Below are 72,089 nucleotides of genomic sequence, written 5' to 3'. Positions count from 1 at the left end.
TTGCGTGTGCCATCACCACCGTTCCATGGAGCCGTCGTCGTCAACCCATGCGTCACCGCCGCTGGTGTGGTCGGAACCGCTGTCGCTGGAGAGAGAGAAAGCCCGTTCTTGCCGTTGAAGGAGACTCCATCGTCGCATCCAGCCGCTGTCTAGCTCGCCATCACCGGCGTCTCGCCGCCGCCGCGGTAGAGACCAAACGTCGTCGATCTTCCTGCCGCAACCTTGGAGTTTGCCCCATCATCGAGGAAGACAGAGATGAGGGAGAAGGAGCCGTGAATGCCGCCGAGATGGTTGCCGTCGCCGCTGCCTAGGTTTCTGTGGTCCAAGTCGCCATTGATGGAGAAGACGCCATTGAGGAGTAGAGCCTCTATTTCGCGCCAATCATGACAGAGCTACCACAAATGTTACTGTCTCGTTGCCACTGAAGGTCCATCGCCGCCAATCCACGCCGCTGCTGAAGATGGTAAGCCAAACTGTCGTCCTTGTTGCTGGAGAAGACCACCAGAGTTGCTTTTCTGGCTCTGGTCTATTATTTTATTTGATTCTGTTCCATTTACATACTTCCTTTGTCACTGCCATCCTTGTTAACGATTTGATTTTTAGTACATTCCTTGTCCTGAATTTTCCAGAGTTGTGTTTGCTCTTGCTTCTTATTCGATAGAAATCCTTTCTCCTGTTGCAACCATTGTCGCTGCCTTAGGAAAGTGAGACTGATGTTATTCCGGCTAATGCTCCTGCTGCTGCTGGAAAGTGATCAGAAAAGCCACTACTGTTAGTTCGGTTCAAGGTTGTTGCCACTGCGAATTAAAAATAAAAGAAGGCTTTGTTGCGTTTGGATATTGAATTTTGGCTAATTGAGGTAGGGGATTTTATTTTTAAAGTTAAACGTTTTTAATTTAGAATGCCTACAAAGTTATTTGGATAAGTGCAAATGGTTAATAATAGTTAAAAATTTCTTAATTGACAAGAATGACTTGAAATGTGTTTGAGAATGGTTAGTTATTGTGATTTTTCTGAGTTATGATTCGAATTAAATGTGGTTGTGAACGGTGATTAAACTGGTGTTATTTACTAAATTAAGATATGTTGAGTTAAGTATTAAAAAAAACTGACATGTTGATGATTGATGAATTGAGTTTGAATTGTGATTGGTTTTGTTGCGGTGAATGATTAACTGGTGATATTAATTTTGATTTGAGGCTATAACTGTTACCGATTTTCTGATTGTTTGGAATTACTGAGAATCCTGTTATTTGATTATGTTGAGCTGGTTGCCATAGGCTGGTTTGCTTGATGGTTTCAAATTGACTGAAATTCTGATTTTTGATGGACTTATATTGAATTGAATGATGTGCTGGTTATTTGATATATTGTAACGGTAGTGGATTTGGTTGGTGACTGATTGAAGATTGGTTTTGGGAAATTAGTTATGAGGTTTAAAGTTAGACTGGTTTACTTTTTAAAAAAATGATGACTGGGTGAAATTCTGATTTTAATTTATGAAAGGATGTTAGTTCTTAAACTGAATTATGATGAGATAATTATTGAGAATATGTTATGATAGTTACTGATAAACGGATGGAGAATTGATTGAGTTTAATTTGAAAGGATTCTATGACTTATGAGTTTAGTTATGAATTGATGAGATGAAAATTGGATTGTTGGATTATGTGATAGTTGCGAATTGTGGATTTTCTGATTGGTTGAGAATCTTTTATTTGATAATTGTTGAGAAAGGATTGTTGATTTGTTAAGAAAGAGGGAACCCGTAAGGGTGGTTAAGTCCGAGTTTTAGGGGAGGTGCTGCCGAAATTTTATAAAAATCTGAGGTTTCATTTGAAAAGTTATTTTAGAAGCTTTGAATTTGGAAAACTATATTACTTGAGTTTTATTTAGTTAAAAAAATTATAATATTTTGAGTTCGATTTACCAAGGAAAGGTCTATGTTTCGAATTTGAGTTATTTAAGAAAGAAATTATGTTTTGAGTTTGATTCAATATAGGAAAAAGTTATGATTTGGGCTTAAAGTAAAGGATTACCTTTTAGAGATTTGTGAATTTATATTATAATATTTGAGTTGGAATAGTAAAGAGAAAGATGAATTTCTTGAGTCTTTTGATAGAGAATTAAACTGGAAAACAGTTTTAAAGTTGGTTCGAGTTAAGATTGCTAAAGTAGAAATTATGAAATGATTTGATGATTAAGATTTTTATAGACAAATGCCTAAGAAATTAAGAAAGGTTTAAGAAAAATTGTTAAGAATTTAAAGGGGAAAAGAGAATGGGAACTGATATATGGATTGTTGAGATTTAGAAAGAAAAAATGAAGAGTGATAAAAGGCGGGAAAACCCCACGAACTGTTAGTTGTTTAACTACGGGGAAAACCCATGAATTAATAATTGGTTAAATTCGGGAAGTACCCACGAACTGAATGATCATTGATCTCGGGGAAAACCTATAAATTGTTATTTGTTTTAAATGTGGGAAAATCCACGAATTGATAATCATTGATTACGGGAATAACCCACTAACTGTTATATGTTGATCTCGGGTATAACTCACGAACTGATGATCATTGTATTGTTATGTATTGATGTCGGGTATAACCCACGAACTGAGGATCATGTTTGTTGTTGTATGTTGATCTCGGGGAAACCCACGAACTGAGGATCATTGTTTTGTTTGTGAATTGATCTCGGGGACGCCCACGAACTGAGGATCATTGTTTCCCCTTGTGCGTATATTATGGGGTCAGACTTTGCGCCGGCTGCCGGTAGTCATGAAGGAGTCGTATTCTTACCACCGACACATATGCACTAAGGACACAAAGGGAAGCCATATCTGGGACTTGTTCCTAGGTAATGTCGGGCTGCAGGGTGTAAACCGACACGTGAGCTCATGGCCTGCTTAGGACAGATATGCATCATATTGGTTGTGCATTTACATTTGGTTGTGTTTGCTTGTATTACTTCTCTATGATTGTGTTGTTTGTTTTATTGTGATTTGTTTGTGTGTTGAATTGAGTTTCTTACTTACGCTAGTAGTCTGTGAATGTATAGAGATGATTAATACCTGCTTGTTATGACTGGGAATCAATTATGTGGCTGAAAGATATTTAATGTGGCAAGTTTTATGATAGAGATCTGTTCTGGCTTTAGAAATTTAAAGAAAGTAATTATTTATCTAAAGTAAGATTGAAAAGTATTTCAAAGGATTTGACAAAGATAGTTTATTAAGCAAAGTTAATTATTTGCATGTTAATCATTACTTTTACGGCATTCCCATTCCCTACTGAGAACGTGTGGTTTGTTCTCACCCCAAAATCTTCCACCCTTTCAGTGACACAGGTTCGAAGACACAGTTTGAAGCTGCGGGCGATTATAGAATTTACTTATGAGTTAAGTTACATTCATAGAGTTCCCTCGCCCTTATTGCTTTACATTTTTATTTTATACAGAGGGATAGGATTTGTATCTAAGTTTTATTTGAAATCTTTTGTATGACAGATATTATTATTAATAATTATGCGATTATTATTACTTTGAAATGTTTGATATATGATTTTGATAATCAAAAACAAAATTTTCTGGAATTTTCTATAAAATAGAAACGCGATATCGAACTAAACGCTCAATATTAAATAGTTAATAAAGGAAATAGGTTAGTAACTCCTTATTTTTTGTACGATCATGACGTACTGGAAGTTGGATTGTTACAACAACCAATGGTTCGATGAGGTCACGGAAAACCCTCCTATGGTCATTACGGCCAGAGTAGGAACCGGCCTCATCAAGAGGATCCTCGTGGACACCAAGGCTGACTCAAATATCATGTTCCGCAACGTGTTCGACGCCTTGGGCATATGGGACGCCGATCTAAAGACTCACCAACACGGTGTCGTAGGATTGGGCGACCACTTCATTAAGCCAGACGGGATAATCTCCCTACCAATATCCGTAGGACTAGGACAGGGACGGAGGTCGCTAATGGCCGAGTTCGTGGTTCTACGAGACTCCACGGCCTACAACATCATCCTAGAGAGAAAGACTATCAACGACCTCAGGGTAGTGATCAGCACAAAGATGTTGGTAATGAAGTTCATCGCTGATGATGGATCTGTGGGATCCATAAAGGAAGACTTGAAAATGGCAGTCGCTTGCGACAACGCCAGCCTCTCCTTGAGGAAGAAATCTAAAGAGGCTTCCGGGGTGTTCCTCGCCGACTTGGACGCTAGAGTCAGCGATAAGCCAAGACCAGAGCCGGAAGGGAACTTAGAGAGGTTTAGAGTCGGTGACATAGAGGAGAAGTTCACCTTTGTGAACAGAAACCTCCCACACAACCTGAAGGAACCTCTAATGGAAATGATCAGGGCTAACAGTGACCTGTTTGCATGGACGCCAGCCGACATGCCAGGGATAGACCCCATCTCATGTCACATCGCTTGGCTGTTAAGGTGGAGGCCAGACTGGTGGCTCAAAGAAGAAGGAAAATGTCACAAGAGCGAGCAGAGGAGGTGGCCAGGTAGACGGCTAGCCTCCTCGAAGTAGGATTTATTCGAGAACTTGACTACTCGACCTGGCTGTCAAATGTAGTTCTAGTGAAAAAGCACAATGGAAAATGGAGGATGTGTGTGGATTATTCTGACCTCAACAAAGCATGCCCCAAGGACTGCTACCCCTACCCAATATTGATGCGCTCGTCGACGCGGCAGTGGGATACCGGTATCTGAGCTTTATGGATGCTTATTCTGGCTATAATCAAATTCCGATGCACTGGCCAGACGAAGAGAAAACAGCGTTCATAATACCGGGAGGAATATACTGCTACAAGGTAATGCCGTTTGGCCTGAAGAACGCCGGGGCCACGTACTAAAGGTTAATGAACAAGATATTCAGCGACCTCATAGACAAAACAGTCGAAGTGTATGTGGATGATATCCTTGCAAAGACCACCCGACCTGAAGACCTATTAAGCGACCTAGAAAATGTGTTTGCCTCCCTCCGACAACACGGCATGAGGCTCAACCCACTCAAATGCGTCTTTGCCATGGAAGCAGGAAAGTTCCTAAGGTACATGATAACCCAAAGGGGGGTCGAGGCCAACCCAGAAAAGTGCCAAGCAATACTCTAAATGAAGAGTCCTGGCTGTGTCAAGGATGTCCAGAGGCTGTCAGGAAGGCTTACCGCACTATCCCGTTTCCTCGGGGCGTCGGCTACGAAGGCCCTGCCATTCTTTAACCTGATGAGAAAGGGGATAGCATTTGAATGGATCCCAGCGTGCGAAGAAGTATTCAATCATTTCAAAGAGATTCTTGCAGCACCACCTGTACTCGGAAAGCCCAAGGTCAGAGAGCCGCTCTACCTATATTTGGCCATAACAGAGGAAGCGATGGCGGCGGTCTTAGTGCGGGAGGAAGGGAAGATTCAACAGCCGGTATACTTCGTGAGTAGAGCACTACAAGGAGCAGAACTGAGATACAGCAAATTAGAGAAGCTGGCACTGGCACTCCTAACCTCTTCCCGCAGACTACGACAATACTTCCAAGGTCACCAAGTGGTCGTGAGAACGGACCAAGGGATCCGCCAGGTGCTCCAAAAACCCGACTTAGCAGGAAGAATGATGACTTGGGCCATCGAGCTATCTCAGTATGATTTGCGATATGAGCTCCGACATGTGATTAAGGCGCAAGCAATGGCAGACTTCTTGGTAGAAGTAACGGGGGACCCAACCGAGGAAACGGGCATACGGTGGAGGCCCCATGTGGACGGATCCTCCAACCAAACATCCGGAGGTGCTGGGATCATCTTGGAAAGCCCTGCTGGGGTCATATACGAACAATCAATCAAGTTTGAGTTTCCCATATCGAACGACCAAGCAGAGTATGAGGCCCTCTTAGGCGGCTTAATCCTAGCTTACGAAGTCGGGGCTACGAGGCTGAGAGTGTGCAGTGACTCACAGGTCGTCACCTCGCAAGTGAATGGAAGCTACCAAGCCAGAGACTCGCTGTTGCAGAATTACTTGGAGAAGGTCAAAGAGTTGAGCAAACAATTCGAGGAGGTCACGATCCAGCACATTCCGAGGGAAAGGAACACACGGGCAGACCTCCTATCCAAGCTAGCAAGCACGAAACCGGGAGTCGGCAACCGGTCTCTCATTCAAAGCATGATAAAAGAACCAGGAGTTGCCCTTCAACTGATTTCCTGGATGGACCCCATCACTGATTTCCTAGAAAACGGCAAACTCCCTGACGACGAGAAGGCAGCTAAAGCGTTGAGAAGGGAGGCGGCCAAATATGCGATCATACAAGGTCAACTATTTAAAAAGGGACTCAGCTAGCCCTTATTGAAGTGCCTGCATCCCGACCAAACGGACTATGTACTCAGAGAGGTCCACGAGGGGTGCTGTGGTCACCACATCGGGGCAAAGTGGTGCACGAATTGTAAATCACACTTTTTACAACTCGTACCACTAACCAGCAAGTGCACTGGGTCGTCCAAGTAATACCTTACGTGAGTGAGGGTCGATCCCACGGAGATTGTTGGCTTAAAGCAATCTATGGTTATCTTGTAACTCTTAGTCAGGAAAACAATAAAATAATTCACTTATCAAATTTGATTGCAAGGAATAAAAGGGCAGAACACAAATTATACTTGTATGCACTGATGGAGAGTATGTTGGAGTTTTGGAGATGCTTTGTCTTCTGAAATTCTACTTTCCTCTATTTTCTGATTCACGCATGCACGTCCTCCTATGGCAAGCTGTGTGTTGGGGGATCACCGTTGTCAATGGCTACCATCCATCCTTCCAGTGAAAATGGTCTAGGTGCGCTGTCACCGCACGGCTAATCATCTGCAGGTTCTCAGTCGTACCGGAATAGGATTTACTATCCTTTTGCGTCTGTCACTACGCCCAGCACTCGCGAGTTTGAAGCTCGTCACAGTCATTCAATCCCTGAATCCTACTCGGAATACCACAGACAAGGTTTAGACTTTCCGGATTCTCTTGAATGCTGCCGTCAATCTAGCTTATACCACGAAGATTCCGATTAAGAGATCTAAGAGATATTCATTCATTCTATGGTGGAACGTAAGTGGTTGTCAGGCACGCGTTCATGGAGGAATGATGATGATTGTCACGTTCATCACATTCATATTGAAGTTCGAATGGATATCTTAGATAGGAACACGCATGTTTGAATGGAAAACAAAAATACTTGCATTAATTCATCGAGACACAGCAGAGCTCCTCACCCCCAACAATGGAGTTTAGAGATTCATGCCGTCAAAAGGTACAAAGTTCAGATCCAAAATGTCATGAGATCCAAAACAAGTCTCTAAAAGTTCTTTAAATACTAGACTAGTAAACTAGGTTTACAGAAAATGAGTAAACTGAGATGGATGGTGCAGAAATCCACTTCTGGGGCCCACTTGGTGTGTGCTGGAGCTGAGACTTAAGCTAATTACGTGCATAGGGCTGTTTTGGGCATTCAACGCCAGCTTTGGATCCTTTTCTGGCGTTGAACTCTAACTTGTAACTTGTTTCTGGCGCTGGACGCCAGACAGCAGCATGGAACTGGTATTGAACGCCAGTTTACGTCATCTATCCTTGAGCAAAGTATGGACTATTATATATTGCTAAAAAGCCCTGGATGTCTACTTTTCAATGCAATTAAAAGCGCACCATTTGGAGTTCTGTAGCTCCAGAAAATCCACTTTGAGTGCAGGGAGGTCAGAATCCAACAACATCAGCAGTTCTTTTTCAGCCTGAATCAGATTTTTGCTCAGCTCCCTCAATTTCAGCCAAAAAATACCTGAAATCACAGAAAAACACACAAACTCATAGTAAAGTCCAGAAATATGAATTTTGCCTAAAAACTACTGAAAATAAACTAAAAACTAACTAAAACACACTAAAAACTATATGAAATTAACCCCAAAAAGCGTATAAAATATCCGCTTATCACAACACCAAACTTAAACTGTTGCTTGTCCTCAAGCAACTAGATAAATAAAATAGAATACAAATAATTTTAAGAAGCAACAATATCTTAGAGTTTTTGGAGTGAAGCTCAGATTCTAATTAGATGAGCGGGACTAGTAGCTTTTTGCTTCTGAACAGTTTTGGCACCTCACTTTATCCATTGAAGCTCAGAGTGATTGGCATCTATAGGAACTCAGAATTCAGATAGTGATGTTTATTCTCCTAGTTCAGTATGTTGATTCTTGAACACAGCTACTTTATGAGTCTTGGCCGTGGCCCTAAGCACTTTGTTTTCCAGTATTACCACCGGATACATAAATGCCACAGACACATAATTGGGTGAACCTTTTCAGATTGTGACTCAGCTTTGCTAAAGTCCCCAATTAGAGGTGTCCAGGGTTCTTAAGCACACTCTTCTTTTTGCTTTGGACTTTGACTTTAACCGCTCAGTCTCAAGTTTTCACTTGACACCTTCATGCCACAAGCACATGGTTAGGGACAACTTGGTTTAGCCGCTTAGGCCAGGATTTTATTCCTTTAGGCCCTCCTATCCACTGATGCTCAATGCCTTGGGATCCTTTTTATTTACCCTTGCCTTTTGGTTTTAAGGGTTATTGGCTTTTTCTGCTTGCTCTCTTTTTTTTCTTTTTTTTTCTGCAAGCTTTGTTCTTTGCTGCTTTTTCTTGCTTCAAGAATCATTTTTATGATTTTTCAGATTATCAATAACATGTCTCATGTTCATCATTCTTTCAAGAGCCAACATATTTAACAGTCTTAAACATCAAATTCAAAAGACATATGCACTGTTCAAGCATTCATTCAGAAGACAGAAAGCATTGCCACCACATATAAATAATTAGAATTTACCTTATTAAAAACTCGAAAAAATATTGCCTCTTATTCTAAAGAAATTTTTCTATTTTATTCATGTTTAATGATGACGATAAAATTAAATTATAGCTTAATTGGGGGATAAAATCAAAAATATAGATACTAATTACTACTATATGACTCCTAAGGTAAAACTAATAAAAACAGTTATCACAGAGTTAAGGCTAAGATTGGAATTTAACAACCTTTGTTCTGGGAAGTGGATGTTCCTCTAATCTGCGGGGTGCTTGGTCCTTCAAGAGATAATTTCTGGCGCTTTAATTCCCTTAAATCACGCCCTTGCTCCTCCTGTTCTTTAAACAAATAGCAAAGAATGCTACTTTTTTCCTTCTGTTCTTTCTGTATTTGTTCCATAGCTTCTTGCATCTTGGTAATAGATGTTTCAAGATACTCCCAGTATTCAGATTAAGGGATTTCTGGGAGAATTTTCTGTGTTCTCTTCTTGATGGGGTCATCCTGTGCTTGTTGTTTTTCCATTGATGCTTTGGTGATTGGCCGCTCAACTGAGATATACTCAGTTATTCCCATCCTTACTCCAGCGTCCTTGCAGAGCATAGAAATCAAGCTTGGATAAGCCAACCTGGCATCTTTAGAATTTTTGTTTGCAATTTTGTAGAATTCAGTTGAAATCAGTTGATGAACTTCCACTTCTTTTCCCATCATGATGCAATGGATCATCACTGCTCTTCTAATAGTGACTTCAGAGCGGTTGCTAGTGTGCAGCAGAGAATGCCCAATGAAGTCCAGCCATCCTCTGGCGATTGGTTTGAGATCTTCTCTTTTGAGTTGAATTGGGACACCCTTCGTGCTGGTGGTCCACCTGGCTCCAGGGATACATATATCCTCTAGAATCTTATCCAGGCCCTTGTCTTTTCTCATCATTCTCCTATTGAAGGAGTCTGGATCATCTTTCAGCTGAGGCAGCTTTAAGATCTCCCTGATCTTGTCAGGGTGGGTATGAACAATCTTTCCTCTGACCAAGGTCCGATAGTCATAGATAGCAGATCCAGATAGTCTTTGCCTGTCTGTATGCCACATATTAGCATAGAACTCCTGGACCATATTCCTTCCCACTTTCGTTTAAGGATTAGCTAGGATCTCCCAGTTCCTGATTCAAATTTGCTCCTGGATCTCCGGATATTCGTCTTCTTTCAGATCGAATCTAACTTCCGGGATCACTGATCTTAGACCCATTATTTTGTAATAATGGTCTGAATGTTCTTTAGTTAAGAACTTCCCTTGATTCCAAAGTGGTTTTGGAACGCTTTCTTTCTTGTCTCTTGGAGTGGGTTATTTTCCTTTAGGAGCCATGATCTTAGTGATCACGGATAAGCACACCAAACTTAGAGGTTTGCTTGTCCTCAAGCAAAAAGAAAAGAAAGGAGAGGGAGAGAAGGAGAGCTAGGTGCAATGGTAGATGGGAGGGGAGGGAGGCCGAACCCATATTTAAAGGGAGAGGGGGTGGGTTTTCGAAAATAGGGAGGAAGATAAGATAGAAGATATGATTTTTAAGAAAATTTTAAGTATGATAAGAAAAGATATAATTTAAAATTGAAGAGATATGAAAGATATTTGAAAAAGATAGATTTGGATTTTTGAAAAAGATAGTATGGAGATTTGAGAAAGATATTGATTAGTTGAAAAGATTTTTGAATAAAAAGAGATAGATTTGTTTTGAAAATTTTGAAAAAGAGTTGAATTGGATTGAAAAAAGGATTTGTGCTTATGGATTAAGATACATTTGATATTTTTAAAATAGGGTTTTTAGAAATTAGGGATTTTAGAAATCAGGGTTCTTAACATGTTTATGCAAGAAATCATGAATTGAAACATGAAAATTAAATTTAGAATGAAAAATATGAAGTAAAAACGAATTCACCTCCTCCCCACCATCCTGGCGTTTGAATGCCCAAACGCTGCATGTTTTGGGCATTCAACGCCCAAATGCTGCCTCTCCTGGGCGTTCAACGCCCAGCAGTTGCTTCTTTCTGGCGTTGAACGCCAGGAACTCCTTTGTCACTGGGCGTTTTTCTGAACACCCAGGATGCTGTAAATCTGGCGTTAAAGGCCCAGAAGGAGCTTCCTTCTGGCGTTCAACGCCCAGAAGATGCTTCTTTCTGGCGTTTAACGCCCATATGGCTATCCTTACTGGCGTTTTCTTGCCAGTGAGCTCTTTTTCTCTGTTTTGTGTGCAGAATCCTTCTGTAACCCTGTGAACTTATACAATTGACTCTTTACCTTAGTATCAGTGAACTTTATATAAACAAATAAAATCAAGAATAGGGCAAAATGCTTAGAGGAAGTGATGCCCCATGGCTGGGTTGCCTCCCAGCAAGCGCTTCTTTATTGTCTTTAGCTGGACCTTGCTGAGCTTTTAATCTAGCTTCAGCCTTGAGCACTCTTGCTCAACATTGCCTTCAAGATAGTGCTTGATTCTCTGTCCATTAACAATGAACTTTTTATCAGAATCAATATCTTGAAGCTCCACATAACCATATGGTGATACACTTGTAATCACATATGGTCCCCTCCACTGGGACTTCAGTTTTCCGGGGAATAGCCTGAGCCTAGAGTTAAACAACAGGACCTTTTGTCCTGGTTTAAAGATTCTAGATGACAGCTTTCTGTCATGCCACTTTTTTTATTTTTCTTTATAAAGCTTGGCATTTTCGAAAGCAGTGAATCTGAATTCCTCTAGCTCATTTAGCTGGAGCAATCTTTTTTCTCCAGCTAATTTGGCATCAAAGTTTAGGAATCTGGTTGCCCAGTAGGCTTTATGTTCCAGTTCCACGGGCAGGTGACATGCCTTACCATACACAAGTTGGTATGGAGAGGTCCCTATAGGAGTCTTGAATGCTGTTCTGTATGCCCACAGAGCATCATCCAAGCTTCTTGCCCAATCCTTTCTACGGGTACTTACAATCCGTTCTAGGATTCTTTTAGCTCTCTGTTAGAGACTTCAGCTTGCCCATTAGTCTGTGGATGATATGGAGTCGCCACCTTGTGGCGAATCCCATACCGGACCATGGCAGAGTAAAGCTGTTTGTTGTAGAAGTGAGTGCCCCCATCACTGATTAGTACTCTAGGGACCCCAAACCTGCTGAAGATATATTTCTGAAGGAACTTCAACACTGTTTTAGTATCATTGGTGGGTGTCGCAACGGCCTCTAACCATTTTGATACGTAGTCAACTACCACCAGAATGTAAGTGTTTGAGTATGATGGTGGGAAAGGTCCCATGAAGTCAATTCCCCATACGTCGAACAACTCAATCTCCAAGATTCCTTGTTGAGGCATGGCGTAACCATGGGGCAGATTACCAGCTCTTTGGCAACTGTCACAGTTACGTACAAACTCTCGGGAATCTCTATAGAGTGTGGGCCAATAGAAACCACATTGGAGGACCTTGGTGGCTGTTCGCTCACCTCCGAAATGGCCTCCATATTGTGATCCATGGTAATGCCATAGGATCCTCTTGCTTCTTCTCTAGGCACACATCTCCGGATTATTCCGTCTGCACATCTCTTAAAGAGATAGGGTTCATCCCACAAGTAGTACTTTGCATCAGTAATTAGTTTTTTCTTTTGTTGCCTGTTGTACTTTTTAGGTATGAACCTTGCAGCTTTATAGTTTGCAATGTCTGCAAACCATGGTGCTTCCTGAATGGCAAATAAATGCTCATCCAGAAAGGTCTCAGAGATCTCAAGAGAGGGGAGGGACGTCCCTTCTACTGGCTCTATCCGGGACAGATGATCAGCCACTTGGTTTTTTGTCCCTTTTCTGTCTCTTATTTCTATATCAAACTCTTGCAGAAGCAACACCCATCTTATGAGCCTGGGTTTTGAATCCTGATTTGTGAGTAGATATTTAAGAGCAGCATGGTCAATATACACAATCACCTTTGATCCTACTAAGTATGATCTAAACTTGTCAATGGCATAAACCACTGCAAGCAATTCTTTTTCTGTGGTTGTGTAATTTTTCTGGGCATCATTTAAAACGCGGCTAGCATAATAAATGACATGCAGAAGCTTGTCATGCCTCTGTCCCAGTACTGCACCAATGGCGTGATCACTGGCATCACACATTAGCTCAAATGGTAACGTCCAGTCTGGTGCAGAAATAACTGGTGCTGTAACCAGCTTGGCTTTCAGCGTTTCAAACGCCTGCACACACTCTGTGTCAAACACAAATGGCGTGTCAGCAGCTAGCAGATTGCTTAGAGGTTTTGCGATTTTTGAAAAATCCTTTATAAACCTCCTATAGAATCCTGCATGCCCTAGAAAGCTTCTGATTGCCTTAACATTGGCAGGTGGTGGTAATTTTTTCAATCACCTCTATTTTTGCTTGATCCACCTCTATTCCCTTGTTTGAAATTTTATGCCCAAGGACAATCCCTTCAGTCACCATAAAGTGACATTTTTCCCAGTTTAAAACCAGGTTGGTCTCTTGGCATCTTTTCAGAACTAGTTTCAGGTGATCAAGACAGGAGCTGAATGAGTCTCCATATACTAAGAAGTCATCCATGAAGACTTCCAGAAATTTTTCCACCATATCAGAGAAAATAGAGAGCATGCATCTCTGGAAGGTTGCAGGTGCATTACACAGCCCAAATGGCATCCTTCTATAAGCAAACACTCCAGATGGATATGTGAATGCTGTTTTCTCTTGATCCTGGGGATTTACTGCAATCTGGTTATAGCCTGAGTAGCCATCCAAAAAGCAGTAATAATCATGACCTGCCAGTCTTTCTAGCATCTGGTCTATGAACGGTAAAGAAAAATGATCCTTTCTGGTGGCTGTATTGAGCCTTCTGTAGTCAATACACATGCGCCACCCTGTAACTGTTCTTGTAGGAACCAGTTCATTCTTTTTATTATGAACCACTGTCATGCCCCCCTTTTTGGGGACAACTTGAACAGGGCTCACCCAAGGGCGATCAGAAATAGGATAAATGATCCCAGCCTCTAGTAATTTGGTGACCTCTTTCTGCACCACTTCCTTCATGGCTGGATTTAGCCGCCTCTGTGGTTGAACCACTGGTTTAGCATTATCCTCTAATAAGATTTTGTGCATGCATCTAGCTGGGCTTATGCCCTTAAGGTCACCAATGGACCACCCAAGAGCTGTCTTGTGTGTCCTTAGCACTTGAATAGGTGCTTCCTCTTCCTGTAGATTTAAAGCAGAGCTTATGATCACTGGAAAAGTGTCACCTTCTCCCAGAAATGCATATTTCAGGGATGGTGGTAATGGTTTGAGCTCGGGTTTAGGAGGTTTTTCCTCTTCCAGAGGAAATTTCAGAGGCTCTTTCATTTCCTCTGAATCCTCCAAATCAGGCTGAACATCTTTAAAGATGTCTTCCAACTCTGATTCGAGACTCACAGCCATGTTGATCTCTTCTACCAAAGAGTCAATAAGATCAACTTTCATGCAGTCTTTTGATGTGTCTGGATGCTGCATGGTTTTGACAGCATTCAACTTAAACTCATCATCATTGACTCTCAGGGTTATTTCCCTCTGTTGGACATCAATGAGAGTTCGTCCAGTTGCTAGGAAGGGTCTTCCTAGAATGAGAGTGGCACTCTTGTGCTCCTCCATTTCCAGCACTACAAAGTCAGTGGGAAAGGCCAATGGCCCAACTCTGACAATCATGTCTTCAATCACGCCTGATGGGTATTTAATGGAGCCATCAGCAAGTTGGAGACATATCCGGGTCGGTTTAACTTCTTCAGTTAAACCAAGCTTTCTGATAGTGGATGCAGGTATTAGGTTGATGCTTGCCCCAAGATCACATAAAGCTGTCTTGGTGCAATTACCTTCTAATATGCATGGTATCAGAAAACTCTCAGGGTCTTTAAGCTTTTCAGGAAAGCTTTTCAGAATAATTGCACTGCATTCTTCAGTGAGGATAACTCTTTCAGTTTCTCTCCAATCCTTCTTATGACTCAAGATCTCTTTCATGAACTTGGCATAAGAAGGTATTTGCTCAAGTGCCTCTACAAATGAAATCTTTATTTCAAGAGTCCTGAGATAATCTGCAAAGCGAGCAAATTGCTTATCCTGCTCCTCTTGGCGGAGTTTTTGAGGATAAGGTATCTTGGCTTTATATTCCTCAACCTTAGTTGCTGTAAGTTTATTTCCTACAGAAGTGGTTGAAGAAGCCTTTTTAGATGGGTTGTTATCAGCACTTGTGTGTGTCTGATCCTTCACTGGCAATTGAGTGCCAGAGTTAGAAGCTGGAGTGACGTTAGACGCCAGCTCCTCATCTGTTCCTGGCGTTTGAACGCCAGAACTGTGCTTCTTTTGGGCGTTCAACGCCAGATCTTTGCTTGTTTCTGGCATTGAACGCCAGTCCTGAGCATGGTCTAGGCGTTCAGCGCCAGCCTTCCACCCAACTTCTGGCGTTTTAATGCCAGAATTATTTTTCCCTGGGCTCTTACTGTTCTCAGATGGATTTTAGGTGGTTTGCTCATTTCTTGGTTTCCTGCTGCTTTGAAGTGGGGTATTTAGTGCTTTCCCACTTCTTAATTGAACTGCTTGGCATTCTTCTGTTATTTGTTTTGACAGCTGCTGCTTTGTTTGCTTTAATTGTACTTCCATGTTTATATTAGCCATCCTTGTCTCTTGTAGTTTATCCTTGAATTCAGCCAACTGCTTTGTTAGAAAATCCAATTGCTGATTGAATTCAGCAGCTTGCTCTGCAGGACTGAGTTCAGCAGTTACTGTTTTAGCCTCTTCTTTCATGGAAGAGTCACTGCTTAGGTACAGATGCTGATTTCTAGCAACTGTATCAATGAGCTCTTGAGCTTCTTCAATTGTCTTTCTCATGTGGATAGATCCACCAGCTGAGCAATCTAAAGAGATCTGAGCTCTTTCTGTAAGCCCATAATAGAAGATGTCTAACTGAACCCACTCTGAAAATATTTCAGAGGGGCATTTTCGTAGCATCTCTCTGTATCTCTCCCAGGTATCATAAAGGGATTCATTATCCCCTTGTTTAAAGCCTTGGATGTCCAGCCTTAGCTGTGTCATCCGTTTTGGAGGAAAGTATTGATTCAGGAATTTTTCAATCAGCTGTTTCCATGTCTTTATGCTAGCCTTAGGTTGGTTATTTAACCACCTCTTGGCTTGGTCTTTTATAGCAAATGGAAACAGTAATAATCTGTAGACATCCTGATCTACTTCCTTATCATGTACTGTGTCAGCAATTTGTAAAAACTGTGCCAGAAACTCTGTAGGTTCTTCCTGTGGAAGACCAGAATATTGGCAGCTTTGCTGCACCATGATAATGAGCTGAGGATTCAACTCAAAGCTACTGACTCCAATGGAGGGTATGCAGATACTACTCCCATATGAAGCAGTAGAGGGGTTAGCATATGACCCCAGAGTCCTCCTGGACTGTTCATTTCCACTTAGATCCATGATGGAGAAAGGGAGATGATGTAAAATAAAAAATTTATTTTTATTTATTTATTTATTTATTTAATTATTTCGAAGATAAAATAAATTAAAATAAAATAAATAAAAATAGGTGAAGATTTTCAAAAAAATGAGGAGAGAGAAAGTGGTCAGGAAGTTTTGAAAAAGGTATGAATTGAAAAAGATTTTAAATTTTGAAAAAAAATATGAATTTTAAAAATAATTTTCGAAAATTTGTTTTAAAAATAGAGAGAAAAGATATTTTTGAATTTAAGGAGGAAAGAGAGAAACAATAAGATAGCCCAAGATTTAAAATTTTTAGATCTAATGCTCCTTGTTTTCGAAAATTATGGAGGGAAAACACCAAGGAACACCAAACTTAAAAAATTTAAGATCAAGACGCAAGGAAAACTCAAGAACACTTTGAAGAAAGAACACCAAACTTAAAATTTTTAGAAAACCAAAATAAAATTTTTGAAAAACAAAGGAAAACCAACCAGAAAACACCAAACTTAAAGTTTGGCACGAGATTTAATAGAAAATTTATTTTTAAAAAATTTTTAAAATTAAAATAAAAGACTCTGACCCAAAAGACAAAAATTTCCTAATCTAAGCAACAAGATTTACCGTCAGTTGTTCAAACTCAAACAATCCCCGGCAACGGCGCCAAAAACTTGGTGAACGAATTGTAAATCACACTTTTTACAACTCGTACCACTAACCAGCAAGTGCACTGGGTCGTCCATGTAATACCTTACGTGAGTAAGGGTCGATCCCACGGAGATTGTTGGCTTGAAGCAATCTATGGTTATCTTTTAACTCTTAGTCAGGAAAACAATAAAATAATTCACTTATCAAATTTGATTGCAAGGAATAAAAGGGCAGAACACAAATTATACTTGTATGCACTGATGGAGAGTATGTTGGAGTTTTGGAGATGCTTTGTCTTCTGAAATTCTGCTTTCCTCTGTTTTCTGATTCACACATGCACGTCCTCCTATGGCAAGCTGTGTGTTGGGGGATCACCATTGTCAATGGCTACCATCCATCCTTCCAGTGAAAAGGGTCCAGGTGCGCTATCACCGCACGGCTAATCATCTGTAGGTTCTCAGTCGTACCGGAATAGGATTTACTATCCTTTTGCGTCTGTCACTATGCCCAGCACTCACGAGTTTGAAGCTCGTCACAGTCATTCAATCCTTGAATCCTACTCGGAATACCACAGACAAGGTTTAGACTTTCCGGATTCTCTTGAATGCTGCCATCAATCTAGCTTATACCACGAAGATTCCGATTAAGAGATCTAAGAGATATTCATTCATTCTATGGTGGAACGTAAGTGGTTGTTAGGCACGCGTTCGTGGAGGAATGATGATGATTGTCACGTTCATCACATTCATATTGAAGTTCGAATGGATATCTTAGATAGGAACACGCATGTTTGAATGGAAAACAGAAATACTTGCATTAATTCATCGAGACACAGCAGAGCTCCTCACCCCAACAATGGAGTTTAGAGACTCATGCCGTCAAAAGGTACAAAGTTCAGATCTAAAATGTTATGAGATCCAAACAAGTCTCTAAAAGTTCTTTAAATACTAGACTAGTAAACTAGGTTTACAGAAAATGAGTAAACTGAGATGGATGGTGCAGAAATTCACTTCTGAGGCCCACTTGGTGTGTGCTGGGGCTGAGACTTAAGCTAATCACGTGCATAAAGCTGTTTTGGGCATTCAACGCCAGCTTTGGATCCTTTTCTGGCGTTGAACTCCAACTTGTAACTTGTTTCTGGCGCTGGACGCCAGACAGCAGCATGGAACTGGCGTTGAACGCCCGTTTACGTCGTTTATCCTTGAGCAAAGTATGGACTATTATATATTTCTGGAAAGCCCTGGATGTCTACTTTCCAATGCAATTGGAAGCGCGCTATTTGAAGTTCTGTAGCTCCAGAAAATCCACTTTGAGTGCAGGGAGGTCAGAATCCAACAGCATCAGCAGTTCTTTTTCAGCCTGAATCAGATTTTTGCTCAGCTCCCTCAATTTCAGCCAGAAAATACCTGAAATCATAGAAAAACACACAAACTCATAGTAAAGTCCAGAAATATGAATTTTGCCTAAAAACTACTGAAAATAAACTAAAAACTAACTAAAACACACTAAAAACTATATGAAATTAACCCCAAAAAGCGTATAAAATATCCGCTCATCACAAAGCCCTAGCAAGAAAGCTCATCCGAGATGGATATTACTGGCCATCGATGATGATGGACCCCAAAGAATTCGTGAGGAAATGCGTCAAGTGCCAAGAGAACGCCAACTTCCACAAAGCGTCGGCAACTGAACTAAGCCTATTGACGTCCTCCCGACCTTTCGCATAGTGGGGAGTCGACATCTTGGGACCTATCCCGGTTGGTCCGGGGCAAGTCAAATATCTCATAGTTGCTATCGACTACTACACCAAATGGATAGAGGTTGAACCACTGGCCAGTATATCCTCATCTAATTGTCGAAAGTTTATGTGGAGGCAGGTGATAATTTGATTCGGCATCCCGGAAGTCGTTATCTCTGATAACGGGACGCAATTCACTAATAAGAAGTTCGTGGAGTTCCTCACCGGTCTAGGCATAAAGTAGAAATTCTTCTCTGTAGAGCATTCCCAGACGAACGGCCAAGTTGAGGCCGCAAACAAGGTCGTCTTGCTGGGCCTCAAGAAGCGGCTGGATAATAAAAAAGGTGCATGGGCCGACGAACTCGCCTCGGTTCTCTGGTCTTACCAAACAACCGAGCAGTCGTCCACAGGAGAAACCCATTTCCGCCTGACGTACGGGTGGACGCAATGATACCCGTAGAGATCGCGAGCCGAGCCCACGATTACTTCTGAAGGGAGTAGAAGAAGCTATAGAAAAGGACCTAGTAGATGAGGCTAGGGAGATGGCCCATTTGTCAGAAGTAGCACTAAAGCAAAGAATGGCCCTACACTACAACACCAAAGTGCTCAGGAGAGAATTTGAACAAAATGACCTCGTCCTGCGGTTCAACGACATCGGGCTGCCGACTCAAGGGGAAGGTAAACTGGAGGCAAACTGGGAAGGCCCCTACAGGGTCAAAGAGGTGATTGGCAAGGGCGCCTACAAATTGGAGAAGCTCGATGGCAAGGAAGTCCCGAGAACCTGGAATGCAGGTAACTTGAGAAGATTTTATTCTTAGCTCAAACACGCCGATTAGGCTATCTGATGAGCTCAGTGATTTACTTTTGTTAAGTACTTATCATGGCAATAGACTTGTTTAACTTTCGATTAATGTTTACTTGTCAATATTACTTGCCCATTTACTTTTCCCCATTTATGCATCCCACGACAACAAGTTCCTTATAATACATGTTAAACGGGACAACGATACGGTGCCTCGGGATTGATCACCCCGGGAGCCAACTAAGTTAACACCATAACAAACGACTACAGTAATAGTAAAGCCACGACTTGGCCTCGCCAAACTACCAACACAACGGTAGAACACAACGGTAGACAAACACGAGCGACAAGCCAATACCAACAAAACGGTAACAAAACAGAACAAAAACGCTCTACCAGATAAACAGAGAAAGATGATAATCACAAACCGACCAAGCGACTACTAAAGTATATCAAAAGGTTAGTCCCACAAGTTCTACAACAAAATCACAAACTCCATACAAAGGTACAAGAGATCATTTCTTGGGCATATCGACCATCTTGCCATTCTTGATTGTTTTAAAGACCCCAATTGCCGACGTGTCGAAGTCAGGGGCCACAATTTTCACTTGAGCCTTAAGGCCTCTTCAGTCATCAGGATCGCTCTCTTTCCCTGCTTCATGGTCTCTTTATGCTTTTTCTTAAACTCTTCGGCTTCAGCTTGAGCGGTCTTAGCTGACGAAACGGCCACATCACGTTCCTTCTCCAAAGCGACCACCCGACCTTGCGTGGCATTGAGTTGGCTTTCCAAAGTCATCTCGCGCTCGGTTAGACGGGATACGGTAGCATCAGAGGTCTTCAATTTTTCCTCGGCAGACGCAGCCTTCTCCTCGGCAGCTTTAAGCTTCTCCTCCGCCTTGGACAACTGCTCCCGAAGCGTTTCAACTTGAGTCTTAAATTGATTATTGGCCTTAGCATCAGATTCGAGCTTCCTACACAGCGACTGTATCCCCGACAGCTCGAACTCGGCCTTCCGAGCTATAGCAGCACCGCGGAGGAGGGTACGGTACATCCACCTCGCCTGTCCCGCAAGATCGGAGCCATGGAAGTGTTCCTCCGTACCGGGAAGTAACTGGGAGTCTATGAAGGCCCCGGTGTCGAAGTTCCTTTCCATTACGGTGAGGGCTCCTTCAGGGCTGGAGGATGACCTCTGCCTCTTGGGGGTGGGGATAACCTTCAAGTCATCCTCCTCGACTTGTTGAGCGGAGGTCGAATGCCCAGTACCGGCCACCTCCTCATGAATAGGAGAGACGCGTGCCCCGTCAGAATTTTTGTCCGACATCTCGGTATCACAGGGTGAAGGCACCGCCTGATCCTCCTTATTCTCAGGAGGGGTCTCCGGCTTCCCGTCAGCCTTCTCTTCATCGCTTTCCTCTAGAAAAGTCTTGTACAAACTCTCAAGGCCTGTCACCTCGGCAGACATTCCCACTGCAACAAATAAATAAACAAGTTAGTCGTGAAATCGGCATAACCAATCAAAGCAACAGTAATGCAAGAAATACAAGTCAGAGCTACTCACAAATATAATTCCTGGCGACCTCCCGGTCACCCATAAGAAGGTGGGAATTCACATGGTTTCTCCCAAAAACGGCCAACAACACGTCGGCAATCTTTTTGTCAACAGCGGACATCCCCTTGTAAGTCACCTTAATAAAGGTGTTGGACTCCACCCCGAAATTCCAATACGTCGGGGTGAGGCGTTCCCCTTCTAACGACAGCCAGAAGGGATGGCGGCCTTTGACTGGACGTACCTTAAAATACTTGTCCTTATACTCATGGTAAGAGTCCTCGAACAAGCCAAAAATCCTCTGACCCTGGGCAGATCAGAAGGACATGAACCTTTTCCTCGCTTTTCCTTCCTTTGAAAGATTCATGAGGTTGAAGAAATAAAGGAAAACGTCAATGGACACCGGCAACTCTAAGTATTCGCACACTATCTCGAAACAGCGGATGGAAGCCCAACTGTTCGGATGCAGCTGCGACAGCGCCACGGAGATCCGATTAAGGAGTGCCATTTGAAAAGAAGAAAAAGGAATACGAACCCCCACTTGGGTGAACATTGACTTGTAGAACCAAATCCAATCGGCAACCCGGGAGGAGTTGAAGTTGAGTTCGTATAGCCGTTCGCTGGGGGCGGGAACGAAAACGTCGTAGTTGGTCTCCTCGTCAGTCCCGCCGCACAAGTACTCGGCTTGGCGGAACTCGGTAAACTCCTCCTCGCCCATCTGGTTCGGGGAGTCTTTCACGTCGGAAGTCACCCAAGCGTACGGGTCGTAACCCATGTTGGAGGTGGAAGCTCGTGAGACGATGCGAGGCATACCTACAGTGGGGGTACCACTCGGTTAGTCTATGAGGTCGGGAGTCCGGAAAAGTCCCATAAACTACATTTAGCCTATTCAATAACTAAAATTAAGCATGGCTGAAGCAGATTCCAAGTAAAAGCCTAAAAAGCTAATGCCCTGGAATGGTAACCCCCCATAACGCACCTACTTAATACTAAGGTCATCCAGCATACAAATCAAACTAGAAAAGCAGCATGCATATAGAAGAATTGGTAATGAAGATAAAATGAACGTGAAGCAGAAAGCAAAGGATAAATGCTTACCAGGATTGATTGTGATGATTCGAAAAAGAGTGAAAAGGGGCGAACGCACAAGGACGCAGTAATGGCAGTAGGAAATTTGGAGAGAAGAAGACAGAGATGGGAAGAACAAGAGAATGAAGTGGAAGCAAAATGAAAAACTGATGGGGGATTAAGAAACTAACTCAAAGGGCGCGAAAGGCAAATGGCAAAATAGTCTTTGCACGTAGGGTTTTGAAATAACCCATTATGAGCATTTAATGCCCAGCACGAAGAACGAGGTGATGAACGGTTATCCCCAGCAGCGAACAGACACGCGCGCAAGAGGCACGTCCTCTCCACGAGCAGCCGACCTAGCGACAACGCACGAGAAAGGACATAACACGCCACCAATGGCCCTCACGATCATTGCTGGTGCGTTGGGGGCACTGTTACGGCCTGGCCCAAACAGCTTGTGGGCCGACCCGAACCACAGACCACCCAACCCGAACGGTCGGGTGCGAGCAGCTCAACCACCGACCCGGATACGCGTCCCTAACAGCTCTCCACTACAGCTGTATGAGGAAGCTTCGAGGAAGGTGAGTCTGCCCTTGCGGGACCCACTTCTGACACAGTATACATGGGGAGGGTCCTACCCCTCCCCAAGGTACGACACACACCACTTTATCCCTTTTTCGCTTGCACACTCAACTGACTAGAGCGTCGGAGTGTCTTTGCAGGTGACACCCCCATTCTCCACACAAAGAGCTCGGAACGTCGGCTACTCCACCTCCAACCCAGCGACCCGGGACCAGACGATACCCCATCACCAACTGAAGCTTCACTCCGACCCGTCCGGTACCCGAGCAACCGTGTGTATATATATATATATATATATATATATATATATATATATATATATATATATATATATATATATATATATATATAGTATTGATTATCGTTTTCAAATTGGAATTTAAAAATCAAAAGTAAGAAAAAAAGATAATCCATAAATCTTTCTGATCTCAAATCAATTTGAGGACCGTTCTGTATTTCTGTGTCTCCTTCAATGATATTAACCATTGTTTCTTCACTGCCCCGTTGGCAACTTTATCTTTTACCATACACATAAATTCATAATATTTCAGACATTCTTCCTACTCCTCTATTTTATTTTTTCAAATGTAGTTAAAAGGAATTTTTTTCTAAAATAAAATAAAAAAAATTAATATTTCCTCAAACACGATTTTTGGACTTTAGTTCCTCAAATACGATTTTTTTTTGGCATTTGGGCAAATTTGTCGACCCCATCGAACTCTACAAAAATGAGCAAGTTCGCCTTACCTCCGGCAAACAATATAAAAATTATAGAGTTCGCCTTACCCTCCCCCAAACTCTCCCTTAAAATTTTCAAATCACACATTTTTAATCTATATCATGGTCCCTAGAAGAGTATATATATGTACAAACAATACATAGGAGTACACAAAAATACACGGACAACAAGTATGACTTCTTCAAAGATTTTTTTTAATTATAAATTTTAAAAAACAAGCCATATTAATAATGAGAACAATTATTATCGTCTCCAAAAATAGACATGTACACTATAATAAGTCATATTTAACAAGAATTTTTTAATAATAAATTTTAAAGAATTAACTATTTTCCAAAAATAAAATACGACTTATTCCTGTGTAATTCCTGTGTACTCTTATACAAGGATCTATATATTCTTTTGGAGACCATGATATGGATTAAAAACGTGTGATTTGAAAATTTTAAGGGGAAGTTTGGAGGAGGGTAGGACGAACTCTGTAATTTTTATATTGTTTGCCAGAGATAAGGTGAACTTGCTCATTTTTATAGGGTTTGTCGGTGTTCGACAAACTTGTCCAAATACAAAAAAAAAAAAAAAATTATATTTTAAAAATTAAAGTCTAAAAATCGTATTTGAAAAAATACTAATTTTTTTTATTTTAGTTTAGAAAAAAAAAAACCCTACTTAAAAGTCTTAAACCAAATGCAAGAGAAATAGACAATGAGCCTTGTATGAATTCCTTACACTCCTAAATCCATACACAACTTCTCTACGACCAGCTGCTGAAGGTAAAAGGTAACAGTACCACAACCACTTGGTAGCTTAGCTTCCCCACCCAAAAAGAAAATCACAAAAAGCATAATATAAAGAAAAGAGAAAACATAGCTTCCATGATTATGTCTGTGGGGACTTAGCTTCATCAATTCCAGCCCATGCATCTTTCCAGATAAGCAAATCCAGCCGACTCCACCATTTCATATTATCTCCCACTAATCACATTTTCCTTCACTTGTCATTTGTCAGTTGTCACTAATCACTAATCACTAAACATTCATTGTTATAGAAATGAATCCTCATAATTATTAAAAAAAAATTGATAATGTAAAGTATAATCTTTAATCTTTTATTATTTTCTCTCATATTTATTTTCCCATTGTCACATAAAACAAAATTAATTATTCAGCGAACAAACAACAATAATGACCAGATGCATAAAATAATTATAACATTTTTTTATTAAAACAAGGCTTGTTAACTTATTCCTTTAGAATTAATTGAGTTAAATATATTGATAATTTATATGCGGAGTTCAATAAATTTTGGATATGGATGATAAAAAAATTTAAGTTTTTCAAAGAGTTAATTATTAAGAACTAATTGAATAATTAATTTTACTTAAGAATAATGTGGTCCAAAATTTTTTGATAAACAAAGTGATTAAATACTCAAAAATTAATTTAAAAAAGGATAGGAAAAAAAAAAAACGGAATTAAGCCAATCACAGGCTTCTTTCACATATCCCTTTCTTCTTTAATCATTTTGTTATTTAAATTTTATTCTTTGTTTTATGTTTTTCAAGTTTCAACACTTTATAAGGGCACAAGCTGAACTTTGCTTTTTTCCAGTGAAGAATTCTGGTCACTGAAGAGAAACAACTCACCGGAGAGCCCCGCCGGCAAATGGACGAGTTCTGGAGGATGAGGATGGGATTGACAGCGGGGACCCCTCGCCGGCGGTCCATGGAGGACCGTTCATCTTCTCGCACATGGCGGTCCATCTTCGCTAGCGACAGTGCCTCCGAGACGGAAACGTTGGACCCCGAAGACTTCGCCGACGTCTTCGGCGGCCCGCCGAGGAGCCTACTTGCGCACAAGCTAGCAAAGACCAGTTCCTTCTATGAGGAGATTTTCCGGCCGTCGGAGTTCGCTTCTCAGGCGCGGGCGAAAGGCGGCAGGAGCTTGCCGGTGTTCCGCATTCCGGCGAAGAGCAACGAGTTTTACAGCGGCGTGTTTGGGTCGGACGATGAACGGAGGTCTAGGGATCGGTCCCGGTCGGAATCGATGGCGAAATCAAAGTCGAATTCGTCATCGGCCCTGAGTTCAGAGGACCTGAGCCCTCTCCGGCCGGCGATCGGCGATGATGTGGCATTGTCTTCTTTTGCTTCAAAGCTAAGGTTTGCAGTGAAATCCCGAATTCCTATCTAATCAATTGAGTAAATATCCAAATTGTCTTCAAAAATTTCAAATCAGACACTTTGCTTTTCCAACAAATTTTTATTGTTTAGAAATGTTTGAAAATTAACAGATTGATGCTCCTTCATTTTTGAAGTAGACTAATTTGTTGTATCGATATTTTTGAATATAATGGTTTTATAATAAAATTTATCATAGATTTATTTGTCTATCACATATATTGAAATTCGATTTGAAATTTATTAGGAACAAATTTAGTGTTTAACCAATTAATGACGGTTTGCAGAAGTTGTGCATTGTCAATTGTGCCCTTTGTGGCTAGCTAAATTTGCAGATGGCTCTGTACAGATCTTACTTATCATGTAAAGATGAATTTATACTTTCATATCTAGACACGGGTGGTAGCATCTAGATATATCTAAAATAAATAAAGTAGCTGAAGTTGGAGATTATTTTAATAATGATATAGAGTTAGGGCCTGAATTTTGATATATGAATATGATGTATAAAAATAAACGTTAGTAGATTTTGATGTGATCAATTTGAAGACAAGTCTAATTCTTTGGAAAACATATTCTACTGATCTATAACTACGAGCTGGCCTATTTGACAATTTGACATTGACAATGCAAATTATTTATGCTTGATGGGTTCTGTTTTTGCTGAATTTTATTGAGATGCAATTATAGACCCCAATATGGTGATCTATATTTTAAATCTGATATTGAAGATGGTTTGATTGTTTTAGGCCAATTAGTGTCCCATATAGATGGAACCCATGCACCATGATGCCTGAGGAACACCTTATTAAACAAGGGAAGCCATTCTTTCAATGCAATGGCCAATCATGTGAAGTTCAATATCAAGATATTGAATGCAAGGGGAATTTCACGAGTTCCCTGTTTGGACTCTCAAGAAAAGTTTCCTCCCCAGAAACAATTAGTCTTGGATCTAATTCATGTCGAACCATGAAAGTGACTGACGAATTTGAACTTAGTTCCCCATTTTCGGCTGTCTCCGGACTCTCTCAAGAGCCTGATGCGAAATCTTCGGTTCATGATAATGTTCTTCCAGAATTAGTTATAGAGCCTGATGATGATGATGAAGTTATGAGCTCCTATGTCATAGAGGTTAACTCCAGCACCAGAGAGGAACATCGTGGATCAGAAGCCATTGATGAAGCAATTGCTTGGGCTAAAGAGAAGTTCCAATCAAGAAATTCTGATGAAGAATCATGTTGGAGAAACAACGGGAATGAACAATCTACTGTAATAGAAGGTAATTGTCCTGACTACTAAAATGTCTCTTGTAAATCTAATGCTTCATGCATGTAACAGACAAAAGACGACAATTTATATTTGTCTTTGATCCTGTAATGTAGGAAGTCATGCTGCAGGTAAATACCATAATGAAGGGTTCAGAATAGTCAAGTCTCCAAAGGTAATACAATTTATTCAAGAAGCATGATTGTACAAATTACTTGTATACCTACATCATATTAGTGAAACAAATTATAGGATAGAGGAATACTAGAGGGCCAGCAGAATTTCTTGTGTTTAGCCAGCAGTTAGCCATCATTGTTTAAAAGTCTGGGCTAAAAGTATGTTGTTAGATTACTAGACTAAAAGAATTAGGTTAGTGGCTAAAAGTGATAGCCAAAAATAATAAATTCTGATAGTCCTTGAGCATTTCTCATATTTGGCCTTAGTTGGGTTTTGAAACTGGAGAACAATCACACTTCATTTCTTGGATTTGTGTCTACATAACAAGTCCTTAGTAAACTGCTTTAATTTGAAGCCTGGAACTTTTATCTTATAAAGGCAGAAAATAGGCAAAAAGTTTGAGGACACTATTCCCATATTATGAAAAGATCATTTTCAAGATGATAGTGGCAACTGTTCAAGAAAAGAAGTGATACAAATTATTCAACTGTGCATGATTTATGGACAATTAACGCAAATCTATAGTAAGCCAAATTTAAGGCCAAGAATAAAAACTGTAATTGGAAATGAGTGCAAGTTTAAATGCATTCTAAATTCGATGCTTGAGATTATAATATTTCTTTCTTTTGATTTCTTTTATTATAAAATAAAGATTTGTATTGATTGTAATGCTTTTTTCTATAGAAGCTACAGATAGAAACAGAGAAGTTGGATAGAGATGTAAGATTGTGGTCATGTGGCAAGGAAACTGACATCCGGCTACTGCTTTCAACACTACATCATGTAATTTCTGTTATTGATCTCTTATTGCTATGAATTGATTGAATTCTCTTTAGTTTCGTTCGCAGTTGACGCAGATATAACAGGATCATGACAAGGTTGTATGTTTTCACTGCCAGATTCTATGGCCAGAGAGCGGCTGGTATGCCGTTCCAATTATGAGCCTAATACACAGCTCACAAGTGAAGAAGGCATATCAGAGAGCAAGATTGTGCCTCCATCCTGACAAACTTAAGCAAAGAGGAGCAACACTTCTACAAAAGTACATTGCTGAGAAGGCCTTTTCCATTTTGCAGGTATGTAAAATATATACTATTTTTGGATAAGTTTTTTCCTGTACCAGATATTATTTATGTGTTTTTTCCTATCAGTTTAAGTTTTTGAAAAAAGTGGTTTTATGAATAGTTTCATAATTTCTATGACTAAAAGGTCTAGGATTCGACCTTTGTTGAACCTCAAAAAGAATAAAATTTGGGTTAATAGTCAAATTAGTCCCTAAAAAATGGCTCGTTTTTCAAATTTGTCCTTGAAAGATTTTATTGATCAAATTAATCCTTCAAAGATTATAAATTAATTATTTTTGTACTTTAGTCACTCAATTAATAGTTTTCGTCAACGATTAATGACATGGAATATTAACTCACATTATACATGACACCTAGTATATCTAATTAGACGCTAAACAATTATATTTATGAAAATTTATCAATTTAGTGTCATTAGTTATATTAAAATATAGTAATATTAAGGTTTATATAATTGGAAAAATGGACTAAATTGATAGATTTTCATAAACTTATCAATTAATAACGTTTTATATCATCAATAGTTGGGGAAATTATTAATTGTGTGACGGAAGGACAAAAATGATTAATTTGTAAAATTTGAAAGACTATTTTGTTTGATCAAACTTTTCTAAGGATGAATTTAGAAAATGACCCATGGGCTAATTCGATTATTAACTCAATAAAATTTCTATATAGGGCAAAAACAAAAAAACCAAAAACAAAAAAAACTATGCAAAACTCATACAAATCCAGAAAAGATTCTTGGTGAGGGACATGTATAAGATATATCATATAACCATCTATGTGCTTCTTTCTACTCGTTTAAGCTTTTGTGACTATTAAACCACTCTTCCACCTTAGCCCATGACAACAATAAAGAAGTCTTGCGGCCCACAAATTCAACCCAACAAAATACATAAATTCAGTTACAATTTTAGCCTTTGTTATTTTATCTAATTTTATCTTTATCTTATTTTTATTTGTTCTTATCTTATCTTTATCTGCTTTTATCTTTCATAGGCCAATGTTCTATATATATTTAGTTTTACCTTCATAATTTACAATTCAATCAATCAACAATCAATCAAGAAATAGAAAGTATAACAATTTTTCATCTTTTCTTTTCTTATTCTTTCATAGTTTTGTTAGGGAGAAAAGGTTTCATAATATTTCCTATGACTAGAATAGATGATCTCAAGAGAAAGCTTTGCGCAATCTTGTCAGGTGTTGATTTTCACCATTGATTAAGAAGGTGAAACCAAGTATGAGACCTTTAAAGACATCTATTATGTAACACCCTAATTATCATAAACCTCACCTCTAGCCGTAAAGCAAAGGTTAATCAAAGATTACGACAATTCTAAGGCTTATACATATTTATATAGAAGGAAATAATATATACTAGAAGCTCGATAAAGGATTAGGCTTAAAAACAGAATTACAAAAGTGCAAAACGTTCACACGAAGCTAACGCACAAGATACAAGGTATAGATGCAAGAGAAAAGAATATATATATATTAGAGTATAATAATCATAGGGAATTAGCCGCAGCTTGCGGAGTTTAAGCCAACTAGTTATAAACAGAAAAATACAGAGTTTTGGAGTAAAAACAACTTATACAACTTATCTCTCAGGTAAGCCTCTAAGGTCATAAAGTCTAAAACAAAAAGGGTGAGAGAAAGTACTACAACAAAATAAAACAGAAATAAGCTAGGAAGAAACCATACTCCGCTCTGCCACCATGTCTGCAATTTCACCGAGGTGAATTACGACCTCCATCTGAAAAACAACAAAGTATGGAATGAGAACCGAAGGTTCTCAATATGGTAACAGTGCCTAATAATGTAAGATATAAGGTTCTGCGACGCCGAAGGCAATCCTAGAACTTCACATTGATACAGAATATTCAAGCTTAAAACAATAATTAACGTAAACCAGAAACAATAAACAGGATTTTCTAAACTTAAAGGATTTCTAACTAGTACTAATCATACCGCTGTATCCTACAGCTTTCGTCAACCTAACCTCTGTACGATCCCATCGCCACTGTCTAACTACCTACTCAGCACCAGACAATCGCAGGTAATACAAGCAAGTAAATCACAAGTAATATACATGTACAGCAAGTAAAACAACTAGCAAATAAGCATATTATTCATTTAGGCAAGAGATTCAATTAGGCAAAGCAAACAAAACACATAGTAGATGCACATGATGAATGCTTGTCCTATTGGTTTGTGATATCACTTGTCAGTCTATGAATGCCAATCGGACACATCCTTCCGGATGTCGTCTTTCTGACACGTCTGAGGATATAGCACCTGGTGATACATTCGCATTTTAGCTAGTTTAGTTAGTTAAATTAGTCAATTTTAGTTCAATTTCATGCATATTACTCAAATAAATAAGTACTTAAATGGATTCTCTCATCATACTTTGATAGATTGATGACTAAATGAATTTTGCTCAATTTCATGCAAACAATTGAAGAAAAGTATGAATGAGTGAGTTATCTAAAGATAGTTGCTCGAGGAATACAGCTTTGATGTATTGCTATTCTGTGTTTTGATCATAACAGGGGAAGAAGAGCATAGCGCTATGCTCACTTAAGCTTTAAGAACGCTACGTTCTCCTGCAGCATGACTCTCGGCGCTACGCTCCCTTTCAAAGAGCGCTGCGTTCTTTACCCAAGAAAGTTTTGTTAGCGATGCGCACGCGTGGGTGACGCATATGCGTCGAAGTGGTGATTTTTGGAAGACCACGCGTACGCGTGGATGACGCGTACGCGTGGATATGAGCAGCGTTCTTCACCCAAGAGCGCCTGCGAGACTTTCAAAAGTGGGATTGAAGATGTGCCATCGACGCGTACACGTCGGTGACGCGTACGCGTGGAAGTGGTGTTTGAGAAGAATCACGCGAACGCGTGGACAAAGCGGCAGCGTAGAAGTGGTTTTCTGAAGCCACGCGTACGCGTGGATGACGCGTGCGCGTGGGAGAGCGCAGTAAAGAGGACGCGTACGCGACTATGCGTACGCGTGACAAGGACTGCAGAGAGTAATGACGCGCACGCGTAGGTGACGCGTACGCGTCACAAGTGCCAAATTGTTGAACGACGCGTACGCGTGGGTGACGCGTACGCGTCGATGCCTGTGCGCTTCGTTTTCTTAAAGAGCACTACGTTCTCTTGGAGCAGGATCTAAGTACCAATCGAGAAGCCCATTTTGAAGAGTTTCCAAGTACACCTTAAGAAGCAAGTACACTAGTATAAATAGAGGGCATCTTGAATTTTTGAGGGACTTTTTTCGGAACATCTTCTGGATCTTCTTTTCCACTTTCTTTTTCTTTTAGATCTCTTTTGTACTTTTGCATATTTTGAATTTTACTTTCTACTGAGACTCTGGATCACTTTCCAGTTTCATTTCTGTTTACAGTTTTATTTTCTTTTCTGTTATATGCTTAGTTTAATTTTCAATTTGAGAATTCTGTTTGAATTTAGAGCTATGAATCACTAAACCCCAATTTCACTAGGGGGAGGAGCTCTGTTGGTTTCAATGAACTAATGACTCTTCTTTTCCTCTCAATTCAAGTGGATTCATCTAAGAGGAAACTCTTGTTCTTCACAGATTCAATTACTATCGAGAGAGGGATTGAATCTATTTGAATTATGTGATGAACTTGAGAAAGGAGTCACAGAAGTCAGTTTAGAATTCATCCTTTCATAATTCTCTTGATTGATATATTCTGAGTTGGTATGTGAGATGTAACCACCCTGAATTGAGATCCCGAGAGTTGTGTGGCATTCAGGATTAGCTATTGATTTTCACCTCTTCTCATAAGCAATTAGATCAAAAGATTGCCAATTGTTTGTGATAAGAGAAATTGAATCACCAAGAGATTGGGATCCAATTACTTACAATCTGCCATAGATCTGTTTCCCATGATTGAGAAGGAATTTATCACCATTAATTCATGAGAAATCAATATCTCTGATCCCTAGTGATATCACTCATCATCAATCTTTACTTCTGTTCTTTTGAATTTCTCATTTTCCAGTATCCGATTCCCTTGTTTACATTTCTGTAATTTACCATTTCTGCTATTTACATTCAACCTTTAATTACTTGCATTCTAAGTTTCAGTCATTTACATTTCAGTTCTTACATTCCTGCAATTACATTTTCTGCTTACATTTCAAGTCATTTATCTTATCCTCTTTTAATTTCAATTATTTAAATTCCCTTGTCATTTATATTCCTGCACTTTACTTTCATGATGAATACATCAAGAAACAACAAACTGTCTGCCTAATTAGATTATCATTCAACTAAAATTGCTTAATCCACCAATTTTCGTGCGATCGACCTCACTTTCAGTGAGTTTTATTACTTGATACGACCCGGTATACTTGCCGGTAGTTCATACGTGTGAAATTAATTTTTCGCCATCACTTGGCACGCTTTTGTTCTGAGGATATAGTGCCTGGCACACTATCATTCCGAGGATATAGTGTCTGGCCCACTTGCATGCTCATTCCGAGGATATAGTGCCTAGCACACTCTTGCGGCAGAGAAGAAAAACAACAACAACATATATTTCATCATAAATCGTTCTAAGGATATAGTGCCTGGCACACTTTCCACATTCAACAAGTCCATCAACCTCAAATCATCACCAGTCATCACCATTGCTCATCTCAATCTACTTTCAATTTTCATTTCTCAACATTCCAAGGATATAGTGCCTGGCACACTTTCCACATGCAACAAGTCCATCAACTTCAAATTATCACCAGTCATCACCATTGCTCATCTCAATCCACTTTCAATTATCATTTCTCAACATTCCAAAGATATAGTGCCTGGCACACTTTCCACATGCAACATCCATCAAACTCATAATAACCATCATCAGTTCTTAATTCCATTCCAAGCTCGTTAGTTCATCAGTTTCTCAATTCGTTGTCAGTAATCACCAAGTTCACTACTCTTCCTTCTCTCTCAACCAAACTCATTCCCAATACACCAGAAACCTAAACCTTCGTTCTCTAATTTTTCAAAGTAATACCCAAATAATTCCACCCAAGACCTTCTCTATGTTTAACAGCCAAAAGTAAGTCAAAAAGTCTTAAATAGGTGCCATAGAAGTTTACAAGTTTGTTGGAAGGTGAAACAGTTAAAAACAATATTTTAGTTAAAACACAGGGCATGTGCGTACGCACAAGGGTGTGCGTGTGCACGCCCAGAAAAGTTTTCAAATGTGTGCGTACGCATAGAGGTGTGCGTACGCACAGGTAGTAAAAATTTCAACTCTGTTCATCCGCACAAGGCCTGCGAACGCCCTCAACAGAGTGCACCTTCCAACGTGTGCGTGCGCACAGGTTGTAAAAGCTCACAGGGGTGTGCGTGCGCATAAGGCTATGCGTGTGCACACAAACCAGAAATCACAAATTCTGAAGTATGCACAGAATTCAGATTTTGACACCAAAACCTTGAATGATCATAACTTCCTCTACGAAAATCCATTTTCTACAAACTTTATATCCATTTAAAGATTTTTCAATGAACTTTAATTTAAAGCAAATTTCAACAAATTTTGAAAACTGAGGCTCAAGTTATGATCCGTCAAAGTTCACTGAAATTCTATTCTTACCAAAAGTCTTAAAACCTCAATTTTACCACAACTCTCATCTTAAAACCAAAGCAAAGCCTACTCAACACAATACCAAATTCACTCATGAATTCATACCAAACATTTGTCGACCAACCATCAATAACCTCCCATTTACGCTATTCCACACCATCAAAATCATTATTCTCCAACATCTAAAAAATCATCATAGACACTCCTAATTCTCCTTATTCATCAATAACATTTTCACAACTCATCATCAATCATCAACAATACCAACAACTCTCAACAACTATAATAATTCTCAACATTCATCATCAAATCATTAAGCTCCCAAACATTTCACAGCAACATGAACTCAAAATCAACACCATTCAATATCATCACCAAGCACACGATTCAAAACCCACAACCATCATCATAATATATCATCACACATCAAATTCATCAATATCCTTCAACAAGCACCATAAACATATATTATATATTGCAACATTCCCTACAATCCTCTTCATCATACAACATAATTTCAAAAATAATTAAGCGTACACCAACATCATTCAATCCTATCTTATGGTCTACTAGCCTAAGCTTTAAGAAACATTACATATTACATAAAGAAAACCGAAATCATACCTTGACTGATTTCCAATATATGCAAAAGACCAAAAGCTTGATTCCAACAAGATCAACAAGCCTCAAGCACCAACACTACTTTCAAAACTCATCAACTACCAAGCTATACACATAACATACCAAGAATCAACACTATAGCTAACCAAAATATCAAACCACAAGAGTTTGAAGAGACTTACCTTTCCCAACAAGATTAGGGGTAAAATCCAAGAATTATCCGCTACTAGAAATCACCTAAACAACCAAAACCACAAAACTTACTCAAAAACCAAACCCCAAAAACGCAGAGTGTTAGGGCAGAAAACTGGGACGTGAGTTTCGAGTTCTTACCAGATTTTCTTAAATAGAAACAAAGAGCTCGTCGAGAGCTTCGCATGGCCGCAAACGGCTCATCAATCGGAGTTTCGTAGCTCAAGTTATGATTCCCAGAAGGTGATGATGAATAGTGACAATGGGGTTTCACCCCCCACCATCACCATATCCGAGCTCTCTCTCTCTCTTTGTGCTGAAAGTGGCTCTTTTTGCCACTTAAGTGGAGTATATATATGTTGGACTTGGGCCCAGTTGGGCCCGGTCCAACCCGCTAAGTGATTTGGGTCCATTTGGCCCACTTTGGGCCAAAACCTTTAAAATTAGTGTCCGGTTTTCGATTCTAAATTATTTTTATCCTTTCAAAACAATAAATCAACTTTCAAAATCTTATTTTCCAAAATACGCGGTACTGGACAGACTAGAGCCGGTACTGCCAGCTTAAGCGCCAGTACGCATTTCTTACAAAAACTTTTCGAAAAGATACATTTTACAACTCAGAAAAATTCATTGAAATCAAATTTCACCTTTATATTTTTAAATTAAAACTTCTAAATTTTGAATCTACTCTGAACACTTAAAAATTATTATTTTCACTAAAGTGATTAGGCCGGTTCTTGGGAAGGTGATGTCTTGAGAAGGTTTCACAGAGATGATCTTTTTCCTTAATTTTTCTAAAAGGCAATAAAATATAGACTAGGATAAATACAAAATCGAAATTCATATCTTCTATGTTGGAACAGGTTGCATGGACTGCGTTCATTTCTCAAGATGTTTCTTTCTAAACGGTGTATGACTCTAATTCCCTATAACTCGGTTTAATTCTGGTTTAACGCTCGGGGACAAACACCAAGCAAGATCGAATGATGGAAGTGTGTGTGGCCATGCAGCAAATACAGGTTTTAAGTACATGAAATTCGAAAATAGCATCTCCTCTCCTTTCTACAAATAGTTGACTGATGGATGTACCATTTCATTTTTGTTGTATCATAAGTTGTTTAATGCTTTTGTAGATACCAAATTTTAACCAGCCCAGCCTTTGAAGGATCAGAATTGTTAAATAAATATTGTAGAAATAGTTAGGAGTGAAATAATTATGTGATTAAATTTAAAATTTTAACTCGAGGTTATTGAATTCTGTAAATATATAGTAAATTCAGTTTTTCTTGCTTGTTTGGTTCTTGAAATCAATGGTTTTTACTTTTTTGCTGCTCAAATTAGGAGCTAATAATGCTGATTACATATGGAGATATGAATTCAATTACACGTGAACTCCTTGTATTAACATTAAACAGGGAGATGTGGATCATGATTGAACAAAAATGTCTGGGAGATAATAGAAACTCAATCCCAAAAAGTTTAGGTTATTTTATTTTTCATTCCTTAATTACCTAGCACAAAGAAACTATGGCAGGTAATTGGGTAGAAGGAAAAGGTGTCAAATATCACGGCATGAGTATAAAACTGTTTTATATTATGTTTTAATACATTATACATAGATAAATAGGTTATTTTGGAAGTAGTTAATAGGATCATATGTTTGGCTTTTTAGTATTTGACTTGTATAGGATGAAGGATTCAATTTTTATTGGGGAAGAGAGAAATACTGTTTGAGTGTCTAAATTTTCATTCTTATATTTGGTAACTTTTTTTTATGATCCGAATGCAGAAGTAATTTCATCTCTAAACGCACTTCTATGTGAAGCTAAAAGTTTTAGTTTTTGCATTTGCTTAGAAAAATTAAGTGAGAAAATTTATTTCTTTTCTACCAATTCTACTCTTTATTTTTTTCAATAAAAAAGACACAAGTAACAATCTATCTTTACAGTAATTTTTTGTGGTTCTTCGTTCCAATAATTTTTTTTTCCACTAAGAACTCTCAGATTTATTTCGATTACTACCAATGTAAATATTTTAATTTTTTTATTACTTTTAATAGTCTTTCATATTTTAATTTTTTATGTTTTTTAATTGTATTGCTTTTTTATATATGATAAATAATTAAATATTTTTCACATATGAATTTTACTTACCTTTTTATTGTATTTTTTTTGTTCATATGATATATGTGGTCGGTTTTATGAAATTTTTATTGTTTTTTATTTGTATGTTTTTTTTTTCCTATTCTTTGTTGTACTTTATTTTTGTTATATAAAATTTTTTATATTTTTATTTAGCTCTGTAAAATTTGTAATTATAATTCTTATATACTATGTTTATTATCAAAATTTTGTATAATATAAATTATGATCCACTAAAAAAAAAGTAAATAAAAAATTAAGCATAAATAACAATAGAGTCTTAAATAATGAAAATGTATAGTCCAAAATAATACTAAATTAAAGAGTATTGAGAGTATTAGAAAAATTATACTACATTTTTTATTTGATATTATAAAATTTGTAGTACTCTCTCATATTTTTATTTTTATTGTTTATTGTATTTATTTTATTTATATGATAAATATTTTTTATATGTTCTTGTGTTCTGACTTTTTATGCAGTAGAAACAACTACATGCCGTAGAAATAATGGTATTCTTATGTACTAATTTTGTATAAAATATTATTTTTTATGCATTTTATTGGTGTTTTATCTTTTAATTTAATATTTATCTACATTAACATATTAAATTTTTTTTATTATATATTTTTTATTTTTAACATAAAATGTATTTTGCTAATTTTTATATGTTATTTTTAATTTAGTAATAAATATTAATTTTATTATAAAATCAATTAATAAGATCTATTCAAATATCTAAATTAAAATGATAAGATAATATAAAAAAATTATTTAAATTGATATCTTTTTTTAGTAATTTTTTTTATCTAAAAGTGATTTTGAGTAGTGTAATCCAAATAATATTTATTTTATTATAATCTATTTTGATATAAAGATTGCCAAACATAAATCACGTTACTACAAACTTACTTTTCATCAAAATCAAGTTTGTAAAATCAATATTATGCAAACTTTCATTTGTAAACTTTAATCTAAACACACACTTAGTTGGCACCGGATTTGATGGTCCAGAACATTTGGACTATCTAATGGTCCCATAACAAAACATATTTTTAAGTTTTTTAATAACGGCTAAATAGTTCTTATTTAATATTAGTTACAAATTAATCCTTTATTATTTAATTATGAAATCTATTTTTATTTTATAAATTATTATTTATCATTCATCTGTCATCTTTATTAATAATAAAAAATAAAGACAATAACGAATTAGATCTTCTATTAATCGTAATAAATATTTTGGCAATGCTAATCAATTAGAATTTTATTCTTGATCCGTTACATCTGCACACGGGAGCGAAATCGTGTTTCTTGGAAATTCAATCGATTGGACATACAACACAATTGATTAAATTTCTGGATTTTCCAAAATTCAATCCATTGGAATTGCTACACAATCGATTGAATTTTGCAAAGCATGTGGATTTTTTCAAATTCAATTGATTGTTCGTGTTACCCAATCGATTGAAGTCATAAAAGCAATATGTGTTTTCACAATTCAATCGATTGGATGTGTTACCCAATCGATTTAAGTCTTCAAAGCAATATGGATTGTCACAATTCAATCAATTGGTTGTGTTACCCAATCAGTTGAATTGTTCACTGCGTTATATATTATGCCCTTCTAAATTGTCCTGCTCGTGTTTATAAATTATTATTTTATTATTCATCTATCTTATCTTTAAATTCTATCTTTAATTTTTAAGTTTTTATTTTGATTTTGATATTCTAATCTTATCTTTCCTTTAGTATTAAGATTATAAATTGGTGAATAATCTATCATCAATTACTCAATCATACAATTGGAATCGTTTATCAATCTCCTTAGTTATCAATTTTTTCATTATTTTTGTTCATCGTTTATCCATCTACTTAATATCCAATTTTTCTTCGTTGTTTATCCATCTCTTTAATATCCAAGATTTGTCATTGATTATGTGATAATTACAATTGCAACAATCGGCAGAGATCCAATCAATTTCTTCGTTGTAGTGTTCAGTAAACAATACATTGTTTTGATTAAAAAGTTGAGATCAGTCAATACAATCTCTAATGTTGCAATTATTCGTTTCGATTCTTTATTCATAAAATTGATTATGTAATAAAAAAATATTTTTTTTTCTTTTAGTAAATGGTGTGCGAAATCGTGATCATTCCATTCCTTGGTAACGGCGCTAAAAACTCAATACGCACGTTCATGATCTTATATCTGTTTCACAACTTCGTACAACTAACCAGCAAGTGCACTGGGTCGTCCAAGTAATAAACCTTACGTGAGTAAGGGTCGATCCCACGGAGATTGTCGGCTTGAAGCAAGCTATGGTCACCTTGTAAATCCCAGTCAGGTGGATTAAATTGTATTAAGAAATTATAGTGGATGAAAATAAATAAAATATAAAATAGGATAGTGGTACTTATGTAATTCATTGGTGAGAATTTCAGATAAGCGTATAGAGATGCTTTTGTTCCTCTGATCTCTGCTTTCCTGCTGTCTTCATCCAATCATTCCTACTCCTTTCCATGGCAAGCTGAATGTTGGGCATCACCGTTGTCAATGGCTACTTCCCGTCCTCTCAGTGAAAATGGTCCAAGATGCTCTGTCACGGCACTGCTATTCATCTGTCGGTTCTCGATCATACTGGAATAGGATCCATTGATCCTTTTGCGTCTGTCACTACGCCCAGCACTCGCGAGTTTTAAGCTCGTCACAGCCATCCCTTCCCAGATCCTACTCGGAATACCACAGACAAGGTTTAGACTTTTCGGATCTCAGGAATGGCCATCCATGGGTTCTAACTTATACCACGAAGACGCTAATAACTCGGACTCGGTCCCCTGTATTAGATATCCAAGAGATATCCATTCAATCTAAGGTAGAACAAAAGTGGTTGTCAGGCACGCGTTCATAAGTTGAGAATGATGATGACTGTCACGATCATCACATCCATCATATTGAAGTGCGAATGAATATCTTAGAAGCGGAATAAGTTGAATTGAATAGAAAAATAGTAGTACTTTGCATTAATCTTTGAGGAACAGCAGAGCTCCACACCTTAATCTATGGTGTGTAGAAACTCTACCGTTGAAAAATACATAAGTGAAAGGTCCAGGCATGGCTGAATGGCCAGCCCCCAAAACATGATCAAAGGATCAAAAGATAATCCAAAGATGTAAATACAATAGTAAAAAGTCCTATTTATACTAAACTAGTTACTAGGGTTTACAGAAATAAGTAAATGATGTAGAAATCCACTTCCAGGGCCCACGTGGTGTGTGCTTGGACTGAGAATGAAGCTTACACGTGGAGAGGTCATTCTTGGAGTTGAACGCCAGTTTGTAACGTGTTTCTGGCGTTGAAATCCACTTTGCAACTTGTTTCTGGCGCTGGACGCCAGACTGCAGCATGGAACTGGCGTTGAACGCCAGTTTACGTCATCACACTTATTCAAAGTATATACTATTATATATTTCTGAAAAGCCCTGGATGTCTACTTTCCAACGCAATTGGAAGCGTGCCATTTGAAGTTCTGTAGCTCCAGAAAATCCACTTTGAGTGCAGGGAGGTCAGAATCCAACAGCATCTGTAGTCCTTCTTAAATCTCTGAATCTGATTTTTGCTCAAGTCCCTCAATTTCAGCCAGAAAATACCTGAAATCACAGAAAAACACACAAACTCATAGTAAAATCCAGAAATGTGAATTTTAATTAAAAACTAATAAAAATATAATGAAAACTAATTAAATTATACTGAAAACTATGTAAAAACAATGCCAAAAAGCGTATAAATTATCCGCTCATCACAACACCAAACATAAATTGTTGCTTGTCCCCAAGCAACTAAAAATCAAATAGGATAAAAAAAAGAGAATATACTATAAATTCCAAACTATCAATGAAACTTAGCTCCAATCAGAGAGCGGGACTTGTAGCTTTTTGCCTCTTGAATAGTTTTGGCATCTCGCTTTATCCATTGAAGTTCAGAATGATTGGCATCTATAGGAACTTAGAATTCAGATAGTGTTATTGATTCTCCTAGTTCAGTATGTTGATTCTTGAATACAGCTACTTTATGAGTCTTGGCCGTGGCCCTAAGCACTTTGTTTTCCAGTATTACCACCAGATACATAAATGCCACAAACACATAACTGGGTGAACCTTTTCAGATTGTGACTCAGCTTTGCTAAAGTCCCCAATTAGAGGTGTCCAGGGTTCTTAAGCACACTCTTCTTTTGCTTTGGACCTTGACTTTAACCGCTCAGTCTCAAGTTTTCACTTGACACCTTCACGCCACAAGAACATGGTTAGGGACAGCTTGGTTTAGCCGCTTAGGCCAGGATTTTATTCCTTTAGGCCCTCCTATCCACTGATGCTCAAAGCCTTGGGATCCTTTTTATTTACCCTTGCCTTTTGATTTTAAGGGTTACTGGCTTTTTCTGCTTGCTTTTTCTTTTTCTTTTTCTTTCTCTTTTTTTTTCTACAAGCTTTTGTATTCACTGCTTTTTCTTGCTTCAAGAATCATTTTTATGATTTTTCTGATTATCAAATAACATTTCTCCTATTCATCATTCTTTCAAGAGCCAACATATTTAACATTCATAAACAACAATTTCAAAAGACATATGCACTGTTCAAGCATTCATTCAGAAAACAAAAAGTATTGTCACCACATCAAAATAATTAAACTAGTTTCAAGGATGAATTCGAAACCATGTACTTCTTGTTCTTTTGTTTTTAAAACATTTTTCATTTAAGAGAGGTGATGGATTCATATTCACTACTTTAAGGTATAGACACTTAGACACTAATGATCATGTAATAAAGACACAAACATAGATAAACGTTTAACATAAGAAAACGAAAAACAGAAAATTTAAGAACAAGGAATGAGTCCACCTTAGTGATGGTGGCGTTTCCTTCTTGAGGAACCAATGATGTCCTTGAGCTCTTCTATGTCTCTTCCTTGTCTTTGTTGCTCCTCCCTCATTGCTCTTTGATCTTTTCTAATTTCATGAAGGATGATGGAGGGAAGTGCATCCCTTGAGGCATCTCAGGGATTTCTTGGTGATGAGCTTCTTCATGCGTCTCTTGAGATCCATGAATAGGCTCTCTTGTTTGCTCCATCCTTTTCTTAATGATGGGCTTGTCCTCTTCAATGAGGATGTCTCCCTCTATGTCAATCCCAGTCGAATTGCATAGGTGGCAAATGAGGTGAGGAAAGGCTAACCTTGCCATAGTGGAGGAGTTGTCAGCCACCTTGTAGAGTTCTTGAGGTATAATCTCATGAACCTCCACTTCCTCCCCAATCATGATGCTATGGATCATGATGGCCCGGTCTATTGTAACTTTAGACCGGTTGCTAGTGGGAATGATTGAGCGTTGAATGAACTCAAACCATCCTCTAGCTACAGGCTTAAGGTCCAGTCTTCTCAGTTGAACCGGTTTGCCTTTTGAGTCAATCTTCCATTGAGCTCCTTCCACACATATGTCCATGAGGACTTGGTCCAACCTTTGATCAAAGTTGACTCTTCTTGTGTAGGGGCGTGCGTTCTCTCCCATCATTGGCAAGTTGAACGCCAACCTCACATTTTCCAGACTAAAATCTAAGTATTTCCCCCGAACCATGGTGAGATAATTCTTTGGGTTCGGGTTCTTACTTCGATCATGGTTCCTAGTGATCCATGCATTAGCATAGAACTCTTGAACCATTAGAATTCCGACTTGTTGGATGGGGTTTGTTAGAACTTCCCAACCTCTTCTTTGGTTCTCATGTCGGATCTCCGGATACTCATTTTTCTTGAGTTTGAAAGAGACCTCGGGGATCACCTTCTTCTTGCCCACAACATCATAAAAGTGGTCTTGATGGGCTTTGGAGATGAATCTTTCCATCTCCCATGACTCGGAAGTGGAAGCTTTTGTCTTCCCTTTCCCTTTTCTAGAGGATTCTCCGGTCTTAGGTGCCATCAATGGTAATGAAAAAACAAAAAGCTTATGCTTTTACCACACCAAACTTAGAATATTGCTCGCCCTCGAGCAAGAGAAGAAAGGAAAGAAGAAGAAGAAGAAGATATAGAAGAGAGGGAGAGAGGGTTGTGTTTCGGCCAAGAAGGGGATGAGAGGGTTGTGTTGTGTGAGAATGAAGAAGAATGGAGAGGTTTATATAGTGGAGGGAGAGGGGTTAAGGTTCGGCCATATGGGGTGGGTTTGGATGGGAAAGTAATTTTGAATTTTGAAGGTAGGTGGGGTTTATGGGGAAGAGTGGATGGATGTGAGTGGTGGTAGGTGGTGATAGGGAAGAGAGATTGAGGTGATTGGTGAAGGGTTTTGGGGAAGGGTGTTTATTGGGAAGAGAGGATGAATGAGAAGAGTGGAGAGTATGAGTGGAGGTAGGTGGGGATCCTGTGGGGTCCACAGATCTTAAGGTGTCAAGGATTTGCATCCCTGCACCAATTAGGCATTTAAAACGCCTTTGCATGCAATTCTGGCGTTTAAACGCTGAATTGATGCTTGTTCTGGGCGTTCAACGCCCAGATGCAGTATGTTTCTGGCGTTGAACGCCAGTTCTATGCTTGTTTCTGGCGTTCAGTGCCAGCTTTCCTCAATGTGCATTCCTGGCGTCTGAACGCCAGGATGCTGCTTGTTTCTGGCGTTCAACGCCAGATCCATGCTCTGTTCTGGCGTTGAACGCCAGCCAGATGCTCCTTATTGGCGTTTAAACGCCAGTACGTCCTTCCTCCAGGGTGTGATTTTTCTTCTGCTGTTTTTGATTCTGTTTTTAATTTTTGTATTTATTTTGTGACTCCACATGATCATGAACCTAATAAAACATAAAAGAACAATAAAAATAGAATTAAATAAATAAAAATTGGGTTGCTTCCCAACAAGCGCTTCTTTAATGTCAATAGCTTGACAGTGGGCTCTCATGGAGCCAAACAGGTGATCAGGTCAATTTTATAGACTCCCAACACCAAACTTAGAGTTTGGAAATGGGAGTTCAACACCAAACTTAGAGTTTGGCTGAGGCCTCCCAACACCAAACTTAGAGTTTGACTGTAGGGGCTTTAGTTGACTCTGTACTGAGAGAAACTTTTCATGCTTCCTCTCCATGGTCACAGAAGGAGGTCCTTGAGTTTTAAACACAAGGTAGTCCTCATTCAGTTGAAGGACCAACTCTCCTCTGTCCATATCAATCACAGCTCTTGCTGTAGCTAGGAAGGGTCTTCCAAGGATAATGGATTCATCCTCATCCTTCCCAGTGTCTAGGATTATGAAATCAGCAGGGACGTAAAGGCCTTCAACCTTTACTAGTACGTCCTCTACTTGTCCATAAGCCTGTTTTCTTGAGTTGTCTGCCATCTCTAGGGAGATTCTGGCAGCTTGCACCTCAAAGATTTCCAGTTTCTCCATTACAGAGAGTGGCATGAGGTTTATCCCTGACCCAAGGTCACATAGAGCTTTCTCAAATGTCATGGTGCCTATGGTACAAGGTATTTGGAACTTTTCGGGATCCTGTTTCTTCTGAGGCAATCTCAGTTGATCCAATGCATTTAGTTCATTGGTGAACAGGGGAGGTTAATCTCCCCAAGTCTCATTACCAAATAAATTGGCATTCAACTTCATGAATGCACCAAAGAACTTGGCAACTTGCTCTTTAGTAATATCCTCATTCTCTTCAGAAGAGGAATACTCATTAGAGCTCATGAATGGCATAAGGAGGTTTAATGGAATCTCTATGGTCTCTGAATGAGCCTCAGAGTCCTTTGGTTCCTCAGAGGAAAACTCCTTATTGATCTCTGGACGTCCCAGGAGGTCTTCCTCACTGGGATTCACGTCCTCCTCCTCTTTTGTGGTTTCAGCCAGGATGGTCATTTCAATGGCCTTGCACTCTCCTTTTGGATTTTCTTCTGTATTGCTTGGGAGAGTACTAGGAGGGATTTCAGTGATCCTTTTACTCAGCTGGCTCACTTGTGCTTCCAGATTTCTAATGGAAGACCTTGTTTCATTCATGAAACTTAGAGTGGCCTTAGATAGATCAGAGACTAAATTTGCTAAGCTAGATGGATTCTGCTCAGAATTCTCTGTCTTTTGCTGAGTGGATGATGGAAAAGGTTTGCTATTGCTAAACCTGTTTCTTCCACCATTATTAAAGCCTTGTTGAGGCTTTTGTTGATCCTTCCATGAGAGATTTGGGTGATTTCTCCATGAGGGATTATAGGTGTTTCCATAGGGTTCACCCATGTAATTCACCTCTGCTATTGCAGGGTTCTCAAGATCATAAGCTTCTTCCTCAGAAGATGCCTCTTGAGTACTGTTGGATGCAGCTTGCATTCCATTCAGACTCTGAGAAATCATATTGACTTGCTGAGTCAATATTTTATTCTGAGCCAATATGGCATTTAGAGCATCAATTTCAAGAACTCCCTTCTTCTGAGGTGTCCCATTATTCACGGAATTTCTCTCAGAAGTATACATGAATTGATTATTTGCAACCATGTCAATAAGTTCTTGAGCTTCTACAGGCGTTTTCTTTAAGTGAATGGATCCACTGCAGAATGGTCCAGTGACATCTTGGAGAACTCAGACAGACCATAATAGAATATATCCAGAATGGTCTATTCTGAAAGCATGTCAGGAGGACACCTTTTGGTCATCTGCTTGTATCTTTCCCAAACTTCATAGAGGGATTCACCATCTTTTTGCTTGAAGGTCTGAATATCCACTCTAAGCTTGCTCAGCTTTTGAGGAAGAAAGAACTTAGCCAAGAAGGCTATGACCAGCTTATCTCAGGAGTCCAGGCTATCCTTAGGTTGTGAGTCCAACCATGTTCTAGCTCTTTCTCTTACAGCAAAAGGGAAAAGCATGAGCCTGTAGACTTCAGGATTTACTCCATTAGTCTTAACAGTCTCACAGATCTGCAGGAACTCCATTAAAAACTGGTAGGGATCTTCTGATGGAAGTCCATGGAATTTGCAGTTTTGTTGCATTAGAGCAACTAATTGAGGTTTCAGCTCAAAATTGTTTGCTCCAATGGTAGGGATTGAGATGCTTCTTCCATCAAACTTGGAAGTAGGTGTAGTGTAATCACCAAGCATCCTCCTTGCATTATTGTTGTTAGGTGCATCTGCCATCTCCTTTTCTTGTTCGAAAATTTTAGTAAGGTTGTATCTGGATTGTTGTAATTTAGCTTCTCTTAGTTTCCTCTTCAGAGTCCTTTTAGGTTCTGGATCTGCTTCAACAAGAATGTTCTTGTCCTTGCTCCTGCTCATATGACAAAGAAGGGAATAACAAAGAAAATATGGAATCCTCTATGTCACAGTATAAAGATTCCTTTGTGTGAGTAGAAGAAGAAAAGAATGTAATGTAAAGAAGAGAAGAGGAAAAACTCGAACACAGAGAGGGAGGTGGTGTTCGAATTTTTGGATGGGAGAGAAGTGTTAGTAGATGAATAAATAAATAAAAGGAGATGAGAGAGAGAATTTCGAAATTTAATTAAAATAAAATTAAATTTGAAAGTTAGATTTCAAAATAAATTTTAAAAAGGAGTTGATGATTTTCAAAAATTAAAGGAAGAATAAAATTAAAATTAAAATTTAAAACAATTAATTAATTAAAAAGAAATTTTGAAAAAGGAGAGAGGGAATTTTTGAAAATAAGAGAGAGAGGATTAGTTAGGTAGTTTTGAAAAAGATATAATTGAAACAAAAAGATAAGATTGATTGAAAAAGTTTTGAAATTTGTTTTTGAAAAAGATATGATTGAAATTTAAAAAGATATGATTGAAACAAAAAGATAAGATTTGAAAATCAATTTTTAAGAAGATAAGAAGTTAGAAAAGACTTTGAAATTTGTTTTTGAAAAAGATATGATTGAAATTTTAATTTGAAAAATATTTGAAAAGAAAATTAAAAAGATTTGATTTTGAAAACTAAAGTTGATTACTTGACTAACAAGAAACTAAAAAGATAAGATTCTAGAGTTTAAAGATTGAACCTTTCTTACTAGGCAAGTAACAACTTAATATTTTTGAATCAATCACATTAAATTCGAAAATCATGAACTAAAAATAAAAAAAAAATATTTTTGAAAATTAATTTGAAAATTTTTTGAAAATATTAGAAAGGAATTTTGAAAAAGATTTGATTTTTGAAAAAGATTTTGAAAAGATAAGATTTTTAAATTGAAAATTTGATTTGATTCATAAGAAACAATTAAATTTAAAAACTTTTTGATTAAATCAAATCATATTTTCGAAAATTTTGAGTAAAATAAGGAAAAGATATTTTTTGATTTTTGAATTTTTAATGAAGAAAGAGAAAAACATGAAAAAGACTCATAACATAAAAATTATGAATCAAAACACACAATGCATGCAAGAACACTATGAATGTGAAGATGAACACCAAGAACACTTTGAAGATCAAGATGAACATCAAGACTTATTTTTGAAAATTTTTAATAAAAGAAAAACATGCAAGACACCAAACTTAGAAATTTTCAATAATTAGACACTAACAAATTAAAAATGCATATGAAAAACTAGAAAAGACACAAAACAAGAAAGTATGAAGATCAAACAAGAAGACTTACCAAGAACAACTTGAAGATCATGAAGAACACTATGAATGCATGAATTTTCGAAAAATGCAATTGACACCAAACTTAAAAATTGACTCTAGACTCCAACAAGAAACAAAAAATATTTTTGATTTTATGATTTTATTAATTTTTTTTTGGATTTTTGTATATTTTTATTTTTTTGAAAACCTATAGGGAAAAGGAAGCAATGAATTCAAAGTCCTCAATTAAGATTCCAGGAATCATACCGGATTAGTCTAAAGCTTGATGGCCAGCCAAACTTCAGCATACCATTTTGAAACTTTAGAATTCATTCTTAAAAATTTTAAAATAGTTTTCGAAAACAAAGGGAAAAATTTTTTTTTTGAAAGATTTTTGAAGAATTTTTTTTTGAAAAGAAAACGAAAAGAAAGTTACCTAATCTGAGCAACAAGATGAACCGTCAGTTGTCCAAACTCGAACAATCCCCGGCAACGGCGCCAAAAATTTGGTGTGCGAAATTGTGATCATTCCATTCCTTGGTAACGGCGCTAAAAACTCAATACGCACGTTCATGATCTTATATCTGTTTCACAATTTCGTACAACTAACCAGCAAGTGCACTGGGTCGTCCAAGTAATAAACCTTACGTGAGTAAGGGTCGATCCCACGGAGATTGTCGGCTTGAAGCAAGCTATGGTCACCTTGTAAATCTCAGTCAGGCGGATTAAATTGTATTAAGAAATTATAGTGGATGAAAATAAATAAAATATAAAATAGGATAGTGGTACTTATGTAATTCATTGGTGAGAATTTCAGATAAGCGTATAGAGATGCTTTCGTTCCTCTGATCTCTGCTTTCCTGCTGTCTTCATCCAATCATTCCTACTCCTTTCCATGGCAAGCTGTATGTTGGGCATCACCGTTGTCAATGGCTACTTTCCGTCCTCTCAGTGAAAATGGTCCAAGATGCTCTGTCACGGCACGGCTATTCATTTGTCGGTTCTCGATCATACTGGAATAGGATCCATTGATCCTTTTGCGTCTGTCACTACGCCTAGCACTCGCGAGTTTTAAGCTCGTCACAGCCATCCCTTCCCAGATCCTACTCGGAATACCACAGACAAGGTTTAGACTTTTCGGATCTCAGGAATGGCCATCCATGGGTTCTAACTTATACCACGAAGACGCTAATAACTCGGACTCGGTCCCCTGTATTAGATATCCAAGAGATATCCATTCAATCTAAGGTAGAACGGAAGTGGTTGTCAGACATGCATTCATAAGTTGAGTGCAAGGAGGTCAGAATCCAATAGCATCTACAATCCTTCTTCAACCTCTGAATCTGATTTTTGCTCAAGTCCCTCAATTTCAGCCAGAAAATACCTGAAATCATAGAAAAACACACAAACTCATAGTAAAGTCCAGAAATACGAATTTTAATTAAAAACTAATAAAAATATAATGAAAACTAATTAAATTATACTGAAAACTATGTAAAAACAATGCCAAAAAGCGTATAAATTATCCGCTCATCAGTAAATCACATACATTGAGGAATACTAAAAAGTAAATAAAATTTATTATTTTTTATTAAGAATTAGCTGGAAATATTTAAAAGTGTGGACTTAAAATGTATTATTCGATTATTATACTAAAAAAATTTATATAGTTTATATTTTTTTGTCATTGTGAGTGCCACTATAATGAATGCTCAACGTTTTGATGGTATTTATATAGCTTATATTCTATGGTAAATCGAATCAGATGAATTCGATTTATGAAATTGGTTGAGCATAATAGCAAATCAATTAGCATTTTATCACATCTCTAAATCGAAGCAACTAGCTACGATTTATATCACAGGTACTCACCTTTGAGGACAAGAACGTTCAATAAAAAATATTTTGGAACCATCTTAAAATATTACTCAAAATTATAATATTTTAAATATTAAATATTTAACTACTGATGAATTCATATTTAATGATGATTTTTGGTTAGAATTGAATAGATTTCATCATATAAACTTGCACTAATTCCATTAAATAGCATGCTTTTGAAATTTCCTCCTAATTTGTGCTTGATTATGAAAACATGCTCTTTTGTGCCTTGATTAATTTTATCCCATTTGCCTTCCATTCGATGCCTTGATGTTGTTTGTGAGTGATTTCAGATGTATAAGGTAGGAATGGCTTGGAGAGAATGGAAGAGGAGCATGTAAAGTAGAGGAAGCATGAAGAATCATAGGAGTAGAGCACAACGAAGTGTGCGTGTGCACAGACCTGCGTGCGTACGCACAGCCATCAGAGCAAAGCCACGCATGTGCGTGAACCGCGTCGTGCGTCCATTCAAGCATCGCCTAGTGTGCGTGCGCACACGTCTGTGTGTACGCACAGGTGTCCGCACATGGCTTCATTAAAATAGCACGTGACTCGCGATTTTGGGGCTCTTTTAGCCCAGTTCTGAAGGCTTGGAGGCTGAAATGAAAGGCTATATGAAGGGGGAAACATCTCATATGAAGGCATTAGCTTAGGGAGCTCATCTTAGAATAGGAAAAACACATAGTAGGAGTAGTTTTAGGGTAGTTTAGTTTAGGTTTTCTCTTAAGTTTTCTTAGGTTCAATTAGGGTTTGTAGTATTTTATACTTCAAAGTTGGCTTTGGATTTTGCAATTTCATTGTAAGTATTTCTTTAATTTCTCTTTTATTGCACTACTTGTTCTATACCTTCTTGCATTTTCATTTCCTTTATCAATATTCACATAGTTTTGCAATTTTGATTTCTAGTTAATGAATTTGATGTTTGATGCTTATTACATGTTTATTTGAGTTACTTTTATTGATTTTGATCATTTGTGGTTTATAGCTTTCATTATTTTTCCAATTTTGCCATGTTTTATGATTATGCCCTTTATGTGTTTGATGAAATGCCAATTTTGATTATGTGGTAATTTTCACTCCTTGGCTTGGGGAAAATGAGTTTATGGATTACTAGAGCCATAATGTCCAACATTTAGTGATAATTCTTGGGTTGTTAGTTGTTATTGTTTCCACTAACGCTAGCTTTTTACCAATTAATTTGGTAAGTTAACTAGGATTTGTGGATTAATAACAATTATGCTCACCTGAATTATCCTTCGATGTTAAGGGTTGATTTAGTGAGATTAATCCATCACAATTATCATAGTTGTGGGTATGGCAAGGAAGGGATTCCATGACTCATCCCAAGTCAAGGTTTCATTTATGTTTTGAACCACTTTTCAATCACTTTATAGTTTTACTTGTTTATATTACATACATAGTTCTTTTGTTCTTTTATTCCTTCATTAGTTTATTAATTGCAGTTTTGAATCGTTCTTTCATCTCTTTATTTGTTTGCTTGCTTTCAATCATTGAAACCCCCTTGCTTCTCACAATCAAAATTGTATGCACTTGTTGGCACTAGTTCCTAGGAAGAACGACCCGGGAGTCTAAATACTCTTGGTTAATTTGATTTGAATTGTGACAATATCTTGGATTAAATTTTGATTAGGATCAATTATTGGTTCGGAGCTATACTTACAACAAAAATCTATTTTGTAAAAAATCCAAAACCACGTTTGGTCTTCCATCAACTACCAAGTCTAGCAATTCAAACACTTCCATTAGATACATTTATTTGTGCTTCTTAGAAAAAAATTAAAAAGCAGCAGTAATTTTCAATATTTTTTAATTTTCTTTTAGAATAAAAAAATGTACTAGTATGTAACCATTATATGTGCATATATAAAACATTTTTATTAGTACTGTTGGATGCAGCTTGCAATCCATTCAGACTCTGAGAAATCATATTGACTTGCTGAGTCAATATTTTGTTCTGAGCCAATATGGTATTCAGAGTATCAATTTCAAGAACTTTCTTCTTCTGAGGTGTCCCATTGTTCACATGACTCCTCTCAGAGGCGTACATGAACTGGTTATTTGCAACCATTTTAATGAGTTCCTGAGCTTCTGCAGGGGTTTTCAGATGAATAGATCCTCCTGCAGAATGGTCCAATGACATTTTTGACAACTCAGACAGACCATCATAGAATATACATATGATGCTCCATTCTGGAAGCATGTCAGAAGGACACCTTTTGATCAATTGCTTATATCTTTCCCAAGCTTCATAGAGGGACTCACCTTCCTTCTGTCTGAAGGTTTGGATTTCCACTATAAGCTTGCTCATCTTTTGAGGTGGAAAGAACTTGGCCAGAAAAACACTGACCAACTTTTTCTAAGAGTTTAGGCTTTCCTTAGGTTGTGAATCCAACCATGTTCTAGCTCTGTCTCTTACAGCAAAAGGGAAAAGCATAAACCTGTAGACCTCGGGATCAACTCCATTGGTCTTGATAGTGTCACAGATTTGCAAGAATTTAGCTAAGAACTGATGGGGATCTTCCAATGGAAGTCCATGAAACTTACAATTCTGTTGCATTAGAGAAACTAATTGAGGCTTAAGCTCAAAGTTGTTTGCTCCAATGGCAAGAATTGAGATGCTTCTTCCATAGAAGTTAGAAGAGGGTGCAATAAAGTCACCGAGCATCTTCCTTGCATCTCCACCATTGTTATTGGGTTCGGCCATGTCTCCTTCTTTTTCGAAAATTTCTGTCAGGTCCTCTCCAGAGGGTTGTGCTTTAGCTTCTCTTAGTTTCCTCTTAAGAGTCCTTTCAGGTTCAGGATCAGCTTCAATAAGAATGTCTTTATCCCTGTTCCTGCTCATATGAAAAAGAAGATAACAGAAAAGAAGAGGAATCCTCTATGTCACAGTATAGAGATTCCTTTATGTGAGTAGAAGAAGAGAAGAATAGAAGAAGGAGAAGAGAAAAATTCGAACACAGAGAAAAAGAAGGGGTTCGAATTATGAGTAGAAGAGGATTGTTAGTAGATAAATAAATAAATAGAGAGAGATGAGAGGGAGAGTTTTTGAAAATAATTAAAAAGAAAAGGAAAATATTTTTGTTTTATTTAAAAATCAGTTATAATTCAAAAATTAAAAAGAGAAACAAAACAAAATTTGAAAAAGATAAGAAATAGTAACTAATTTATTTAGTTTTCAAAATTTTAGAGAAAATATATGATTGAAATAGAAAACTTTTAAAATCAAACAAAAAGTCATGTAGTTAATTGAAAAAGATTTGAAAATCACATTTGAAAAGATAAGAAGTTAGAAAAGATTTTGAAATTAAGTTTTGAAAAAGATATGGTTGAAATTTATTTTGAAAAAGATTTGAAAAAGAAATTTAAAAAGATTTGATTTTGAATGAAGTTGATTACTTGACTAACAAGAAACTAAGAGATATGATTCTAAAATTTAAAGATTAAACCTTTCTTAATAGGCAAGTAACGAACTTTAAAATTTTTGAATCAATCACATTAATTGTTAGTAAAAATTTTGAAATTATGAAATGAAATTAAGAAAAAGATTTTGAAAATTATTTTTAAAATTTTTGAAAATCATAAAAGAAAAATGAAAAAGATTTGATTTTTGAAAAAGTCTTGGAAAGATAGGATTTTTTAAATTAAAAATTTGACTTGACTCATAAGAAACAACTAGATTTTTAAAATTTTTTGAATAAGTCAACTCTAATATTCGAAATTTATGAGAAGAATAAGGGAAAAATATTTTTTTAATTTTTTAAATTTTTAATGAAGAAAGAGAAAAACAATAAAAAGACTCAAAACATGAGAATTTAAGATCAAAACACATGATGCATGCAAGAACTCTTTGAATGTCAAGATGAACACCAAGAACACTTTGAATGTCAAGATGAAAACCAAGAACTTATTTTTGAAAATTTTTTTAAGAAAAGAAACACATGCAAGACATCAAACTTAGAAATTTTCAATGTTTAGACACTAAAAAATTGAAAATGCATATGAAAAACAAGAAAATACACAAAACATGAAAATGCAAAGATCAAACAAAGAAGACCATTAAGAACAACTTGAAGATCATGAAGAACACCATGCATGAGTTTCGAAAATTTTTGTGAAAAATTAGAACATGCAATTGACACCAAACTTAAAATTTGACACTAGACTCAAACAATAAACACAAAATTATTTTTGGTTTTATGATTTTATTAATTTTTTTTGGATTTTTCGAAAATTAATTTGGAAAAGCTAAATAAAGAAATTCAAAATTTTTAATAAGAATTCTAGGAATCATACAATGTTAGTCTAAAACTCCGGTCCAGAAATTAGACATGGCTTACTAGCCAGCCAAGCTTTCAATGAAAGCTTCGGTCCAAAACACTAGACATGGCCAATGGCCAGCCAAGCTTTAGCAGATCATTACATTCAACAGCAAGATTGATAGAAATCAAAAAGCTCTTGTGAGGATAAGTTGAAACCTCAGTCCAAAGGATTAGACATGCTTCACAGCCAGCCAGACTTCAAAAGATCATCATAAAACTCTAGAATTCATTCTTAAAAATTTTGAAGACATAGAATAATTTATTTTTTTATATTTTTTTTGAAAACTTTTCAAAAATAAAAAGCTTTTAAAAAAAATAAAATTACCTAATCTGAGCAACAAGATGAACTGTCAGTTGTCCAAACTCGAACAATCCCCGGCAACGGCGCCAAAAACTTGGTGCACGAAATTGTGATCTCAACGGCGCCAAAAACTTGGTATGCACGATTGTAATCTCAACTCCTTTTCACAACTCCGCACAACTAACCAGCAAGTGCACTGGGTCATCCAAGTAATAAACCTTACGTGAGTAAGAGTCGATCCCACGGAGATTGTCAGCTTGAAGCAAGCTATGGTCATCCTTGTAAATCTCAGTCAGGCGGATTCAAATGGCTATGAGGTTTTGATAATTAAAATGTAATTAAAACAGAAAATAAGATAGAGATACTTATGTAATTCATTGGTGAGAATTTCAGATAAGCGTATGGAGATGCTTTGTTCCTTCTGAATCTCTGCTTTCCTACTGCCTCCATTCAATCATTCATACTCCTTTCCATGGCAAGCTGCATGTTGGGTATCACCGTTGTCAATGGCTACCTCCCATCCTCTCAGTGAAAATGGTCCTCTACGGTTTCTGTATAGCTAATCAACTGTCAGATTTCTCGTCTCGGATGAAAAATACCAGGCACAGCTACCGCATGGCTAATCAGCTGTTGGTTCTCGATCGTGTCGGAATAAGATCCAATGATCCTTTTGCGCACTGTCACTGCGCCCCACAGTCGCGAGTTTGAAGCTCGTCATAGTCATCCCTTCCCAGATCCTACTTGGAATACCACAGACAAGGTTTAGACTTTTTAGATCTCAGGAATGCTGCCAATTGATTCTAGCCAATACCACAAAGATTCTAATCTCAGATTCAGATGCTCTATTGTCAGGAGAGACGATGTGAATCGTTGAAGAGAGATCCAAGAGATACGCATTCAAGCTTGTTTTCATGTAGAACGGAAGTGTTTGTCAGGCACGCGTTCATAAGTGAAAATGGTGATGAATGTCACTTGATCATCACATCATCATGTTCTTGTGTGCGAATGAATATCTTAGAATAAGAATAAGCTTGAATTGAATAGAAAAACAATAGTACTTTGCATTAATTCATAAGGAATAGCAGAGCTCCACACCTTAATCTATGGGGTGTAGAAACTCTACCGTTGAAAATACATAAGTGATGAAGGTCCAGGCATGGCCGTGAGGCCCTCCTCGAAATTTGTATAATATGATCTATGATAGCATAAAACTGATCAAGGATTTCTAAATAAATCACTAAAAGTAGTTTTTATACTAAACTAGTATCTAGGGTTACAGAAAACAAGTAAATGATGCAGAAATCCACTTCCGAGCCCACTTGGTGTGTGCTTGGACTGAGCATTGAAGCTTTCATGTGTACAGACTCTTCTTAGAGTTAAACGCCAGCTTTGGTGCCAGTTTGGGCGTTTAACTCCAGCTTGTAACTCAGTTCTGGCATTTAACACCAGAATAGGGTAGAAAGTTGGCGTTTAAACGCCAGTTTGTGTCGTCAAAACTCGGGCAAAGTATGGACTATCATATATTGTTGGAAAGCCCAGGATATCTACCTTCCAACGCAATTGAGAGCGCGCCAATTGGGTTTTTGTAGCTCCAGAAATTTTATTTGGAGGCACAGGTGGGTCAGCTGAGTAAGAAGATTACTGAAACTCCTCCCAGTACTCTCCCAAACAATACAGAAGAAAATGCCAAGAGAGAGTGCAAGGCCATAACTATGACCAACATGGCTGAACCTGGAGAGAGTTAGGAGGATGTGAGTTCCAGTGAGAAAAGCCTCATGGGGCGTCCTCTGGACAGAAAGGAGTTTCCCTTTGAGGAACCAAAGGAATCTGAGGCTCATACAGAGACCATAGAGATTACATTGAACTTCCTTTTGCCATTCATGAGCTCTGATGAATATTCTTCCCCTGAAGTGGATGAAGACATCACTGAAGAGCAAGTTGCTAAGTATCTAGGAGCAATCATGAAGCTGAATGCCAAGTTATTTGGTAATGAGACTTGGGAGGATGAACCCCCCTTGTTCACAAATGAACTGAATGCATTAATGAGGCAGACCTTACCTCAGAAGAAACCGGATCCCAGAAAATTCTTCATACCTTGTACCATAGGCACCATGACCTTTGAGAAGGCTCTGTGTGACCTGGGGTTAAGGATAAACCTCATGCCACTCTCTGTAATGGAGAAACTGAGAATCTTTGAAGTACAAGCTGCAAGAATCTCATTAGAGATGGAAGACAAATCAATGAAACAAGCTTATGGACTAGTAGAGGACGTGATAGTAAAGGTTGAAGGCCTTTACATCCCTGCTGATTTCATAATCCTAGACACTGGAAAGGATGAGGATGAATCCATCATCCTTGGCAGACCCTTCCTAGCCACAGGAAAAGCTGTGATTGATGCTAATAGAGAAGTGTTGGTCCTTCATTTGAATGAGGACTACCTTCACTACAAGAAAAACACCCATTCAGCCACACTTTTTTTAAGTTACATTTGAAAAGTGTAGCCTATTCATAGAATAGGCTACGCTTTTCTCCGTGTTCCCCTTTTATAAGAGAATAGGAAACACAATTGTGGCATCATTTAAAAAGTGTAGCGTTAGATACAATAGAAATCACTTATAAAGCGTAACCTTATGTTGATATCTATGGGTACACTTTTCATACCAAAGGAAGCGCTTTTAAAGAGTAACATATTTGTTATATTTTGAGTGAACTTTAAAAACGTAGCCTAATGTATCTAGGCCAAATGCACCCAAACACTTAGTAATATTTCTTTTCCTTATCACCAAATCACACTCACCTTCAAATACCCTCACTTTCGCCATTTGATCAGAAAAAAGTTTCGCCCCTCACCTTCACAAATCACCTTCGAATTAATTGTTCAAAACCCTAACCCTAACACACCCACACACTCACTCTCATTCTCACCATCACTCACCACCGCCACCACGCCCCCTTTCACACACACACACACCCAGATCCGAGAGAAAGAGTGAACCAGAGGGAGGAGAGGAGGGAGACGGAGATGAGAGAGCGCGATCGAGAGAATAGAGAGTGATAGGGGGTCACCGCTGCAACGTCGCTGCAGCCGCCACCATTGCCGTCGTAGAGCAGGGAGCCCGGAGGGGAGAGAGAGACGATTTGCAGACGAGATGGAGAGAGAGGATGAAGATGCGACGCAAGAGAGGAGGCTATTCCGCCGTGCACTGTCATCGCTCCTGCGGTCGATTGAAGCCACCGCCGCATCTAGGGCTTGCCGTGCTGCTGTCCGTACTCCAAACCTCTATCTCTCTCTCTCCCTCTTCAACTTTCATTTCATTCTCATTTCAATTTCAATTTCGATGTCTCTGTAGGCAACAATATATTTTAGAAGTTGTATTGGACTGGAAGAGAGGGAAGGGGAGCGTTTGAACTTTCAATTTCATTAATTTTTGCTGAATTTCTGTGCCTGTGGGTGAATACTGGATTGTGAAGGACGGTTAGGATTGTGAATATAGAAGTTTGGACCTCTTCATATATGGTATCCCTTCTTTTTTTAATTCCCACAAGAGCTTAGGATTGGTTAAACAAAGCAAATTGAAACTTTGAATGTTCCCCTCATGCAGGGAACAATGCTGATCGATTCCTGAATTGGAGCACTAGGTTCCAAATTGTTCTAGGCGTGGCAAGGGGATTGGAGTACCTTCATGAGGATTCAAATCTAAGAATTATTCACCGAGACATCAAAGCAAGCAACATTCTTCTTGATAATAAGTTTCATCCCAAGATTGGAGACTTTGGCCTTGCCAGGTTCTTCCCTGAAGACCAAGCTTATCTTAGCACACAATTTGCTGGAACATTGTAAGTCCAATTATTAAATATTTTAAATTACTATGTATGCTAGCTGCATATTCACCATGTTACTCGTGTTATATTTCAGTTTTCTATTTATGTTTTTTTTGTCATAAATTGGATGGCCTATAATTTTGAGTATTATAATATCACAACACACACCTATACTACACACACAGCTATACACTAAATATTAAGAGTTCTCATCCACTATTGACCCTAATCAAGTCTCAAACATGAGTACGCAACACATATCATAGGGGAGTGGTGTGAGCTTCTGAATGAATCTGGTTTGCCATGTTACCAGGTTTAGTTATTAAGTAATTGAGCTGAGCTGTAAGTTTGACAAATGAAATGGTTTCCTGCCAGCGCCAAAAGGGCTGTTTTCGCCGGAGCCAGAACATTATCGAGGACCAAAGCTAAAAGTTGCCATCATTAGAGCTGGGCTTTCTGGCATGTCAACTATAGTGGAACTCTTGGATCAAGGACACGAGGTTCAGCTCCTTTAATCTTTAATATCACACTTCCTCCATTTCATATTTTATAAGTCATTTTGATACTTTGATTTATGAATATATGTGAAAAGTCAAAGCGACTTATCAGTATGGAACGAAGAAAATGTTATTTTGAAATTGGATGTTATGGTGTACATGGTAAACTTGATTTTTGAAGCAAAGGGGAGGGATTTGGTAAGTTTCTTAACACAATTATGGTGTTAAATTTATTAGGATATTCTAGCTAATGCATTTTATCTAGTATGTTTACTTCTAATTACTCTCGATTAGGTGGATATATATGAGTTGAGGACTTTTATTGGTGGGAAAGTTTGTTCTGTTGTTGATAAGAAAGAAAACCAAATTGAAATGGGATTTCTTACAAATAGAAGTTGGTAAACTGACTTGATTGATCCCGTCTTGGAAATTCTCTAGCCCCTTTATTTATTTATGGTTGAATCTTTATGCAACAAGATCCAAAATGAGGTCTGTGCCCTTCATTCTCTCCTTTCGTGTCTTCTTGATTGTCTCTTATTATTATCTATATATTTTTGGGTACTGTGGCAAACTACTTGTTATGGGATAACTGGTTCCATGTTTCTAGTGGCTATCTTGGAGCTGAGTTTCAAGAGACTATGATTGACTCTTTACCTTAGATAATTGACTCTTTTAAGTCTTAATGGATCTAATAATATCTCTTTCTCTTTTCAATATCTCCCACTTATTTATTTATTTTCATGTGGTTTTGTTGTTACCATGTTTGGTTAATGTGAGTGTTGAGCTGAAAAAGAGTAATGTCTGTGTTCTTTTAGCAATTGACTAATGTTGTTGGGACCCTTCATTTTTAATGTTTTCCTTTAATTTTTCAATATGAAGTGAATGACCCTTTTGCCTTGTGAACATGGAGGTTACTAAGGAAGAGCTTAATGCAAAAATGAGAGAAAAAAGTTTCCAACTTTGGTCTGAAAAAAACCATGCAAAGTTTTCAACATGTTTGTGTTTTGTTTTGTGGCAGATGGGGCTGGTGATGATTTGTTTAAAGAGCTATGGAGGCTGTGTGTAGGGCCATTAATGGATGTTCCTTGTGTTCAAGACAGAGTTTTCTATTTCCCTCAGGGTCACATTGAATTGGTATGATATACACTTCTTTACCTTGTTTCTGATTTTGTTTGTGAATTTCATTTTTTTTCCATTTTTGTGCTATGTATGCTTTCAAATTTAAGCCTTAAGGGGTTTAGTAAGTATTATATAATTTTTATTTTTTCCTTTTGTAGTTGCCAGAACCTACAGAACAAGATTTGAGGCAGATGAAGAACCAGAAATCTCCCAAATACGATCTTCCGTCGAAGATCTTATGTCGTGTTATCGATGTTAAGTGTCTGGTAATGTTTATCTTTTTTTGGTTCCTTATTTTGTGTTATGTGTTCTTGATTGGTAATGTTTATCTAATAATTTTCAGTCTTGGTTTTTGTGAATCTACTTCAAGTTTCAAATGGCACTTTCAAACATGTACTACTGACCTACTGTACCAATTTCAATATGATAATGCTTGAATTCAAAAGGAAAAGAAAGAAAATAGAAAACAAGTACTTTAGTAGCACAAAGAGTCAACTTTGAAAGTTTGACACATTGTAATTTAATCTTATATATTGATGGGTAAATTACTTTAATTAGTAAGAATCTCTAATCCATAAATGTTTGTGTTTTGGGTGCTGGAATCAGACTATTTTGTGAACAGTATTGTATGACAAGAATACTGGAACTAATTTGCTTCAATGGCCAGTGGAAGAAATAGAGAGCTTGAGACTTAGTAGTGATGAATTTAAGGAATTATTGGTTAGACCTGGCACAGTAGTGCCATTACACATTGGCCCTGCAACACAGGATTTTTCCATAGTTATTGGTTGCATTGTTACAACTTGTATCTCACAGTAATCATGGTTTTACTTTACATTTTCCTAATTTTTATTTATTTATTTATTTTTTGTTGTTCAGTTGGACATATTTTCTGAATTTGAAATAGAATTGTTGGGATAAGAAGGGATTGTGAATAAGGAGGACTCTAAATTTTGAAGGGTGTGGAGTTGGTGCGGTTAAGAGAAGGGTTTTTGGACCATTTTGCATTTTGGCTATTGCAAATGACCAACTTTCTGAACTAACACCAATTTATTTCCGTCTTTCAAATTATGGAAATGGAACCTCAACTACCACAACTATTACTACTTCTACTTCTACTTCCTTCTGTGTTGATGAAACTAGGTACTATTAACTAATGAATCATCATCATTCATATTTGTTTCTTCCTTTATTAGGAGCAAGTGACAAAATATATGAGTTGTTGGATAATAATGTAGGTCATCAAAGGCACCTGATGTATCAAAGCTAGTTTTCGGAAGCAAATTGCCTGTTCTAAGTGATGAAAAACTATCATTGAAGGTATTAGTAAGTAGTGTCAATTAACCTATTGGTCTCACGTGACTTGATTCACGAGATAATATTTAAATTGGATTATCAAAAATCACACATAAGTCGATATGCTTCATTAAACTGATTAAAGATTCAATACTTTCAATTTAGTTCTTGAAAATATCACTATGAGTCAAGTTGGTAAGTTAACTTTACTACTATGTCACTAATGATTGTTGACATATGGAGACACCTGCACTCTTTTCTTTGAAGGCATGTTAAGCATATCATCTAATTCACTTGTGGCAATGACTTCTCAGCTTTCTAAGGCAAAAAAATGAGATCGGGCCTTTACGAATAGAGGACGCCGGAATCAGTTGCGCTCAATGGGAGAAGCCAAGAATTTGCTTCAATATATGTTCAATTCAGTCGCAGATGTTAGGTGCTCTATTTGACATCAATTTGTTTTTTTCTCTTCTATCAGAAGATTAATAACTTTTATTAGAAGATACTTATGTAGGATACAATATTTTGATTTTTTATGGTTTATTAGTAGTAAATTCTAAGTGGTCTAATGTATATTTTGATATGGGTATGTTTAATTTAGTGTAAAATGTATGAATACCCATTTAAGATCCTCCCAATATTTTTAGTTCATTATAAATATATTTTGTTAAAGGATAATTTTTATTATTTAAAGAATATTGTATGGTATTATTATGTATTTATTTTTATTTTATAATTTTTGACTAATTTAATTAAAAAAATAGGATTATATATATAATCATATTATTAAATATTAGGTTTTAGAAAAAAAGATTATTAGAATATATATATATATAGAAAAAAACAATGAGGGACCTAAGGCTACACTTATATACAGTAGCTATAGTATACAAAAAAGAAAAAGAGGGACCTAAGGCTACGCTTATAAAAAGCAGCTATGGTATACAATGTGGTTACACTTTACAAGTGATGCAGTAGCGTTGAAAAGCGTAGCCTATTCTGGAAAAATGAAAGCTGAAAAGCGTAGCCTTTGGTCTTAGACAGCATCACTTGAAAAGCGTAGCCTATTTCCAAACGCCAAAAGCGTAGCCCTTGGTGCAGAAAAGCGTAGCCTTTGAGAATAGGCAACGGCCGAATAGGAATCACCCCAAAAAGCGTAGCCGTAGCCCAAAAAGCGTAGCCGTAGCCTAAGGCATCATTTTTTTTCACTTTTGGCTACACTTTTCAAGTGGACCTGAATGGGTGTTTTTCTTCTAGTGCTTGTATTCAAGACTCAATGTTCTCCTTCTGTAACCATGAAGAGGAAGCATGAAAAGCTTCTCTCAATACAGAGTCAAACAAAACCCCCACATTCAAACTCTATGTTTGGTGTTGGGAGGCCACAACCAAACTCTAAATTTGGTGTTGAGAGGCCCCAACCCTGCTCTGATTATTTGTGAGGCTCCACGAGAGCTCACTGTCAAGCTATTGACATTAAAGAAGCGCTTATTGGGAGGCAACCCATTGTTATTTAATTATATCTATTTATTTTTCATTGCTATTTTATGTTTTCTTTAGGTTGATGATCATGTGAAGTCACAAAAACAACTGAGAAATAAAAAACAGAATGAAAAAAAGCATTAAAAAAAGCTCACCCTGGAGGAAGAGCTTACTGGCGTTTAAACGCCAGTAAGAGTAGCAGAATGGGCATTAAACGCCCAGTCTGGCACCATTCTGGGCGTTTAACGCCAGAAACAGGAACCAGACTGGTGTTCAACGCCAGAAACAGGCACCAGACTGGCGTTTAACGCTAGAACAGGGCACCAAGTTGGCGTTAAACGCCAGAAACAAGCAGCAATCTGGTGTTTAACACCGGAATTGCACTCTAAGGGCGTTTTGCATGCCTAAATGGAGCAGGGATGCTAAGTCCTTGACCCCTCAGGATCTGTGGACCCCACAGGATCCCCACCTACCCCACCTCTTCTTCTCTCCTCTTTACACCCTCTCATAACACTCTTCCCCAAATATCCTTCACCAATCACCTCCATATCTCTCCCCAAATACCCTTCACCAATCACCTCCATATCTCTTCCCAAATACCCTTCACCAATCACCTCATTCACTTTTCCCCAAAACACCATTTACCTTCAAATTTAAAACTCTTTTTCCCTCCCAAACCCAACCCCAAATACACGAACCTAACCCTCCCCCCACTCCTATATATACCCCTCCTCACTCCTTCAATTTCACATATCACAAACACCTTATACCCCCTTGGCCGAATTCACCCTCTCCCTTCATCTCATCCTTTTTCTTCTTCTTCTCCTTCATTCTTTCTTCTTTGCTCGAGGACGAGCAAATGTTTTAAGTTTGGTGTGATAAAAGAATTGCTTTTTGTTTTTCCGTAACCATTTATGGCACCTAAGGACGGAGAAACCTCTAGAAAGAGGAAAGGGAAGGCAAAAGCTTCCACCTCCGAGTCATGGAAGATGGAGAGATTCATCTCAAAGGTCCATTAAGACCACTTCTATGAAGTTGTGGCCAAGAAGAAGGTGATCCCTGAGGTCCCTTTCATGCTCAAAAGGAGTGAGTTTCCGGAGATCCGACATGAGATTAGAAGAAGAGGATGGGAAGTTCTCTCCAATCCTATTCAACAAGTCGGAATCTTAATGGTTTAAGAGTTCTATGCAAATGCATGGATCACTAGGAACCATGATCAAAGTATGAAACCAAACCCAAAGAATTGGCTTACAATGGTTCGGGGAAAATACTTAGATTTCAGTCCGAAAAATGTAAGGTTGGCGTTCAACTTGCCAATGATGCAAGAAAACGCATGCCCCTACACTAGAAGGGTCAACATTGATCAAAGGTTGGACCAAGTCCTCATGGACATATGTGAGGAAGGATCTAAGTGGAAAAGAGACTTAAGAGGCAACCCGGTTCAATTGAGAAGACCGGACCTTAAGCTTGTGGCTAGAGGATGGTTGGAGTTCATCCAACGCTCTATCATTCCTACTAGCAACCGATCCGAAGTAACTGTGGATCGGGCCATCATGATCCATAGTATCATGATTGGGGAGAAAGTGGAAGTTCATGAGATTATACCTCAAGAACTTTACAAGGTGGCTGATAAGTCCTCCACTTTGGAGGGGTTAGCCTGTCCTCACCTCATTTGTCACCTCTGCAACTCGGCTGGAATTGTCATAGAGGGAGACATCCTCATTGAAGAGGACAAGCCCATCACTAAAAAGAGGATGGAGCAAACAAGAGAACCCACTCATGGACCTCAACAAGATCATGAGGAAATTCCTCATCATGAAATCCCTGAGATACCTCAAGGGATGCACTTTCCTCCACAAAACTATTGAGAGCAAATTAACACTTCCCTAGGAGAATTAAGTTCCAACATGGGACAACTAAGGGTGGAGCACCAAGAGCACTCCATCATTCTCTATGAGATTAGAGAAGATCAAAGAGCTATGAGGGAGGAGCAACAAAGGCAAGGAAGAGACATAGAGGAGCTCAAGAACACCATTGGTTCTTCAAGAGGAAGAAGACGCCACCCTCACTAAGGTGGACCCGTTCCTTAATCTCCTTGTCTATTTATTTTTTTCTGTTTTCATTCTCTATGCTTTATTTTTATTTATGTTTGTGTCTTATTACATGATCATTAGTGTCTAGTGTCTATGACTTAAAGCTATGAATGTCCTATGAATCCATCACCTTTCTTAAATGAAAAATGTTCAAAAAGCAAAAGAACAAGAAGTACATGAATTTCGAATTCATCCTTGAGATTAGTTTAATTATTTTGATGTGGTGGCAACACTTTTTGATATTGTTGTTCATGAATGTTAAAATTGTTGGCTCTTGAAAGAATAATGAAAAAGGAGAAATGTTATTGATAATCTGAAAAATCATAAAATTGATTCTTAAAGCAAGAAAAAGCAGTGAAGAACAAGGCTTGCGAAAAAAAAAGAAAGAAAAATGGCGAAAATAAAAGAAAAAAAAGAAATAAAAAGAAAAAGCAAGCAGAAAAAGCCAAAAGCTCTTTAGACCAAAAGGCAAGAGCAAAAAGCCAGTAACCCTTTAAACTAAAAGGCAAGGGTAAAAAGGATCCAAGGCTTTGAGCATCAACGGATAGGAAGGCCCAAAGGAATAAAATCCTAGCTTAAGCGGCTAAACCAAGCTGTCCCTAACCATGTGCTTGTGGCGTGAAGGTGTCAAGTGAAAAGCTTGAGACTCAGCGGTTAAAGTCATGATCCAAAGCAAAAAGAGTGTGCTTAAGAACCCTGGACACCTCTAATTGGGGACTCTAGCAAAGCTGAGTCACAATCTGAAAAGGTTCATCCAGTTATGTGTCTGTGGCATTTATGTATCCGGTGGTAATACTGGAAAACAAAGTGCTTAGGGCCACAGCCAAGACTCATAAAGTAGCTATGTTCAAGAATCAACATACTGAACTAGGAGAATCAATAACACTATCTGAATTCTGAGTTCCTATAGATGCCAATCATTCTGAACTTCAAAGGATAAAGTGAGATGCCAAAACTGTTCAGAGGCAAAAAGCTACTAGTCTTGCCCATCTAATTGGAGCTAAGTTTCATTAATATTTTGGAATTTAATAGTATATTCTCTTCTTTTTATCCTATTTGATTTTCAGTTGCTTGGGGACAAGCAACAATTTAAGTTTGGTGTTGTGATGAGCGGATAATTTATACGCTTTTTGGCATTATTTTTAGGTAGGTTTTAGTAGGATCTAGCTACTTTTTAGTATATTTTTATTAGTTTTCAAGCAAAATTCACATTTCTGGAATTTACTATGAATTTGTGTGTTTTTTTGTGATTTCAGGTATTTTCTGGCTGAAATTGAGGGACCTGAGCAAAAATCTGATTCAGAGGCTGAAAAAGGACTGCAGATGCTGTTGGATTCTGACCTCCTTGCACTCGAAATGGATTTTCTAGCGCTATAAAAACGCAATTGGTGCACTCTCAATTGCGTTAGAAAGTAGACATCCTGGGCTTTCCAGCAATATATAATAGTCCATACTTTGCCCGAGTTTTGACAACGCAAACTGGCATTTAAACGCCAACTTTCTGTCCTATTCTGGGGTTAAACGCCAGAGCTGAGTTACAAGCTGGAGTTAAACGCCTAAACTGGCACCAAAGCTGGCGTTTAACTCCAAGAAGAGTCTCTACACATGAAAGCTTCAATGCTCAGCCCAAGCACACACCAAGTGGGCCCGGAAGTGGATTTCTGCATCATTTACTTATTTTCTGTAACCCTAGCTACTAGTTTAGTATAAAAACTACTTTTAGTGATTTATTTAGAAATCCTTGATCAGTTTTATGCTATCATAGATCATATTGTACACGTTTGGAGGCTGGCCTCACGGCCATGCCTGGACCTTCATCACTTATGTATTTTCAACGGTGGAGTTTCTACACCCCATAGATTAAGGTGTGGAGCTCTGCTGTTCCTCATAAATTAATTCAAAGTACTACTGTTTTTTATTCAATTCAAGCTTATTCTTATTCTAAGATATTCATTCGCACACAAGAACATGATGAATGTGATGATAAAGTGACACTCATCACCATTCTCACTTATGAACGCGTGCCTGACAAACACTTCCGTTCTACATGAAAACAAGCTTAAATGCGTATCTCTTGGATCTCTCTTCAATGATTCACATTGTCTTTCCTGACAACAGAGCATCTGAATCCAAGATTAGAATCTTCGTGGTATAGGCTAGAATCAATTGGCAGCATTCCTGAGATCCGGAAAGTCTAAACCTTGTCTGTGGTATTCCGAGTAGGATCTGGGAAGGGATGACTGTGACGAGCTTCAAACTCGCGACTGTGGGGCACAGTGACAGTGCGCAAAAGGATCATTGGATCTTATTCCGACATGATCGAGAACCAACAGCTGATTAGCCTTGCGATAGCTGTGCCTGTTATTTTTCATCCGAGACGAGAAATCTGATAGTTGATTAGCCGTACAGAAATTGTAGAGGACCATTTTCACTGAGAGGACGGGAGGTAGCCATTGATAACGGTGATACCCAACATGCAGCTTGCCATGGAAAGGAGTATGAATGACCCCATCGTGGTGGGATGACTTCCAGATTCACCGGCAACGGTGCCAATGTTCAGAGGGTTACCTAAAATTGTAGGTCGATCTCGGATGAGATCTTCTGTACCGGTCGGAGCTGACGTGTCCGGCTAGTGGATGGTGGCCGGAGCTGTTGTATCTGACTTGGTGGACTGGCAATGCTGCTGATCCTTTGTCACCGGATGGTGGTAGTACCTGCAAGGGACTCCGATGCTTAAGTTAGCAAGGGTATTAAGCAAGTTTTTAGTAGAATTAGAGTATGAGTTATACCTGGGTACTCCAGTGTATTTATAATGGCGTGGAGTGACCTTCTTAGATAAGATAAGTTAGTTATCTTATCTTATCTTATCTTATCTTTGAGTGAGGTCATCTTATCTTCAAGGGAACCGCCCTTGTCTCTATAGGCTTGGGCTGCCTTTTGATTTGGGTCGTCTTCCTCTATTCGGGCCCTTTAATGGGCTTTCCTGGCAATTTGGCCGAGCTCTTTGAGAGGAGATCGGATAGTCTGACCTGAAGAGGTCGGTCGCCTTGTCGCTAAACATCCCGGGTCGGACAACTCGACCCAGGGTATGAACAGTATCCATCCAAGAAACAGTAGTATTTATGTCCGGCAAGCCTTTCTAGCATTTGATCCATGAAGGGTAGAAGAAAATGATCTTTCCGTGTGGCTTCATTGAGCTTCCTGTAATCTATGCACAAGCGCCATCCAGTCACTGTTCTTGTTGGTATTAATTCATTTCTTTCATTTGGTACAACAGTGACTATGATGCCAAGGTATCATAGCCTATTTTTCTATGCTTTTGGATACGCACGGAAAATTGTCTCTCAACAATCCCTCGGCAAGTGTACCGAATTGTCGTCAAGTAAAAACTCACAATAGAGTGAGGTCGAATCCCACAGGGATTGATTGGTCAAGCAACTTTAATTAGAGGAATGTTCTAGTTGAGCGAAGCAAAATTTGGTTTGAGTGTTGCAGGAAATTAAATGGCGAGAAAGTAAATAGCAGAAAATGTAAATGCCGAAAGTAAAGAGCTAAAAGTAAATGGCAGAAGGTAAATTGCATAATTTAAATGGGAATGGGGAAGATGCTCATAAAAGTAAATTGCAGAAATTAAAGAGAATGGGTAAGATCAGAAATGGGGATTCATTGGGCGTAGGAGATGTTGCATTCTCCGGATCAAGTTCATTTCCATCTCTTCCTCAATCAATGCATTCATTGATCTCCTTGGCAATTCAATCTCTCAAATCTTGATCAATAGCCAATTCCTTGGTCAATTGCTCATGAGAAGAGATGATGTATGGTCACTGATTATACCACATGCATTCCCAAATCAAGTGTTAGTAGGATTATAGTCACCATATCCAACCAAACCCAATTTGGTCCAACATGAGAAAGCATTTCTAGCATGATCTCTTTATTCCTCTTCCAAGGTTCAGAAGAGATCCAAGTATGAATAGCTTCTTTTCCAAGATAACTACCCAATTGGATGAAGATTGAAAGCTTTCTAGTAAAATCAAGAGAAAAGATAGAAAAAGAGTAATGAAAACTAGTACTGATCCATCAAATTACAATAGAGCTCCCTAACCCAATGAAAGGGGTTTAGTTGTTCATAGCTTTGGAAATAGAAAACAAAGATGGAGAATACATCATGAAAATCAGAACTAGAAGTGCAGAGAAAGTAAATTATACAGAGAGTAGTTCCCAATTTCCAATCCCCCAAAAAGCTCCTTTCCTGATTCGAAACTACCCCTATATATACTACTCTTCTGATCTTCTAGTTGATTCTTCAAGTCTTGGATATGGGCCTTTGGATCTTGAGTTTGAAGCAGTTATCTTCTGCAGTGGGCTTAGCTTTACTTGCAGAGAGAAAGTGTGAAGTAGGCAGGGTGTTTAGCTCAGGACGTTAGTGGCGTTAACGTTAAGTGAGAGTGTGGGTTCGAGAACGTTAGTGACAATCACCTTTTTTACTAACGTTTCTCACCCAGGGATGGTCCACGTTAACTTCAATGTTAGTGGCACTAACGTGACCACTAACGTTGCCTCTTGGTCCTTCGCACACGTTATTGGGACTCACCTTTCCCAATAACGTTGAGAGTCTTCCCTTCCCCCTACGTTAGAGTCCACGTTAACTAGGTTAACATGGCTCTTAACGTAAGCTTGCCAATCCTTCGAGAACGTTAGTGACACTTACCTTTGTCACTAACGTTCCAATGTGCCCCTACTTCCCACGTTAGAGTCCACGTTAACTAGGTTAACGTGGCTTCTAACATAGCAATGATAGCCATTTCCAACGTTAGTGACAAAGGTGAGTGTCACTAACGTTGGCTCATCATTCCCTTATCCACGTTAGCTTCCACATTAACTAAGTTAACGTGGGAGTTAACGTTGCTCACATTGGCTTATTCCAACGTTAGTGACAAAGGTGAGTGTCACTAACGTTGGCGATTCTTGCTCCCTCCACGTTAGCTTCCACGTTAACTAAGTTAACGTGGGAGTTAACGTGGCCCATTGTGGCTTAGCTCAACGTTAGTGACAAAGGTAAGTGTCACTAACGTTGGCTTCTCTTTTGCTTCTCAACGTTAGAGTCCACGTTAACTGAGTTAACGTGGCTCTTAACGTGGCCAATTGTGAGCTTGGTCCAACGTTAGTGACAAAGGTAAGTGTCACTAACGTTGGCTTCATTTCTTTCTTCCACGTTAGAGTTCACGTTAACTTAGTTAACGTGACTCTTAACGTGGGCTATTATGGTTTTGAGGGCGTTATTGGCGATTATTTTTCTCATTAACTTTGCAGGTTAGCTCCCATTCCACGTTAGAGGTCACGTTAGTTAGACTAACGTGGCTGCTAACGTGGTTCTTCCTTGCTTCCTTTGTCTTGAAATCAAGCAATAAAGTGCATCAAAGCTCTAGTCCCAGTCATGGGAAATGCATCATCCAATTTGTCATTAAAAATCATGCAAAATCCTCATGAAATCATGTAAAGTGCACAATGTATGCTTGAATCAAGATGTAAGTGAAATTCTACCCAAAACTTGCTTATTCCTTAAGAAAATGCATGAAACTACCCTAAAAACAATAAAGAAAAGGTCAGTGAAACTGGCCAAAATGCCCTGGCATCACAACACCAAACTTAAAGCTTGCTTGTTCCTAAGCAAGTACTGGAACTAGAGAATGATGAATGGAATGCCAAGAGAAATAAGTCATTATTGTGGAAGTTATGTCCTTTGGTTTTATGGTGGTTTCATGCATAGCAACTTAGGTTCATTCCTTCACTGGCTTTCAGACCTTTATCATGTCCTAGAACACTCACTTAATTGCATCCCATGAGACTTTTATTCATTGATCCTTTTTGTTATTTCAGGGCTTATTTGTGTTCTTAGACTAGGTGCTCTGTGAGGGGGCGACTCTTTAAGATAAGCTTTCAGCCAGTACTCCCGAACCAATTAGTTCAAGGTGCTAGGTGTTGAGACACCCCTAAGGACTTACTCCTTCAAGTCTCTTTCCCCCATACATACACACCACAGGCACATGGTTTGTTTATTTTCTTTCTTGAGACCTTGGTGTCCAGCACCTCTTTGGGTTACTAAATGTTCTGTAGCAAGGTTGCTCTTGATAGTGGATTTTCAGTTGATAATCCCGGGTTAGTTAACCCAAGTTACCAAGTGATGAAGCACTCCTACGAACTTATTCATCCAAGCAGATCTTTGGTACAGGAGCACCACAGACACATCTCTCAAGTTTCAAACCCTTGGTGCCTAGCCTTATTCTTTCTTACTTTTCTTTCTTTTTCAACTCTTATTGTTCTTTTCCCCTTTTTCTTATTAGGATCTTAATATTTAGCTAGTCTCATGGGGTGTGTTTCAAGCATATGATTCAGGCCAGATAGTTATCTTCCCACCCTTGTTGGTGAACTAACTTAGCTAACTTATGACCACATCACAAACTAAGGAATTTACTCCACAATATGAACTCCACTCTGGTCTTTGATAACAATCATTCTCTTTTTATTTGATTCAAAAGGGAGACAAGCATACAAGTAAGCAAAGTAAGGATGCAGTGACATCTAGACAGCACACACATGGCAAGAGCAAATAAGCAACATTAAACTCTAATTATCTAAATTAATGAGCAACTATAAATTCAAGTTCCTTCGGACTTCCAAGTTTTAGCATTTTAAGTATATGGAATTAAGTAACAACACAACCTTCGGGTGATGTTTTCTTGCTATCCCCTTGTTGTCCTCATCCATAGTTTTTGCTCCTTCACTTCCTTGGATGATGGTGCACCATTTCTTCAGAAGGTTCTGGCAAAGTTATTGGAAGTTGCTTGTTTCCAAAGCACTTGAGACATAGTTAGCTTGCATGTATGCTTACGAATTTCTGAACTTAATTTGGTGTGTGAACACCAAACTTAGTTCTTTTGCCTAGTACAACAGATTGCTTACTTACAGAGAGCCTCATATGTTGTTATTAACAAAACAACCATTAACTTCTGACTAAACTACTGCTAAGTGGTTCCCCTGATTGTTTGGAGCTAGCAATTTGTCATTGGAGTGTAGTGTGATTATACTCATATCTTTGGTGGAACACCAAACATAAAACTACACTTTCACTCTTGGATTTGTTTTGGTGTGGAACACCAAACTTAGCTCTTCGCAATACAGGGGAAACAACTTGTGAATTTTATTGAAATGATGATGAAAAAGAAACTACCTCAGGTTGGGTTGCCTCCCAACAAAGCGCTCTTTTAGCGTCGCTAGCTCGACGATTCCTCCATTACTTGAGATGATACTTCACTTTGGGGTTTTCCCCTATGTTGCCCAGGTAGTGTTTGAGCCTTTGTTCGTTCACAGTGAAAGTCCTCTCCGAACTTTTATCCATGATTTCTATGTGCCCATATGGCGAGACCTTTGTGACAAGGAAGGGTCCTGACCACCTTGACTTGAGTTTGCCAAGGAACAGTCTCAATTTGGAGTTGTAAAGGAGTACTTGCTGCCCCTTTTCGAAACTCCTTGGTGCTAGGTGCAGGTCATGTCTTCTCTTCACTTTTTCTTTATAAATTTTAGCATTTTCATATGCTTGAGATCTAAATTCCTCCATCTCTTGCAGCTGCAGGATCCTCTTTGCACCAGCAGCAATGCTGTCAAAATTTAGTATCTTGAGAGCCCAGAGAGCTTTGTGTTCCAGCTCCAGTGGTAAATGACAAGCTTTCCCATACACCAGTTGATATGGGGACATTCCAAGTGGAGTTTTGAATGTTGTTCTGTATGCCCAAAGAGCATCATCCAGCTTCTTCGACCAATCCTTTCTTGATGCACCCACAGTCTTTTCCAGAATCCTTTTTAGCTCTCTGTTGGATATTTCAGTTTGCCCGCTTGTTTGGGGATGGTAAGGAGTGGCCACCTTGTGTTTTACCCCGTATCGTAGGAGAAGAGCTTCTAGTGGTCTGTTACAAAAATGGCTCCCTCCATCACTGATGAGTGCTCA

General features: G+C 38.2%; 2 protein-coding genes and 2 non-coding genes across 7 annotated transcripts; all 4 read left to right on the top strand.

Annotated features, from left to right (window-relative positions):
• The first annotated feature begins 5,130 nt into the window (after positions 1-5,130).
• Positions 5,131-6,336, top strand: LOC112734927 (uncharacterized). The gene has a single exon (XM_025784452.1). The coding sequence runs from the start codon at positions 5,131-5,133 to the stop codon at positions 6,334-6,336; it is 1,206 nt and encodes a 401-aa protein (XP_025640237.1).
• Positions 6,337-24,882: 18,546 nt separating this feature from the next.
• Positions 24,883-35,866, top strand: LOC112732279 (uncharacterized). 4 transcript variants are annotated; one of them, XM_025780938.3, is made up of 6 exons: positions 24,883-25,577; positions 26,345-26,874; positions 26,978-27,036; positions 27,723-27,821; positions 27,938-28,114; positions 35,423-35,866. In XM_025780938.3, exons 1-6 carry the CDS (start codon positions 25,084-25,086, stop codon positions 35,462-35,464), a joined length of 1,401 nt encoding a protein of 466 aa, XP_025636723.1. In that variant the 5' UTR covers positions 24,883-25,083; the 3' UTR covers positions 35,465-35,866. The 4 variants fall into 4 exon arrangements, with proteins under 4 accessions (XP_025636723.1, XP_025636725.1, XP_025636726.1 ...); XM_025780940.3 differs by lacking the exon at positions 35,423-35,866 and adding an exon at positions 30,685-31,552 and having other exon boundaries at positions 24,891-25,577; XM_025780941.3 differs by having other exon boundaries at positions 24,924-25,577; positions 27,732-27,821.
• A 9,455-nt stretch (positions 35,867-45,321) lies between these two features.
• LOC112738623 (small nucleolar RNA R71) lies at positions 45,322-45,429 on the top strand. Its single transcript, XR_003169573.1, has one exon. It is a non-coding gene; the product is annotated as a small nucleolar RNA R71 (small nucleolar RNA).
• A 5,923-nt stretch (positions 45,430-51,352) lies between these two features.
• Positions 51,353-51,460, top strand: LOC112739420 (small nucleolar RNA R71). Its single transcript, XR_003170357.1, has one exon. It is a non-coding gene; the product is annotated as a small nucleolar RNA R71 (small nucleolar RNA).
• Positions 51,461-72,089: the final 20,629 nt, after the last annotated feature.

The sequence above is a fragment of the Arachis hypogaea genome, chromosome 13 (assembly GCF_003086295.3).
Source record: "Arachis hypogaea cultivar Tifrunner chromosome 13, arahy.Tifrunner.gnm2.J5K5, whole genome shotgun sequence".
Taxonomy (NCBI): domain Eukaryota; kingdom Viridiplantae; phylum Streptophyta; class Magnoliopsida; order Fabales; family Fabaceae; genus Arachis; species Arachis hypogaea.
This window is presented reverse-complemented; position numbering and strand designations above follow the sequence as displayed.

Coding starts and splice junctions, on each gene's coding strand:
- LOC112734927 (XM_025784452.1), top strand. CDS start 5,131: ATGAAGAGTCCTGGCTGTGTCAAGGATGTCCAGAGGCTGTCAGGAAGG.
- LOC112732279 (XM_025780938.3), top strand. CDS start 25,084: ATGGACGAGTTCTGGAGGATGAGGATGGGATTGACAGCGGGGACCCCT. Junction 27,037..27,722: donor GAATAGTCAAGTCTCCAAAG/GTAATACAATTT, acceptor TTTTTTCTATAG/AAGCTACAGATAGAAACAGA. Junction 27,822..27,937: donor TGCTTTCAACACTACATCAT/GTAATTTCTGTT, acceptor TTTCACTGCCAG/ATTCTATGGCCAGAGAGCGG.